This window comes from Bidens hawaiensis, unplaced genomic scaffold, assembly GCF_021521415.1.
Source record: "Bidens hawaiensis isolate Kalapana, Puna unplaced genomic scaffold, B.hawaiensis_p1.1 tig00052977_1, whole genome shotgun sequence".
NCBI classification, from domain to species: domain Eukaryota; kingdom Viridiplantae; phylum Streptophyta; class Magnoliopsida; order Asterales; family Asteraceae; genus Bidens; species Bidens hawaiensis.
This window is the reverse complement of record NW_027499524.1, coordinates 1-52,916: the sequence shown is the minus strand read 5'-3', so window position 1 is coordinate 52,916 and position 52,916 is coordinate 1. Positions and strand designations below refer to the sequence as shown.

The window sequence follows — 52,916 nt, the reverse complement described above, 5'->3', positions numbered from 1 at the left end:
CCAACAAAACCACACATTCATCCAGAAGTTCCAAACATAAGTGGGAAAAAACCACATTAGCCACATCAATTCCCTTTACGTGCTAGGTAAAGAAAAAACAAGTAAACTAGCTAGTACACACATGACCTTAACCCAATGAAACAGAAAACCACACATTAACCTAGGACTTGCAAACATAAGTAGGAAACAACCACATTAGCCACATCAACTCTCCTTAAGAGCTAGGTGAAGAGAAAACATGTAACTAATTACACATATGACCTTAACCCAATGAAATAGAAAATAAAGGTGAGCTCTTAGGACCGAAGCATTAACATTTGTCAAACATAAATTTGTTTAAGCTTAGGGATATATCAACATTAGTGGGCGGCTTGATGTCATCTGGTGATGGTGTGAGACCAGGATCACTACTGTCACTGGGCATTGTGTCTGTCCGACAATAAACGATCGCTAAATATATCACTAAACTTGGGGGCTCGCTGAGAAGAATCATTGAATTGGGAGCTTCCCTCGGAATCGATATCACGCAGGGCTTCGCTAAATGATGGCGCCTTATCAATAGTGTTCATCTCCTTAACATTCTCCACCGATGGGGGTTGTGATATATCAACCTTAATGGGCGGCAAATAAACCTTTCTATATATAGTTTGTACTTTGCAATTAGGCACATGTAAGGAATCTTATAAGTTTTTGGTTGTTAAAACATTATTCGGTGTCTTGGTTGTTAGGCACATGTTCATGAAAAATCATATTAATATATATCGACTAACAGCTTTGTAAATTTTCTATTAGTTATCAGTTAAATCTAATTACTTAGATATTAAGATATAGGCTATTCGTTTTTGAAATTATGTATTACTTATTATTTGGTTGTTTAATGGTATTCTCATGAGCCGGCCCTATGGTAATTAACCGGATCTGATCAACTCGGGGTCTAACTCGGCTTATGTAAAGAGAAATCGGCCAGACCGGTGAGACCTAACCTGAACCCGTTTAATGGTATTCTTAAGACACGGGAACTGACCTATTGTAAAAAAGACGTTTCGCTAACCCGGTTTATGCAAAGAGAAAACTATCAGAACCTGCCCGACCCGAATCCGTCTAATGGTATTCTCAAGACCCGGTACCCGACCCCATCTTAAATAACCTGTTCTGATCGGCTTGGGTCTCGTGGGTCTAACCCAAAAAAGAAAACTGTCATACCCGCGAGACCGACTCTATTTGTTAATAACCGGGTCAAGTCTCGCGGTGTGGGCATTATCGGGTGGTTTATGGTCACCCCTAGCCTTACTAATTAGGGTAAAAATCGATGACGTTAGCATCTCCAATTTTATCTCTTTACATACAATTCAAGTATTCTAGCACTTGATAAACAGACACGTCATATCATAATAATAATATTATAGTGCGTGAAACCAACGCTGAAGCTATCGCAAAATTATTAACCTCTTAATTAATTAATTAATTAAAAACTTACGAGTGCAGAACGACGCGTAGATCTCGCATTCTCCGACTTAACGAACAAAACTATCAGTCCGATCCCGACTACTGCTCCGATCACTAGTCGGCCGACGAATGACATTCCGATCAAATTTCAAAAGCAGCAGCAGCAGCAGCAACAACAACAACAACAACAATAATAATAATAACAATATGGTTTCAAAAAGCTGCTGCTTCTTCAAATCAAAAACCGAATGATTCCGTACAAGAGCATCAGTAGGTGTTTGTGTGTGAGAGAGAAACCTTAGTAATAACAGTTTGTTTGTGTTGAGAGAGAGTTATTTGTAAATTAAGCCTAAGATTTTGGGGGAATAGAAAATAACAAGACTTTTTTGTGTAAACTTGTCTTAAATTTTTCTTACTACGTTTCCTACGTTACCAGAATTAAACCTAAAAAATAAGTTGAATTAACAATGTTTATTTGGTCGTAAAACCCTAGCGTTGTTGGTAAAACGCAGACGGGATTTAAAATTACTAAGACATGATTTAAAATCACTAAGAATGAGATTATATGAGAAAATCACCCTCATCAACCATATCATGATTTCTCATGAAATTTGGTTTTAATGGATGAATTTTATAGGTCTCATTTGTCTTTTGTTAAATTTTTATTTGCATGATAACAAAAGTTGTGAAAGTATATAGTATCATCTAGTTCTATTTTATAAATGTTTCAATACAGATGTTGATAACAAATAATATGGGAGTTTAAGGTAAGAGTGACTTATGTTGGCTATGCAAACCTCATAGCTGTCATAATTTAGCTCAAGTATTGATACTAAAATCTGATTAATCTCCAGAATATTTAAGGTATCATAAAACGCAATTAAAAGAAAATTTATTGTGGTTATAATAACCTTAACATTTAAATTTGTCACTAACACTCATGTTAATTATTTGTTAATATCGGGTAAACATATAGAACTAGACTCAATCAATCATGTGTTAATGAGAATATTAGGATTAGCAGACTTAAATATCATTAATATACAACTATCAATTTAGCGAGTTGTTCTTTTGAATTATGGATAGACTTGTTGTTTATGCCTAATCTAATGACATATGTTTGCAATGAGACTTCTCCTTAGAGAATTTAAAGCTGGAAGTAATACTTATTGTTTATGAACCTTAAATTTATCCTATTTTAGGTTTTAGTGGTAGTCAGTTGAATAACATCTTATTTCTAGTGCCAGAAATTTCTTTTCTTGTACATATGTTGTTGATTAACACACTCATTTTCCTTTGGTACTTCTGAGTGTTATAGTTGATTCTTAAGGCATCAAATTATACTATTGAAAATTTAGTATGTAATGTACTAGAAAATTTTATTTATTTTCATGTGTGAGCCCTTAATATTATGGGTCATGATATTGTACATTATGATGTATTCAGTAATGCCATTTAACTTTATAGTTAAAACTATGTTATTAACACGTGTACTACACGGGTGGAAATTAGTAACATTGTCAAGTAAACATATATGTTTATTTATTTAAAAATATATAAAAATTTGTATTAATATGAACAGATAAATTTATATATATATATATATATATAAATAAGTAAAATCAGTTTCTAAGTAATCATAATTTTGAAGGAATGATTAATTTACATCTAACTATACTATTAAAGCAAGATAGATTCCACATGACACCATTATAGAGTGTCCACATTGGATTCCACATATGCAATTCCCTTAAATACATTTTGACCTAATTAACATTTATTAAAATGTATAACAATTTATTAAATGCATAAAATCCTTTATCAATTATTTTTCTTTTAGTTACCATTATAGAGTGTCCACATTGAATTCCACATATGCATTTCCCTTAAATACATTTTGCACCTAATTAACATTCATTAAAATGTATAACAATTTATTAAATGCATAAAATCCTTTATCCATTATTTTTCTTTTAGTTACCATTCTAAATTATATTAACTTATTCATATAAATTTAGAAAGACTAATATTTAACCTTTTACAACTTTTTTTTTGAAAAATAACCTTTTACAATTCAATATAAAATTCTTCATTAATTTTATTTTATAATCATTTAAATCAATAACAAAATTTCGACTATATAAATCAATACAATGGTTAAAATCATAGAAAATTATTAAATGGTGAAAATCATGGACAAATCTTTTAATTTTTTTTATGTACATGTATTTCAATTTTAATACTTTTAAGTTATAATTTGATTTAAATGAATATAAAATAAATCTCATAAATAAAACTTATTATATGAAATAACTAAATTTATGTATTACAAATAATAATTTTATTTTTATTATAATTTCCACCCGTGTAAAACACGGGAACTAACCTAGTTATTAATATAACTATTAGTAAAAACTGATCTTATTACCATATATACAATGTATTTCATAAATAGTTAATAAAAAATAAAAGTGGTTTAGAATTTTGAAAATAATACTAATACAATATAAAAGAAACAAGTCATCATATTCATTCAAACCCGATAACTGATCCCAAACTAAATGACCAAAATTTGATTTTTTTTCGTGCCATACTATTGGAAAAAAATAAACTTAGGGTTTTGATTCATAATAAAGAGATAAGTAAATGGATGGTTTAAATACCTTGACTGATACATGATTCGAACAACGATGGCGGGGGGTGGGGAGGGGAGGGGGGGGAGCTAAATACAAAATAGAAAACTATTGGGTGAAGGGAAGCATCTTTCAATTGGGGTGTGTGCTCGAAAAAGAAGATAAGTCGGCATTTAAAAGGGTCTAAAGAAAACATGTGTTTTAAGGCTAATAATGACAATTATGTGTTTCATAAGATAGTCAAAACGTTTTACGGTGAATCGGCAATTTAGTTCCTTCCAATTTAAATTTAAATGAATTCAATAATTATTCATACAATTCAACTTTCTTTAATTATTTATAAATTGTAACCACCTTATGTTTTAACTTTACTTGAATTTTCATCTAGTGATATAAATCACATACTGTATAACAATCATCCAATATTACGAATAATTTTCAGAATACAAAAATTATTGAATTTAACATAATTAAATTGTTAAATTTGAAAAACACATTTTCTAATTATTAACTTATTTAACCATTTATTAGGATTTGAAAAGAATAATGATTAAACCGTTATTAACAATCTATATATTATATTATTACGTTATAAGCACAAGTTTAAATAGCCTCTCATAAAAAAATATTAAACTTACAAAATTTGAAAAACGGTTTCACTATTTAAATACTCGTATAAAACATTAAATTTTAGGGCATTCCAAAAATCGGAGCGGGTCGGGTTTTGGGTTCAATAATTGACGAATGTCACACTTTACCAAATCATACAATAAGAACATGAATGATCAATTATCAATTTTATCAATTATCTCATATAGCTAACAAGCAGGTCATGAAATATTCATATTAAATGGGTTATGGGTTATAACATATAAGATATAGTAAAGGGGTGCATTCAATAGGCGGTTTTTTTTAATTTAATATAGAATTATTTTAATAGTAAGAAATTTTAAGGTTGCAAGTTATTTATGAAAAATAGTCAAGTTAACCAATAGAAAAGGGTCATGGGTCAAAAAAGGGTCTTGCTTTAATATAATACAGATATAGATTTCTGAACTTGATTCTGAGTCGTTGCGTAAGAAAATGGTTATGTGTTAAAAATAATTTAATTTAATTACTTATAATTTAGATTGTTCATAAATAATATTAAAAATAATGAGTTATGTTTTAAAGATCCACCTTGACTATCGTAATGCATTTTAAGATAGTTATTGACTATGAATTAAAGATAGTTAATGTATTTACTATGATATAAAAATATGTCTAATGGCCATATGATATAAGTTGGCATTCAATATGAATTTAAAATTATTTAAATGTGAATAAAATCTAGGAAAACTTGATATTTCATTTTCTTTTTGAATTATTTAATTGTGAAAAAAATCAAAGAAGTGTTTGTTATATATAGAAGCAATAGGGTTGGACCAATAAGAAAAGACAATGTGTCTAGAAATTCTATTGTTTTAATAGTATAGTTAGATTTTTAAGGAGTGCATGAATCTTAAGAGTTATTTTGATTAGTCTTACGAAAAACTAAATCTAGAATAGCTCTATTGATAACACTTAGTTAAATAAGTTCTTGATTATCATTATAATAAGAGACATTATGATTGACTCATCTAATTTGTTATGCTCTAGTTTTTAATATAATGATTGTTATTAGAAAGAGCAGTAGGATAGTCATATCATGTCTTAAGGGATAATTAAAACTGAGAAGAGCTTAATGTTATTGAAACTCTTTATGATGTAAAACTTATATTATGTTTTAATATTAGAGTAGATGATATAGATGAGATAGTTATTTATAGAAGAAAATTATAGTGAGTAATATTATGGGATATTAAAAAAATACAGATTAAAATTTATGATCATTAGATTAATGAAGGATCATTAATGTGAGGATCATTATATTTTATTGAAGATGTGATATGTCAATTATTAACATCAAACTAATAGACTATAATTAAAAGTTCTACTTAAACAAAAAATAAATCACCTTTAGGCAGAATTAAAATTTATTTAAGTATGTGTGCAAAACAATTGTAACGCATCACCTTTGGGTAGAAGTGAGACAATTATTTTGGTTATGCACGAGCTAGTTTTGCTAGATAAAATGTAACGCATCACCTTTGGGCAGAAGTGAGATATTTGTATCACGTTAGGCAAAACTAACAAAAGCTTGTAGTAGTTAGACTTGAATGATAAGGTAGACGTAACACATCACCTTTGGGCAGAAGTGATACATCAAAATTCACTCAAGTTAAGCTTTTATGTTTTGTAAAATTTTATAAGATTTAATTGTTTACAAAGCATTTAATTAGAAACAGTTTATGGCAAAATTAGAGTTCTTGGGAAATTAGTTATCGAGACTTTTGAGTTCTTGGGAATTATGACTTCTCGGGAATTTTAGTGAGCCCGACTTTTAGTGGGTTTTCTGGATTATGAGAGTTTTAAGGTTTTATAAGGTTGTCGGGATTTTGGTAAACCAAAAACCATTTTAGAATAAACCAAAATCTATTTTTAAATCTTTAACCCATAAATTATTTTATTTTTTAAATCCCATAAACTAATTCATGATAGAGATGAAATTTGAATTTTAATGGATTATCTTGTTTTATAATTTAAATGATTTAATTATAATTATCCAAGATTTTGAAATCTTTTATTGATTAAACAATATCATGTTTCAAAAAAATTTTTAATAGATAAAAATCAATCAAAATTGAAAACAACATATTTTATTCCTACGATTCATCCAAAATAATGACGATTATTCGAATTTTATGATGAACATGAATAACATCTTCGAAGAATCTTTAGCCAGTTTTCTCTGGAATTGAAATCTTAATCATATTTTTAACAGATTTCGAGTATATTAGAGTTTTAAATATGAATTTTAGCAACTATAACAAGTTTTCTTAATAAAACATGAACAGAAAACCGAAAAAAATTAGGAGTTTTAATCAAAATTCACGTCTTTCGATTTTAATTCCAGATTTAGCGAAAACATAAAGAACTGATTAATCAACATCGCTCTGATACCACATGTTGATAAGTTCTTCATGTTAGTAATGAAAAAACATGAAAAATATAATAAACCTATAATTATATGCGTATCCATTACAACAGGGAGAGTAGTAACCGCAGCAGAGTATGACGTAGGCGATATGTTTGTCATCTTGATCGAGTTCCCATTTAGGATGTATAGTTAAGGATGGTGTTAGGGTTCTTAAGAGGAACCCGGTTTAGGAGAGAGGAGACACACAAAATTATATGTGTGTGAGATTAGGTTTTGATGCTAATTTATTCTTTCTATATATACACCCAAGGGAAAACCCTTTATTAACTAGTAAGGGTAATATGGCTCATCAACAATTATCAAGCTAATATATAATAAGGTATAATTAGATATTTTGATTTAAATATAAATGATAATGATTGCTACACATAAATATATATAATTATATATTTAATCTTACATTAGATGCTAAAATGTGGACAAATAGGATCGTTACGGTATTAATGTTTTATTTTTATATCTTATGTAATAAACAAAGAATAATTATGTCATTAAATTGGTTTTTATAACATGACATTCGAATTACCCTGACAAATAAAACACTCTTCCAGCTAAACTGGCTTAACACGAAACAAAATATTTATACGAGGCTTGAACCGACAATCTCTTATAAGAAAAGTTATAGGGCTACTAGTTAATCAATTAGCCTTTGTTAATCAACTAGTGATTTAATATTATTCAAGGTGTTAATAATTTTTTAACAGGACACGATAGTGTGTGCCGACAGAGATGGATACTTCATTTGGATGTGCCACGTGACAAGGTCATCATCAGTGGGTTTTTCTTGATAGCAAATAAATGTTTTTTCTATTTTAATAATAACATGTTTATCAATTTTATATGTTTAAAGGTTTTAAGAAAATTAAATTAAACTATTTTTGGGTCTTAAACTTTGACTGTGGAAAGAATATAAATTTATTTGTATATATTATGCTTCTAAATTTCAAGTCCTGGCGTAATTGCCGTCTTAAACAAGTATGTATATTTAAACAAGAATTTAAATATTATTGAAAGGCAATATATTAGTGTATTAAATCTTGGTCACCAAATTTTCATATACTTATTGAAAACTTAGTCGTTTCAAGATACATATACTCTTTATTGTTTTAACTTTGGTAATAAAACTTTTGTCATAATATTTATAGCCGTACAACTTAGGCCATCATACTTCTGGCATAAAACTTTTAGCCTTTCTACTTTGTCCACAAAATTTCACTTTTAAACTTTTGTTTCTACTTGAACCACAGAAGTTTTAGACTTTTACAATAAATCTATTCAGACTTTCAACTTTGATCACAAACTTTTACCGTAACGAATGAACCAAGATTGACCGACTACACGCCGCGACACATTGTAACTATTTAACTTTTTATTAAAAAAATAACTTAGCCTAACTGAGCCGAGCTTGTGCTCAAATTTTCAGTTCAGTTTTAAATCAAAGCCGAGCCAGCCCTGCTCGGCTCTTGAACTCCCTATAACCATCCCACTCGTTTATCAAATTTTTGGTATCACATGGAATGGGCAGTGTTCCTCCTCACCTTAAGCATATGTACGTAGTGCTGATCTTATATTGTGACGTAGTTCTTTCTCGTCCATTAGTCTCTCAATCCTTCTTCTCTGGCGAATGCTCTCTCTCATTCCCCTCCTATAATCACTTTCTTTCTCCATCTGTGGTCGTCCGTGGCTACTAAAATTCCTTCTTCTCTATCCTTTTCACGTTCGCATATATAGCTACTCCTTCTCCCTCTCTTCCACCTATGCATTCGTAGACAACCGACGAACACCATTAATTGTTAGCGTTCTTATACAATTACATTATGTTTTGTTTCTCAATTCTCATATTCAAAGCGATAGATACAATTTTTAATGCAGTTTTCATAGTTCACCACTTACAATTTATTCGCATTAAATTACTCAACATGTGTTACATCTTATAGGGTTGAGTTATAACAGGAAGTATAGTTTTTGTAGGAAAGATAAGAAGTAATCTTGACCATTGATTTTGAACATGAAGGGTTGAGATTAGTTTAGGAGGAAATCAAGTGTGAACATAAGGAGAAGTGTATAAAAGGAATAACACATTTGTTGGTTTTCTCTCTCCACATGCAAAGCACATGCCAAATTTCCCCATCATTTTAAAGCATCTATAACTTTTTATTACTATGTTTTTATTGTAAAACAAGTTCACCATAATAACGAGTGTCTTTTTATCTTTAATATGAATACCATATTGTAATATAAAAATTAAAAAAAAATTAGTGGTTTTTTACAAATTGTGTTTTACAAAATTGTGTTATACAATAGTATTTTTCATTACGTTTATTTTTTCATTGTGTTTTTTACATTGTGTCATATAATTGTATTTTTTATTATGTTTTTATCATTGTGTTTTTTTTGTAGTGTTTTTTTCCATTATGTTTTTTATATTGTTTTCCATTGTGTTTTTTCGGACTTTTCCGGCGAGGTGGTGGCGGTGAGTGACGGGTGTGGTGGCGATGGGCGGTGAAGTGGTGGTGGATGTAGGAGATGAGTGAAGATGTAAGTGGGTTTTTGAAATTAATGTAAGTGGGTTTTGAGATTAAGGTAAGTGGATTTTGATATAAAAGTGTTAAGACAAAAATACCCTCCTTCCTAGCTTTCTTTAAGAAAATCAAACTTCTTATTTCAAACCTGACCCATATCTTATATATGTGTATATATTAATATAAATACCTTAAACAAATTTAAAATACAAGTGTCACTAACATGTGTCATACAACTTCACTTATATAATGTTAAAGCCTTGTTATATTCAAAGTCCATTACTAAATTTACTCGTTTTTGCTGAATTTGTCAAAGTCAGTTATCCATTTTCCACAATCTGAAGAACACAAAGCCTTCCTCATATGTAACTCAAATATATTTGTCTATATATAAAACACATATTTCATGACACATTCCTATACAAAAATGGATCACTTCACCAAGAATTTATTGGTTATCTTCCTCATACTAACTAACATTCTTGTTTGTTTTTCCACCGCGTATAACATCCGGTTCATTTACCTTATTCATTTTCGTCACGTTTATAAAAAATATTATTCTAACATGTTCATATGTTGGAAACATGCAGGAAAGAGGGACGTTACTTACTTCCTTCAGGTATAGTCGCGGGTCTGGTTAAAAACTTGCCTAAAGTCGAACAAGTTGCTTATAAGCTAGAGGAGAGTATAGCAGAACATTATTTAAAAAACTTTTTAAAGTCCGTTGCTAGGAAGTTGTTTGGCTCCGGTGGTCAACGAGGTTTTGGCGTCGGTTGGAAAGCAGGAAAATTGTATTATTCGGTTGCTGACAAGTGTGAAAACCGTACAACTGGTTTGCAGTGTGAGACTGCTTCTTCTCCTTACAATAATACTTGTGGAGATAATGAGTCGGTAACTTGTGTTGTATATTGTGTCATTGAAGTTTTAAACGTTACAGGTTTAATCGATAGTTGCTTTGAGAACTGTGGTGCGCCGATAGAAACCCCGTGCTCGTATATGTTTAATGATACTGGTACTTGTGAACCACAAGCCTCTTGTGGTAACCTCCCTAATGGTACTATTACCTGTCAAATAATTAACTATGTATTGTTAATTATTCATGTCAAATGAGTGTTTTTATTTAGGTGTGTTGTATAAAAATATAAAATATCCATATATAAGTACATATGTCAATGTATAGTTGTTATTATTGTATTTTGATTTAAGTGTGTTGTATAGTATACACCATATATGATGGTGCTTCGAGCGATCATACACAATCCGGTATCATAGCGCCATACTGCCATGCACAAGGTATAAACGGTATGCTTGTATTGATCATAAATGCGCAAACAAGTTAATCTTCTCGTACCTATTTTTATTTTGTGCACACTAGTCAACCTAGGGCGGATCTAAGGGGGGTCTAAGGGTCTGTTGATCGACCCTAGTCACCAAAATTTGTTAAATTGTTTATCTATAATATGATATATTTATTTTTAACAAAAACATATGTTGGACCCTTAGCTGTAACCGGTACAGATTTCCCAGCTAATTTCTGGTATCGCCGCTTCTAATATGAATGCCCCAAGCATCATTCACAAACTTGTAATTTTGTCACACCCTAATATACTCATGATTAAGGGCACGGACATTTAGGGTAAGACGTCTTTACATTATGTTTTATAGGTTTACTTTGTTCTATTATATGTACATTTGTTACCAGTAGACAACACTACCGTATGTTATGTCTTAAGCACCTAAAACCAGAAATGTTCCACTTGCATAAAAATTCACATATCATAGGAGTTTGCCATTTGCCATCCAAGATTGATCTCTACACTCACAAGCATCGTCTTAATCACTTTAATAACCAAACGTAATCGACCCATGCAAATCCCTAAATGTTACCGTATATTATAACAACAAAATGTAAATCCAGAATACATCTATATACACGTGTTACAAATCTTTAATCCCATAATAAACACAAAAACGTTTCCAATGAACGAAAATCCGAATCCAACCTTCTCCAATGAAAAGTCGTACCACATGCATTAACGCTTGTACATCGCATACCAACCATGCATTGTGAACTTATACATTTCTTGTTAACTTCAACCTCTTCTTCCTTTTCTAAGATAGTCCATTCTTATGACCCATAATTGCTCTCCAACCGACTTCATATCGGGCCGGTCCGCTCGTGTGGGGGCCGCACATTGAAACGCTAACTCGAGCATCTTTCCGAAGATTTCACCGTCCAGATGTTCTCTCATTTGCGGGTCAACCAAATCCATAGTTTCGCCTTCATTGTACTTCCCAAATGCCTGAAATTAATCATCAAAACGGGTCAAAACAAGTCGTTTTCTGTATGGGCCCGAAATAGGTGGAGTCGGGGTTTGTTGACCCGAAACATTTTTGCCCAAGTTATGACGTTTTGTTAAAAGATTCATGTTAATTTTTAAATAAAATGTTTTTTTTGAAGGTTTTACGTGTTAAATAATCACTTTTGGGTGACTATCGACTAGAGCTGCACAAATCAGGTTTCAGGCTCAAGCCAGTTAGAGTTGAAAACGGTTTAAGTTTGGTCAAACCTGGTCAACATCGGATTTTGACTCAAACCGGTTCGGGTTGAACCGGTTTATAAGGGGAAAAGGACCGGCTCGGTTTAAAGTTTAAACCAGGTCGGTTCGGTCAAACCTGGTCAACGTCAGGTTCTCTAAAACCAGTTTCAAAACCGGGTTCCAAATTCGGGTTAAAAAATGCTTTTTGACTCCGTACAAAAACCAAAGCACGATGTACAACTTGATGATGCACGTGCAAAAAGTATGAAAAAAGAACAAGAAACTTACCCATCTTATTGTCACCTTCTCGTCAGCAGACCTCTTGGACTCGATGGGCCTCCGACCCGTTAAAATTTCGATAAGTAAAACTCCAAATGAGTAAACATCACTTTTCGGGGTGAGTTGATACGTTCTCATATATTCCGGGTCAAGATACCCGACCGTGCCCCGAACTTTGGTCACAACATGTGTTTTATCAGTCTCTACATCTCCTAGTCTCGCAAACCCAAAATCGGCCACTTTCGCTCTCAGTCTCTCGGTTAGAAGAATATTGGATGACTTAACGTCCCGGTGGATAATTTGTTTTTCTGTTCAAAATGAAAAGAATTATAATCCAAAGTGTTTTAAAATTCTGATTCTTTAAGAAATGAACACATAAAATTAAGGGTGGAAACGAGCCGCTCGTGAGCTAGCCGTCTAATAAACGAGCTTAAAAAAAGCTCGAGCCTGGGCCTAAATTTTAGCTCGTTTAATAAACAAGCTCGAACCCGAGCTTCCTATATCGAACTTGAATAGGCTTGTTAGCCTAAACGAACCTATTATTGTTATAAATAGAAATATAGTGTTTTTTTCTTGTCAATGTAATATATATATATGATTACATAACAATTATTATTTTATGTATAATTATTAATTACGATAAAAATAACTAAATATTATATACTATGTCATTATTAGTGTATGTATATATATATATATTTATTTATTGTAATTATAATTATAATTATAAATATGTGTGTGTGTAAAAGAACTATATACATCTATATAAACAAAAAAACATAAATAAATAATAAACAAGCCCGAGAAATAGAGCTCTAAACGAACTGAGCTCGGGCTTGGCTCGTGTACTCATGGTTGGATCTAGAGAGTAACTAGGGGGTTCACGGGAACCCCCCGAGTTTCGAAATAATAGTGTTAAGTTATATAGAAAAACTATAGTGAACCCCCTTATAAAATAGGAGTGCACCACTTACAAAAATTAAACAAGTGGTGTAGTGGATAAGGCATTAGATTTATAAACTTGTGGTCCCAGGATCTAGTTTATCTTTTGTCAATTTTTTGGAAACCTTTCGCTGATATTTTTTTAAAGTGACGGCATTTCTTGTTTATGAAGGTTCGATTCTGTCTTTTGCTGATATATTTTTTTAAATGATGGCACTCTGTGTGGCGGGTGCGTAACTAGGGACGGCACGTTATTGTGTCGTACTGGAAAGTCGGCAGTGGCTCCCGCCAAACCAGTGAACTGAACTCGCCAAACCCATTAATCACATTAACCGACCCGTCCCTCAAGGTCTGGGTCACGGGTTTGATATTATCACTCTCACATGTCCGGTTTCCAGGAAAGTACATACTCGTGTTGCATCATCTCTCCTCCATTTACGGGCTCCCGACCATATATGAAACCCACGACACCTCTGGAGTTTTTATTCGAGTGTTAGAATAGTCAAAGTCAAAGTCTTAGTTTAGCAGCTAGTCAGCTGTTAAACTACAATACAAAATTCTCTCAAATCTTGTTTTATAATTCTTTTATCATATTTTGAAGTATAAATGCAAGGCGCCACAGAGTTGCACAAGAATAAGATGGAGAGGATGACGTGCAAGAGATTATTGAGAACACAAGGCGTAAAAATCAAATGTCGCAGTTGCATGGGAAGATATGGCGTCAAAATTCAAATGCAAAGAAAGACGAAAGTGAAAAAACAAAACTTGAACAAGAAGATGAAGCGTTTAACTCAAAGCTTATAAATTGCCTTGACAGCGTGGCTAATGTTATTCTGGAAGCAAATAAAATATTTGATAGAGCTTATCATCGCGAGTACACAGGTGAGGAAATTATAAAGAATTGGAGTCGATGGGCTTGGAACCCGATGCTATACCGAGAGCGTTAATTTATTTGGCTAACAATCAACCAAAAGCAAGGACGTTATTTACTTGTCCTCTTAAGATACGGATGGTTGTATTGAAAGGTATGATGCGTGAGGTAACTAAGCGAGTTCAGAGCACGGTGAAAGGACTACTCTTATGCATTTATTTAGGCAGTTTTTTTTTTTGGTAATTTCGGACAAATATGACATTGTTGTTTCTTTTCTTGGATAGTTTATTTTTCGGTTATGGATGTTGAAAACAATCTTTGGTTAAGGGATTAATATTATTCTGAACCTTTTTGGTGTTGAATATATCAGTTGGTGTTTAATAATGTTGAAAAATATTTAGGTGTTCCCGAGTTGAGAAGAAGAAAAAAGAAAGTTTCAATTTTCAAGGGTAAATTTGTAAAATTGTACCCCCCCCCTTTTTTTTCTTTTTATCTTTTTAACTCAGGAAAATATGAAAATTTTAATATCTTTCCGATTCCTTCGTACTCGGGAACATGGTAGTTAATTATATATTTCTCCCGTCTTTTTTCTCCTTAATTCACTTTCTTTCCTATCATTTATTAAACTCGGAAACATAGTGGAAATGATAACTAAAAGCACTCGAAAAATTATAGCAAGTAAAATATATTAAATATAAAGTACACAAGTACATTATGATTAGGGTTAAAAGTATTACCGGCATATAGATGGAGATACGTTAAACCATGAGCAATATCGATGCAAATTTCAAGCCGTTGACTAAAGTCCAAAAAGTTTCCATGAACACCTGAAACCGGAAACGACTATATTACTATTTTTACTAAAGTGATGCGTGTATATATTTTAATAATATGACAGTGTGAAACAAAAATGAAAAGACTTACCATCCAAGTGTTCTCTAAGGGTACCATTTGGAACGTATTCTGTAATGACTAAACGCTCGTTTCCTTTATCAACATAACCGAGAAGCTTCACTAGATTCCGATGATCAATTTTCGCAAGAAGCTCAACTTCACTTCTAAATTCACTTCTTAAAGCATCAAAGTGTTCCTACACAAGTTTCTCACGTTTAAAACGGGTAAAAAAACGAGTGTCGGATACTAAAATAAAATATATGTGGTGATGTCACTCGACTGTCGAATATGTGAATAACACATACATAACGAGTGTTAGATACTACATCACATAAAAAAAAAACTACCGATGCTCGCTTTGTAAGCATGTCTTAATCGCATATCCGTTCTTTTCACATCAAATCGACCCGTAAAACAAAAATATTGAATGGTACAAAGTAATTAGGACAAGTTAATAAGTTTAAATTTTACCTACCCTAAATTGTGAAAAAAGGACTATGATTTGACTTTTGAGGTCAAACAGATTGACTTTGACGTTTTACACGGCAAGCTAGCAACTGTTATAAACTTCAATGTAGTTATCAACTTTTTTCTAGAAGAAGAATAGTCAAACATCATGTATATAAACTCTGCAATTGTCAATTAGTCTGGTTGACCTAAAAAAAGTCAACAGATTTGTTTCTCTATGAAATACAGGAAGTAGTTGCGTATTCAATGCCATATTAAATGAAGCCCACAAAGTAGAAACATTAAATGACAAGGAACGAGCCAAGAATAAAGTTGGCGTGTACTTGTTTTGGCTGTCGTAAACTATACTGCTTTGACTTTTGAAGTCAAACATATTGCTTTCAACTTCTTATACGACGCTTATGACAAAATAATAATATTCACCACTGACTGCTAAAAACATTAATGTATTCATTAATTATTTCTAGAGAAAAAAATCAAAGACCAAATACGTCAACAATGCCGTTGGCGATTAGTCTGTTTGACAAAAAAAAGTCAAACCGTTGCTCTTTTTATGGAACATACAATTTATACACTAGACCCTACCTTGTACGCATAAGTAATTAAGTAGGCATGTAAAAAACCGAACAAACACAAATGGGGGCATGTTCATGTCAGTTCATGAAAGTTTAACCGAAAACGAACAACTAATCGAACAAATTTTATGCTCATGTTCATTCATTAAGAAAAAGAACATGCTCATGTTCATTCATTTTCGTTTGTTAAAAATCTACATGAAAAGTTCACAAACGTAATACACAAACGAACATAAATAAAAATAACTTAACAGACATAAACGAACACAAACAAACATAAATGAACAAATGGTATTACCTTTTTTGCTCGTTTTATGGCAACAAGTTGACCGTCCGGTAGTTGAGCTTTGTACACTGTTCCAAAACCGCCTTCACCCAACTTTAATGCTGGTGAAAAATTTTGGGTGGCTCTTGCCACTTGGTTCATGGTCAAATGAACTGACCCAATCCTATCAAGTTTTGGAGACATTGAGAATCTGTGAGGACTCGGTGGCACGCGCAATGGGCTAGCTGGAACCTTTTCAGATACCGAGTTCATTTCTACAGATGAAGTTGAATCCACTGCAAATATATATTTATATATATTTAGTAGTCCGATTAATCAACCAAAACGCAAAAAAAACAAAAAAAAAATGTAAGTGATAATTGAAAGTTTTGATATAAATTGTTGGCAATGAGAATTGTTTATGTCATTATAATAATAATAAGTGTAAATTACACTTTTCGTTCTTTAGGTATATAGCAAATTTCAGGTTTCGTCCTTAAACTAAGGAAATAACAGAAGTCGTTCTTTATGTTCACAAAATAAATCTTACTTGAATTTGGCTCCTTGGCAAGAACAGTGTGGGCCATATCTTTCTTTTTAGAACGAAAGCACGGGCAAAGAAAACCGCAACACAAAGCCAAAATCCCGACTCCGCCCATCACTAAATATTTTGATTTAAATTTGGAATCTTTGTCGTCTTTTGTTTTCTTTGACTCTTTTACCTCTCCTTCTAAACTTTCTTTAACTAAACTCTGCAAAAATCTCCTTCCACCTGGCCAAAAATACAAAAAAAATATTAAATTCCACAAGTTCAAAAAATGTATGACATAAAACATAAAGAGCAAAAGTTCCTACAATGAAACATTATCGCTGTCGAATGATCATGCTATAGGTGTGATAACGGTGTTTTTTAGGAAATTAGAAAAAACAAGGATATACAAAAAATGTTTTAAAATCCACAAGTTTACAGCATTCTTTGTATAAAACAAGATTACAAGGCTGAATTTACCATGAAGAAAAAGACCTGAAAGATTAAATTACATTTTTGCCCATTATAATCGCTAAAAGACGAAGTTGTTGACTTGGTCACATGATTCTTTTGTGTGTAACAAAGGGGTTAGACAATTGACATAAAGTCAAACAGTCAACTGTTAAAACTTTACATGGCTTGGTCCCATAAGTAGTATCCAACATTTTTTCAAGACTTCTGATGATAACTGCAAATGTTACTTCAATAGGAAGATCATGAGATAAAATTATGTATTTACCCTCATAAGTGTTTCAGAAGGTCTTTTACAATTTGATAAATGGTCAAAATGTTTCAACTTTCATAGGACGGATCCAAGAGGGACTACATACATCTCCTCTTATTATAGAATGTTCAACAATTTTTTATAATAATTTTCTACGATAAAATTATGTAACAAAGGGTATTTCAGATATTTCACAAACCATCAAAAGGTTGCAGCTTTTACCTGAAAAACGATCCACCTCATCGCAATGACTCCCGACATCCCTATTCACGAAACAATGATTTGCACGATACAACTTGATGGACTTGCAAAACAAATCTTTGCTTACTGATTTCCCGTTTAAATAAAACAATTTGCTATTAGAATCACTCGAATAGTTAATGTGATAACTCCCACAAGCCTTCAAATGCAAAATTCCTGAGGCAAATATGATTGATGATTGGATCAACAATAGAACGCTCAACAAGATCACTCCCATTCTCATTAATGAACATAACTATTCTTCAAGAATTATGAATCTCCTTTGAAGTCAACTTTTAGTCTTCCATACCTATTCACAAAATGGACAAAGATTATTTATTGATCTAACTAATTAGTTTTGAATATTAGATTTCATATAACCCCAAAACAACCGAATATACGTATTATAGTTATTTTCCCTTTATTTTACATTCAAGAATTATAGTACGATTAAAAGTTAGTTATTTTACCTTTAACACCACATAATTATAATCAGAAGTTGTTATTACAATGTTAAGCAACAAAATCACATCAGCACTTACTCATAAATTATGGAATCTTATTACATGTTATCATATAATATCTTTTTGTTAAGTGTATATTCTTGAAACAAAATTCCCAGAAACCAAAATCCTTAAAATTCTGAAACACCAAAAAACCTAAAATTTGTCAAACTTTATCCAAATTCTCCAATGTCACAAGATTTGCAGGGAATGATAAAACAAAGAAAACCCTAATTTAAAACATCCTATGATCATCTATAAGTTGTTCAATCAAGATTCAAGCTCCCCCTTTCAAGATTTGCATTAAAAAAACAAAAACCGAAAAAAAAAACGAAAAAAGAAAAAATACCTCAATTTCAATTAATTTCTTCACAATTCAGACAACCCCATGTGACAAATCAAAAAGTAAACAAAACCCATCATTGGAAACTCCTTCAATTGCCATTAAATTCAAAAATTAAGACAGGTAAGATTAAAGAACAGTGACCAATCAAGAATTTCATATTATAAAAAAAACAATCTTTAATCAATTTCTTTCAAAATTGAGACACACCCAGATGACAAAACAAGAAACTAAACCAAACCCATCATCCAAACCATCTTAAATTTCCATAAAAATCAACCTCAATCAAGAATTACATATCAAAAAAAAAAAAGAAGCCAAACTCATCATCCAAACTACCTTAAATTGCCACAAAGATCACAAAAACACACTAAACCACATCAAGAACAGTGAATCAACTCAACAAGATTCAAGTCAACATATAAAAAAAATGATAAAGTTCAAACCTTTATGAAGCCAGCTGAGCAAAAAGAAGATAAAGATTAAGATTAGGTGAGTAAGTTACTTAAAATGTTTGGTTTCTTGGAAGACTTTGATGCAGGCGTTGGGATGACCGGCGAATGTAGAGAAATGAAGGGGAGATGATGAAAATAATAAATTAAAATATATGAGTTTTGGTTTATAAAATTGGTTTGTAAGTTTGACCAATATGGAAAATTATTGAAGGTGATGTCATACCCCATGTAAGCAAAGTGAGCTGGTTTTGATGTTCATGTAGTTAGATGCCATCTTGCAAGTCAATCGGGTTGACCAGATAAGATTTGCCTATATTTATGCACCTATATTCATCGACAATCCGTCCATCAAATTTAGTGAGCGAGTTTTTTATAATATATAAAGTGGTTTATGGTGTTGTGAGTTGATGAAAGAGAATGCAGAGATCTTTTGTATAAATGAAAAGTTCATGTGGCATCTTATAAATTTTTTAATATATTTTAAAGAGTAAAGTGTCAAAATCGTCTATGTGGTTTGATCGATTATGCGATTTTCGTCCAAATAGTTTGTTTTGTGCAACTGGACCATCGAGGATTTCCACTTCTTGCCAATTACGTACAAATCATTAATTTCGTTAATTGTTTAACGTTAAATGAAGGGTAAGCTTGTCTTTTTATATAGTTATTTCAAAGAATATAAAGATAACCATAAAACTAATAAAATATAGTAACTAATAACATGGGACCCACCACCCGATTCATCTTCATTTCTTTGTCTCTTAACCCCCCCCCCCCCTCTTTTTTCCTAAACCCTATCAATATATTTTGCTATTTATGAGATTTATCTGGTAGGGTTGTTGTTAAATGTTATTGTATCTATATTATTATTTTATAAATGAGGAGTGATGGAAAATAAAGGTAATTACACAATTACATGACAAGGATAAAAACATATTTCATAATTGGGCAGAAAAAGTAATTTGCCAACACTTGGATTCGTTCTTAAAGCGTTTGGTGCAACTTGATGAAGCTTCATACATCATCATCATCATCATCATCATATATATATATATATATATATATATATATATATATATATATATATATATATATATAAAGATTAGGTTCGTTTCAAAAGTGATTCTTATTGCGAGAAGAGGTTTTAACCAATCATATTATTTCTTTTTTATTTTTGAATTATTTAAATACAAGGGTGCAATAGTAAAATAACAAAATTTATTTTTGGTAATTAAAACCATTTAATTCAATGTAAGTTACAATCAAAAGGTTTTTTTAATAATTAACTTTTATTATTTATTTTTAATTACATTAACATAACATAATTGCTAACATTTTTAAACAAATCTAGTAATATATTAATACATGATGATGTGAAATCAGCTTTCATTTTATCCTTTTCTTGTTACTTGCTTTCTTGTTTAAATTTTACTTTATTATTATTATTTTTTATTCATTGATTTTGACATGTTTACTTCACAGCCCATTAAAAATATTATGATGACATTTTGGGTTAGAAACATATCACTATACAACCAACTTATATCTATTTAATTTTAACAACCTACACAATTATATGTATTTGGAGAATGAATTTCAGACATACCTACACATATTTTAAGTGCCTACACATGTTATATGCATCTTGATAACCGGATTGACATATACCTATATAAACTTTTAACAACCTATATGCTTTATATGTATTTAGGAATGTCGATTATTAAATTGCATGTCCCTACACAACCAGCGTATCCTACACAATCATACTCATACACAATCAACATGCTTGGAGAATGATTAAAAACATATCACTACACAACCAATATACATCTATATAATTTTTTAGCAGCCTACACAATTTATATGTACTTGGATAATGAAATTTAGATATACCTACACAAACTTTAAGTTCCTACACAAGTTATATGCATCTAGATAATCGGGTTTACATGTACCTACACAAAGTTTTAACAACCTATAGAGTTTATATGTTTTTGGGAATGTCCGTTTTGTCGATTATTAAATTACATGTCTCTACACAATCAGCGTATCCATGCACAATCATATTCAAACACAACCACCATGCTTGGAGAACGATTAAAAATATATCATTACACAATCAACATATATCTATATAAATTTTTAGCAGCCTACACAATTTATATGTACTTGGAGAATGAGATTAACATATACCTACACAAACTTTGAAATGCCTACACAGATTATATGCATTTGGATAATCAGATTGACATATAGCTACACAAAAATATAACAATCTACACAGTTTATATGTATTTGGAGAAATAGATTAAATATACCTACACAACATTGCATAAAACTACAGATTAAATACAAACATTATAACTATTATATTTACATAAGTAAAAAAAATATGTACAAATAATACACCATCCTACTAGTTCAAATAAAATTTTCGTATCATCTTTGTCACATATCTCTTTTTCTTAAACTTCGTAGTTTTTGTTGTGCCTAGAATTATTAAAATCAACCATCACACTTTCAAATACTTGTGTACTTGTGTACCGTGTCATGTAGAAATATTAAATAAATATATTATACTCAATATTTGAATATAGTGATATCATATTTATTGTGTTTAAAGGTAACTAGAATTTGATAAATCTGATTTGGGCATAAAAGGTGGAAACCGATTACTTATTTAATTAGGTCAATGTACAAAAGTCACAAACACCCTTTTCTAGTAAAAAAACATTTATTAATTAGTTGTTATTTATTACAAGATTGTTATTTCTTTTATATGTCATTGATTAAAATGATGAATGGTCAAGATCTACTTCTCGCATTTCTCGCTATAATATCACTTCTCGTATGATCCTTCCCTTATATATATATATATATATATATATATATATATTATAAAGGAGAAGTGATGGGCAATAACAGTAATTTCACAATTACATGACAAGGACAAAAAAAATATTTCATAATTAGGTAGAAAAAGAAATTTGCCAACACTTGGATCCATTCTTAAAGTGTTTGGTGCAACTTAATGAAGCTTCATCCATTTATGAAATTACTCTTCCGTCCTTTGAGGTCGGATGAAGCTCAATGGTTTATCATTTAGTGAAAGGTCTAACTACTTATTAGTGAAGTTTAAGTAATTATGATAATTATAAGTTGTAAATTGTTTTCAATGATTGAAATTGGAAGAAGCCCAAAGATTTATCATTTGGTGAAAGGTTTAACTATTTACTAATGGGGTTTAAGTAATTATGATAATTATAAGTTGTAAATTGTTTTCAATGAACCTACTTTTTTGTAACCATTCATTTGAATATGTAAATGAATTCCCTTACTTGCTAAGAAACTAAGCACCCAAGTTTCCATTCCAGTATTATTAAGCGAATCGAGCACACAATCGGTTATTAGAACAACAAATCCTCAGCGGTTTGTCAATCTTCGAAAACCTCTCTCTCTCTCTCTCTCTCGTTCATCTTCAATTATCGGTTTTCCACGTACACAGGTCTATCTTCCTTAATTTCAATTGAATTGATGTCACACCCCAACTAAAAGGCGACGGAATGTGCCGGAGCGTGACATTTTATTGAACATCAATGTAATGACACTATTAAATGAAAATAACTAATTTATGCATTTCATTCAATAACTCAAGTATAACTTGTTCAAAGATCAAAATTACAAACAATTACAACAACATTTTATTCACTAGAATATCCTAAAGGTATAATCTAAGTGATGAGTCTTCAATCTTCATAACCAACCTAAAAGTAAACCTGTAGCATACATAAAAATAGATATGATCAACACGAATGTCAGTGAGCAATACACTAGTTTTATTATATGTTTATAATGAGGTAAAGTCACAATTCATATGTATAAAGAGAACATTGCAACAACCATTGTAAATGTAAAGTAAATAACTGAGGCTCATTTCTAATTGGTAACAACCAAAATGTGCGGATAAATAAATGATGTCCTATTCTATTAGCACAAAACTAAAATAGTTTGGGAAGCATATGATCATACTTAATGAGGATGAGGATGAGGCCAAACCATAAACAACAACTAAACACTTAAGCACACAATCATAATGAGGCGTAAACAAATGATTGGGCAAATATTCATATAAACATATAATGTTGAATGGTGGATTTAGTATCAAGGTCTTAAAACATGTAAGTTTGAATATGGTACGCATGCTAACCCAAAAGTATAGAAGTGTAAAAAGGGGTGTGTGATTACTCAAATAGAAAAAAAGTGAGTGGAGTATAAGTTGGTCTTTAATAAATCAAATCGGTAAGTTCGGTTTAAGTGTGGGTCCTAAAATACAAATATACTATAATTAGTAACTTTTGGATTAAATAATAAATTAAAGAATACTAAAAGATAAATAACTTAACTTAATGGTTTTAGGGATTTGGGTTAAACTTGATAAATATGCATAAACTTGTACAAAACAAAAAAAAACGGAAAAATAGGACGAAAATTATCGGGTCTTGGTGTTTTAGTGATTGGTTTCACTCGAAAATTGTTGAGTGAACATAAGGGGGTTCGGTTCGATGCAAGATGCACGAATCCGAAATAGTAACACCAAGTTTTAGGAGTTAAACGAGTGTTCGATTATTATCAATCCGACACCCGATATTTGTTAGGGTTCGGTTCCGACTTTCCCAAAATATGAAAATGAATACAAATCTAAATGAAAACTCATGTCTTAATCGAATACAATTTAGTGTAAACGTCAAAACGGGTTTAAACGAGTGTTCGGTCCCGTTGGCCCGGGACATGATATTTGACCAAGTTCGTTTCCAAACTGCCTTTAACATGAAGAATAATTATAAAACAGTAGCTAAGTATGGTTAACCAAACAATAACCATATCTAAGGTATGATGAAAACAAACAAAAGGATTTTATTCAGTTTTGGACAGAAGTTGTCCTTGATCTGAATAATACTTAAAAATTATAAAAATCTCTAGTCTACTGAATTAGGATGTTATGAACATCTTTAATTTAGAAACTTTTCCAAAATTAGGACTCGAGATAGTCCAAAACCACCGGTTTTCTCAACTGGTACAGATCTGCGTACTAAAGCTAAAACAATGATTGTGAAGCCATACAAATATGAATTAAGCAGAAATTAAATAGCCGTTGGAACCACAACTCAATGAAGTTCCTCCTAGGCTCTGGCCTTGCACCATTCTAGTTCGTTATGACTAAGTTGTGGCCGAATCTTTGATGGCTAACTTATGTCCAGAATTGAAACACCATTAAAACCTATGTTCTTGGTGTTTTGGAATGAAGTTTTAATGAAGAACAATTATGCCACTCATTTTGTGATGTTAATACATATTTACCAATTTATTACACAGTTAATGTGTGCTAGAAAGTGTATGCATGGTCTAAGAACAGGGGCGTCGTAAGTGGAACACGACCCCATTTTTTTAGTGACTAATATTATAGAGGTGTGCAAGAAACCGACTCGATTCAACTCTTAATATTATATTGTTTTTTAGGCTTAGGGGGTAGAGGAGCACAAGCAACAAACCTATTTCGGGTTGTGATGTCGATCGGTAACATCGTCGCCATGATCCTAAGTGGCAAAAGAGGTGCCTCATTTGATGGACAACAACATGATTCCAGGCTGGTCAAACTGACCGTTTTTTGTTCAATATAACCGTTATTTTTAGGCATTTTTCAATAAATTTTTTTACCCCTTTTAAATACATATCATCTCAATATATTTTTTTTCATACTAATTTCACACATTCATCTTCCCCCGATCATCTCATATACTCAACCATATAAAATGTATTCGAGAGTTCTGCCATCGACGTGGAGCTATGATGATGAGGTCGCGTGGACGAAGGCTTGGATGCACCTAATGGACAATGGCACATCAAGAGACCAATTTTAGCATGCGGTTCAAACAATGTATGTTTAATTTAGAGGTATTGGCGATCGTACCGTCCACCAAATCAACACAACGTGGAATGATCTTAAAAAAAGATTGTCAATTCCACCTATTCTATGTACAGACACTTTCCGAGATGCCCAAACAATATGCGCATTCACAAGCGCAGCGTGGCTACCGAATGTGACATTCGTCATTTTCCAAACCCGACCCATTTTAAACTTTTGTTTGTTTTCGGATTCATCCTTATTAATAAAATAATGTATTTCATGTTACAATATTAATTCATACTTGTCGTTTTGTTCTAATGTCTTTAACAATGTTTAAAATGCTTAATTTATGCTCGAAATTGACCTAAAACAAACTACAGGGGCCAATATTGCCAAAAAGCAAATTCTGGCCAAACCTAGGACTCTCGGCCCGTAGCGTGGCGCAACCTACCGCGATCAGCAAAAAAACAGATTTTAAATGTTTTTGGTTCGTTTTCAATCGTTTAAGCCTCGAACTCATGTCTTTTCCATCCAAATCAACCAAGATCTATCCCATAAACATTTTATCAACTATAAAACATACTTTTCTCCAGATCGTTTAAGCCTCGAACTCATGTCATTGGTGGAGCTTGTTCATTGTGTCTCTAAACCTTAATATCTCCCCTATTAATACCCACTCCTTTCCAGCCATTTACCTCTTCTCATCCTCTTCTATTCGCCAAAACCCTATTAAGATCCTTTTGTTTGTTTTCACACATTAGATGTGGGTTATTGATTTCTTAACCATTATTATATAATGTTTTATAATCATTTTTCATTTTAAGGGTATATTGGAAAAAGACTTGGTTAAATATCATGTTTCGGGCCAATGGGACCGAACACTCGTTTAAACTCGTTTTGACGTCTACACTAAGTTGTTGGTTAACACATGGGTTTCACTTAGAAGTTGATTTATATAAGATTATTTTCTGTTTTCACACTTTGGATAAATCAAAACCGAACTCGATCTAATATCGAGTATCAGGCCGATTAAACCGTACGCTCGCTTAACTTATAAAGTTAGTGGTTTCTCTTTCGGATTCTTGCACCATGCAACGAACCGAACCCAATACTCGATTAGAGTTATAAATGTCTAATGAAACCATCTAAACTACATAGTTAGCACCGTATTTCCTGATTCTTCGTTTTTATGATTCTATGCATACTTATGTCTTCTCATTTTACAAATTAAACCCCAAAAACTCCATATTTGAATTCAAGTTGAGTTTATTTACTTTTATTTATTATTTACCTTCCCGACACATTCCCAATCCTAAACTCATTTATTTCTTGGGCTCACTTGTTAAAAACTGAAGCTTCTGGTTCACCCGCTTAAGGCCCGGCTCGTCTATTTCATCACTCGCTTCATCTCCAAGTGAGTACTTACACTCTCCTTTTTACGCTTGTATAATTTTTGGGGTAACATGTGTACCATATTCAAACTTACACATTTCAAAACCTCAATACTAAATCCACAATTCCACGTTTATGTGTTTATACGAATATTTGCTCGATCGTTTGTTTATGCCTCAATTTGATTACGTGCACTAGTGTTTATTTTAATGTTGTTGTTGTGCCTTAATAAGTATGATCATACGCCCCCTAACTATCATGGCTTTGTGCCAAATAGAATAGGGCCTCATTTGCATCCCCCTTGCAATTTTGTTGTTACTAATTAGAAAGGAGCCTCAGTTACATCCTCCTTGTAATATTTATGTTACCTATTAGAAAGAAGCCTCAATTATTTACATTACATATGAAATGGTTGTTGCGATGTTATATTACATATATGAATTGTGACTTGCATCATTATATATATAACAAAACTAGTGTATTGCTCATCAACATTCATGTTGATCAAATTTATTTTTATGCATGCCCCAGGTTCATTTTATAGGTTGTTTATGAAGAATGGAGACTTATCGCTTAGATCGGACTTTTAGGGTTATAGTAAATGGACAAATTGTTAGATTATTATTTGTTACTTTAAATTGTTGTATTTTGTACTTGAAAAAGTTGTACATGAGATTTGAATGAATGAAAACGAGTTGATTGATTATTGTCACTTAATAATGTCATGTGTTCATGTACAATCAAACGTTGCGTCCCGGCATGTTCTGCCGCTTTTGGTCGGAGTGTGGCACCGAAGCTTTGTCAGTCAAAGGGATTTTTTAAGCATTAGAGTGTGGGATATTTTAAGAAATCATCCCTGATTTGTGGCTCCGGCTTCTGCTCTTGCTTTGCCTCTAGCTCAAGAAGATCCCGACTCTGGTGTATACGAAGTTGAGGATTAATTTTATGGTTTTATTTATTTATTTTTTATTTAAATGTTATTTGTGTTGTAACATTTCAGATATTTTGTATTCGTAATCGTATTTGTTTTATCGTTCACGAACATTATTCAGATCTTTATCATTAATAATATCATGCAATTACGAGTATCTAAGAGTGTATTTTCATTTTGTATCTTTTATGTTTTTAAAGTTGTTTATTTCTTGTTTAAACTATTAAATAATCAAAAATTAACCTTTTTAGAAAGTTCAGGGACCAAAACTGCCAAACAATGAAACCCCTCCTCCCTAGACTCGTTGCGCCTCATGGCCAAGGGTGGAGAGGCCGTCGCGCGACACCATGGCACATCTGCGCAGATTCTTTTGATTATTTTGCTTTCCTAGTTTGTTTTTGGTACTAAATCGCTTATTTTTGGACCGTATCACGTGATTTAAGCCCCGAGAAAACTAACTTAGACTAAGTACTTGTCCACATAGATTAGCCCTTCCTCAAGAACAAAATTTGGGTTTATATGTAGTTGATTTGATCATTAAAGCTTTATTCGGTTTCTTAAACGAGTAAATTAACCAAATTTGATTCATGCTTGCATATATTATATAAACACAACATATTTCATCTGCCACAAATTTCCCTAAACCTTAAATGCATCATCTCAGCCATCACCTACATCTAGCCTCTGCGTTCTTCTTCATTTTTGCCATATTATTTGAAGATACAAGCTTTGGTGTTGACTTTACCGTTACTTCAACCTTTGACTTCACTTTTCGGTTGATTCGTACACATTCCGGGTAAGTTGTTTACTGTAAATCATTCATATATTCCTTATTTTATAACCCTCAATCAATTTATGAGATTGAGGGGTATTGACTGATCAATTGACCTAAACCCATTCAAGGGCATATTGGTCAATAAGTTTGACTAATTGGTTTCTCATGCTTCTGGTCGGAACCGGCTTTCGGTCCAGAAAACTTTTATTTTTGTATCGATATTTTAAGTATACTGACCAAAACCCGACTTCCGACTTGCTGTTCGGATTCTGGTCAGTACCAGCTCGCTTAAATGTTTAAATTATCATAATCGGAGTTCTATACATCCGTTTGGAACGATTCTAGCGGAAATAATTTCGGTTTTACTCATATTTATTTATCTCAAAGCTTCAGATTCATTTGATTTACTTTGTTTGACGCGTTAAAGGACGATCCGTTTATTTCTTAATAATTTATTCTTATTCTTGTTTACTTGCCTACGCAATGAGGTGAGTTTTATCATTCTCCTTTTTTTATTAATTTTTATAATGTTTTGGGGGCATATGCGTACTAATATCATTATTTTGTATTACATATATACACAACTAGCAAATGTATAAATTGTGTGTATTCGATCAAACGTAACTTGTTAATTGTTTATGTGTTTACTTTATCGCATTCGGAGAGGTCCAACATATTCTCATTTATAGTATGATCATACGACTGTCATAGTAGTCAACGCCCGATTCGCTAGGCAATGGTCAACTGACACATTAATTGCACGGTTTGGTTGTTATTTACCGCATTTATTACGTTATGCTTATTTATTTATATACTAGGAATATTGGTTTTAAATAATCCCAACTATGGCCTATTGGTAAATATCAGTCTCAACTTTACACTTGCCTGCTGACCGTCCCAACTATTGATGTATTTATTTTTAACGGTTCGCGACTAACGGATGTTAACTCCGTTAGTCTATTGCTGAGTTGGCCATCCCAGCTGTCAAAAAACTTCTTACGTGGCAGATTACGTGACGGATGACTGTGTATTAAGGATCTTAGGTGCCAATTGGCACTTTATTTAACCAGTGCCGGCTTGTGGTTATTATCATTTGAACCCTAAAACACAAATTAGATGAATTGAAGAACCCTAAAACACCAAATCGATCAATTGAACAACAAGATGGAATTGAGCTCATTATCCACTTCTTCATCTCGTGGCAAGAAAAACCCTAAAAAGTTTAAGCTTGATGTTGATGGAAATGTCTACTGCAATCATGATATCTTTGAATTCCTAGAGTTGCCGGACATAGAACTGTTCGAAATTGGGATGAGTTTTATGGTTGCCCTTTATGGCCAGTAAGTACGATTATTTATGTATCATGCTTTTAATTACAAATCTGATTAGGTTGAATTGATTTTATGAGTAGAAAGAAGATTGTAAATTCTTCATGTGGAAAAAAGAAATTGATGAATTCTTGAAACAGCGAGGACAATGCAACTGCAATGCAAGAAAAGATCCAGAATTTGAAGAAATGAAGATAGAGAATTTGAAGTTGCAGATCATTATTTTGCAAGAAGAGATTAGGAACCTGAAACAACGGTTGTCAATGAAGTCCAATTGGAAGAATAAATTTGTTTTAGGTTTAGTAGTTGTTGTCATAGCTATATGGTTGATATTACATGTGTGAAATATATGTTAATGGCAATCTATGGAATCTTTGTTACTAATGTTAATGTATGGAACCTTTGTTATGGAATCCTAGTTGTTAATCTAATCTTTGTTATGGAATCTTGGTTGTTAATCTAATCTTATTTTATTACATTTTCCCCTAATATTGTTTGTAACAAAACAACTCAGTCATCATATACAAAAAGTCAAACTGCTGTTAAAAAAACATTAATAAAAAGTCAAACAGCAGGTAGTATACCAACTGCTAGCAAATTCATGTTACAGAGCTGCAATGAAAGTTAAAACCATGGATTTTTCTTGAACAAACCAATACACATTTGCATATAAATGACCACTTGGAACAAAGACAATATAAATGACCACTTAGACCAATATAAATGACCATTTTGACCATATAAGCATAATCTGTTGCTGCAATTTAAACAAACAAACTTATGTTGCTGCAGTAAGTTGACCAAACATGTGCATTAATGACCATTTTGACCCTATAAGCATAATGGCCATTAATGACCATTTTGACCCTATAAGCATAATCTGTTGCTGCAATTTAAACAAACAAACTTAGGCTGCTGCAATAAGTTGACCAAACATGTGCATTAATGACCATTTTGACCCTATAAGCATAATAGCCATTAATGACCATTTTGACCCTATATACATGACATGGGCCAAGCATCTGCTGCAAACATACACAATCTGGCAAACTTTTTTGAACAAACATTTGAGATAAATGTCCACAATCTGGCTAACAAATGTACACAATCTATAAACATACACATGCTATGTTACATTTGAGATAAAATCTGTAACTTTAACAAACAAATGGAGCTGCAAACATAGATAATTTAACCAATCATCTGCTGCAACTTGACCAAACACATTCTTGACATGCATGACATGTTCATAAATGACCATTTTGACCCTAAATGAATTGACCATGCTACAACCAGAATAAACACATTCTGCTGCAACTGGTCAAGGGCCAATCTAAACAAACAAACAAAAGCTTAGTTTAACAAAATGAATAACAGACTACAAACATGATATGCATACACAATTTCATCAAACACATAAAATAAGTTTACCATCATACATAGTTGTTCAAAAGCTAAGTTTAACAAAATACATTCAAAGGTTTAAAAACCATAAGTTTCATTCATCAAACCAAAAAACATGAGATCTTCCTACCATTAAGCATCATTCAATTTGGTCTTCCCCTTTGTGCTTCCCCTTATCCTTTTAGAAGCAGTTTAGTGTTGTGGTTGACTTGAATGGTCTGGTTGAGTTGATTTTTAGGAAGCTTGAGTTGACTTTTCCTTTACTTGATAGAACCTTCCTTTTGGCCTCTTAGAACCTGATAACTGTTGTGTTACCTTGGTTGACTTTTCAGAAACTTGAGTTGACTTTTCAGAAGCTTTGGTTGACCTCCCCTTTGGCCTTCCCCTTGACCTTTTAACACCACCACCTACAACAATGGCTTTACCCTTAGCCTTTTCAGGGCATTTTCTTATGTTGTGCAATGTTGACTTGCAATAACTACATTTCATCTGAACTCCATGCTTTGTCAACTTGCCTGGTCTCTTGGGATCTTCATGTGGATCTCTCTTTCGGTTTTTTTTTGGTCGTCTAGGCATAGCTTTGACTGGAGGTGGGTCAAGAGGATAATCTACAACCGGCCAATACTTTTCACTAGGCAAAGGTGGAATTATGAACTAATAAGACTTCAAGTATTTCTCCTTAAGGTAACTTTCATGTACAAACTCTTCAGAATTCCTTTAATAAAACCTGCCACTGCACATACACGCTTACATGGTATACCAGATAATTCCCACCTTCTGCAAGTACATGTTTTGTTACCTATATCCACTGAAACATCATCAAAATCACTTGCTTGAAACACAGCAGGGGATGATGGGAATACTTTACATTTATGGGCCCAATTTTTCTCTTTATCAAGCTTCTTTTGCACCCTAGGACACACAATCACATCTTTTTCTAACATTTCTGTGTACCTTATAGTCAGCCTACTAATTACTGAAACCCTAATATCCTCTAACATGTCAATGATATGCTTAGATCTTGCCTGAACTATGGTTCCATTGAAGGTCTCTGCCATGTTGTTGACTATTACATCACACTTTGTATGAGTGTCAAGAAAATACCTTGAAAAACATTTAGGGTTCTGTTTGACATAAGCTTCCATTGCATAAGGTGACAACTCTAACATATACTTGATAGCAATATTGTAATCAGCTTCAGTATAAGCCCTGCAAGCCCTCTTGTAAACTTCCTTAAACTCTTCACCCTTGTACTATTTATGCCAGTTTGCATAAATATGTCTTGCACAGTTTCTGTGTTCATCATTCTTCCACACCAAATGTATAGCATTAACCAATCCCTATCATATCATTATAAATGTTAGAATGTATATGTAACAACCCAGCTACCACCGCACCATAATATTGTCCGCTTTGGCCGGGACGTACCACCATCGCCTCATGGATTTGCTTTTGGTTGCCCAGGTGGTCACCCATCCTCATACTTCTCCCACCTGAGCACGCTTAACTGTGGAATTCTCCTCTCATCCACTACCATTAAGCGCCCAAAACGCGTTATGATGGGGAAGGTATCCACCTCCTTATAAAGAAGGCTTAGTTCTCCTTCCCAACCGATGTGGGATGTCACAATCCACCCCCCTTAGGGGTCCAGCGTCCTCGCGGGACCTGGCACCACCGGTCCGGCCCTGGCTCTGATACCATTTGTAACAACCCAGCTACCACCGCACCATAATATTGTCCGCTTTGGCCGGGACGTACCACCATCGCCTCATGGATTTGCTTTTGGTTGCCCAGGTGGTCACCCATCCTCATACTTCTCCCACCTGAGCACGCTTAACTGTGGAATTCTCCTCTCATCCACTACCATTAAGCGCCCAAAACGCGTTATGATGGGGAAGGTATCCACCTCCTTATAAAGAAGGCTTAGTTCTCCTTCCCAACCGATGTGGGATGTCACAATACTTGTAACATCCTAAAATTTTTATAATGATAAATAAAAGAAAGTTATGTTTAGTGATTTCACGTTTTAGTTATTTAATGTCGAGTAAGGAACGGGTCATGGGCTTAGATTACGTAAGATGGGTTAAATGAGAATGGGCCTTGGGCCCGTGGGCTCGAGAGTTACTACCACAAGACCCTACCTCCCATTTTTCACTAACTTCCTTCCACTCCCACACCCAAACACTCTCAATTCTAGAGAGAGAAACTAGAGAGAGAAAGTTCTCAAATCACAAATCCGAGTCCACAATCTTGTTCCTAATCGTTTTTGGTAAGTCCCTCTCGAAAATCATCCGTTTTCATAACCATTTTCGGCCTCAAATCGAGCAAAAACTCTCATTTTCGTAACTTGAGTTTTCGGGTCAAAAACCGTCTTGTTTTGGTGTCAAAATGCAACTTTTGATGTTTAAAATCACTGGGAATCGATAGCCCTTTCAATCCCGAACATTTCCATGTCAAAAACTTCGATTTTGGGTCAAAAATCTGGAAAATCCGGAAAACCCGTAGGTTTCTCCGTCGCCCAGCTTGAAGGCGTCGAATCAGTCCATTCGATCGAATGAGTCAATCGAATCAGTCCATTCGATCGAATGAGTCAATCGAATCAGTCCATTCGATCGAATGAGTCAATCGAATCAGTCCATTCGATCGAATAGGGAAGCAACCGAATGGTCTCCATCTTATTCGACCGAATAAGCTGCATATTCGACCGAACGAGTTCCTATTCGATCGAACAAGTGCCATGTCCGACCGAACGAGTTTTCCCAACTGGTTCGATCGAGTGTGTGTCTAGTTCGATCGAGTGTGCCTCAGATTCGATCGAATATGTCCCTATTCGATCGAATCAAGCCAGAACCAAGTTGTTTCCAAGATTCGCCTGAAGTGAAGTTCGTTTATGAAATAAATTAAAAACCTAATGGAAAATGTGTTAAGGCGGTTATCGAAAATGAGTAGTAGTAATAGTAGTAGTAGTAATTGATATGTGTAAATATTATACAGTTAGCCGAGCCCAGTTAAAGAAAGGAATTACAATCAACGGCGAGCGTAACAGGATCCAGGTGAGTTTCTAGCCCCACTTATGTGTTATGTTTTCGGGGCTGTGTGCATACTCAATATGTTTGTTAATACGCTTATCCTAAGAGATAAGTGTATGCCTTATGTGAATAATATGTAAGTACGAATGATTGCTTGATGGTGCGTGAACGATCTTCGGATATTGCACGTACTGTCAGGTTGTAAAGTTATGTATAAGGTAGGTATGTTATGTACGAATGATTGCTTGATGGTGCGTGAACGATCTTCGGATATTGCACGTACTGCCAAGTTGTACGCTAGCAGGAATGTAGATATGATATGTATGCTTATGTGTATGAATGTGATAATGTTAATAAAAGAAGGAAAGGACGGTTGTATGGTTACGAAAAGGGTACCGAGCCCTAATAATACTCGAGGTATGATGTATGGTTGTATGGTAACGAAGAGGGAATCGAACCCTACTAATATTCGAGAACTAGGGAACCGAACCCTACTAATATTCGTGGAAAGAGGGAAACCGAGCCCTAATACTCGTGGAAAGAGGGAAACCGAGCCCTAATAATACTCGTGGAAAGAGGGTACCGAGCCCTAATAATACTCGAGGAAGGAGGGTACCGAGCCCTAATAATACTCGTGGAAAGAGGGTACCGAGCCCTAATAATACTCGAGGAAGGAGGGTACCGAGCCCTAATAATACTCGAGGAAGGAGGGTACCGAGCCCTAATAATACTCGAGGAATGTAGGGCGTAACGCTCTTTATAACGTAAGATATGACAGTAAGTTAATACAGTATGAGAGTATGAAAGTATGAAAGTATGAAAGTATGAATGAAAGAATATTATGTTATGTGAATAGTATGATTATGTGATTATCTAGAACTCACTCAGCGTAGCTGACTTTTAGTATGCACGCAGGTGAGTAGGATGAGGCAGCTCGCTTGAGGAGACACATGGCACCGAGCAAGAGCCTGGCATCTGATGATCTGATATGTTTTATAAGTTATGTTTTGATTTTGAAAGACAAGAGGAATGTTTTAAGACATGATTATGAATTGTTATGTTATGTTTTATGAAAGTTTCATATTCCGCGTAAATGTTTTAATTAACTCTGATATTTAGAACTGTGTTTATGAGTAAATCCAACGTGGAAAGTAGGGCTACCGGTAACGGGGCCTTACAAGTTGGTATCAGAGCAAAGTTCGAGAGATTTAAGCATCCTACATGCTTAGACTCGAACAGAGTATGAGATTTAAGTAAGAAAGGAAAGAAGATGCCAGTCCAAGAATGCCATGTGTCGCTCAAGCAAGATCAGTGAAGGTAAGGTGTATGATTAAATGATATATATTAATGAGAAAGGAAAGATATGTGAACGTCAGGGATAGGAATAATTGATTGTTTGATTTGACAAACTGCTTAAGTAGAACCAGCACAAATAGACTCATAAAGGGAAGTGTATAGGACACGGAAAGTAACGTGATCAGCTAATCACAACTGGCCACTGTTATTACCTGTTAGCCTTACTATCCTTGTACTAAATAGTTCCTTGAGTGATGATGTTTGTGTTTTCTCATATAGGATACTGATGGCTGGAGCTGGAGAATTTATTGAAACTGGGGGTCGCACTGGGCGTCGTGGCAGGCCTCGTCTTGTCCGGCAACCCTCGGTAGAAGAAGCTTCCCACACCGAAGATGAAGGAAGCGCAGCTGGAGGAGACCAGAACAACAACGAGGAAGTTCAACTTAGCCCTGCAGTTCAAGCAGCCATTGTTCAGGCTGTAGTTGCTGCTGTGAAGAACCTGAACCCTGAAGGATCTGCTGGAAGCCGTGAACGAACTGTTGAAGGGGCTGGTGGTAATGATAGGAAGAATGACGATAGGGAAAGGGGCGATTCAAGCGAGGTAAGATCTGTGAAGGTTGATGATAGGAGGAGGGGCCGAGGCGGTTGCAACTATAAGTCCTTCAAAGGTTGTGACCCGCCTAAGCTGACTGGTCTAGGAGACGCGATCGCTACTCTTCAGTGGATAACCGCCATGGATAAGGTTATCCGCATTAGCGAGTGCCGTCCCGATCAAGCGGTAGGTTATGCTACTCAATCATTCGAGGATGAAGCTATGTATTGGTGGGAGAGTGTGGAGCAGAGGAAGACCCGTGAAGAGATCAAGGAGATGAAATGGGACGATCTGAAGGAGTTAGTGATGATGAAGTTCTGTGCTGACGCCGAAGTTGAAAGGGCGGAGATGAAGTTCCTAAACTTGAAAGCTGGGACGATGACACATCGTGAGTACACCACCGAGTTCAATCGAATGTCTAGGTTGGTGCCTGATATGGTCAACACCGAGGCTAAAAGGATCAAGTGTTACGTGAGGGGATTACCACAGAGAGTCCGCATGCTAGTCAGGACAAGTAAACCTGCTACTTTCGATTCTGCTGTCGAACTCGCAGAAATGGTCTATGCAGACTTAACTGCGGATGATGTGGTGGTGGGAGATGAGAAGAAAGAAAAGAAATGGGTCGCTCATGCTAAACGACCCGGTACCCAGATGTGGAACCCTAAGAACAAGCAGCCGAGAGTTTGGGAGAACAGGTCGTGCAAGACCTGTGGCAAGGCACACAATGGTGAGTGTAGATGGGGAAAGGGTTCGGATACATGTCATAAGTGTGGAAAGATGCATGCTGGAGAGTGTAGAGTTGGGTCGAATGTTTGCTATAAGTGTGGGAAGGTAGGACATTATGCCAATGAGTGCAGTGCAAAACCAGCATGTTACAAATGTGGCAAGACAGGCCACATGGCGAGGGAATGCACCGATGGTGAGGCTGGAGGTAGCGGGAAGAAGGATGCTGGTCAAGCTAGGCAAAGAACCAGAGCCTACATGCTGACTCAAGAACAAGCCAAGCAGATTCCGGATGTTGTCACAGGTACGTTTCTAGTGAACGGTGTTTCCGCTACTGTATTATTTGATTCGGGCGCAAACAAAAGTTTCGTAGCCACACCATTTAGTAAACTAGCTAAAATGATATGTTGCCGAGTGTCTGAGACCCTGATAGTAGAAACCGCTAGTGACACTTCGGTTAAAATAACGAATATGGTTAAGAACTGTAAAATAGAATTGGAAGGGCATGAGTTCCCGGTTACCTTGTACGTTATGACCTTGGGAGGGTTCGACGTAGTTTTGGGTATGGATTGGTTGTCTGAGTTTGAGGCTCAGATAGTATGTAAAAGTAAGATGATAAGGTTAAAGTCATTGGATGGTAGTGCGGTGACGGTTTATGGTGATAAGGAGAGTTGTGGGCTTAATGTCATTTCGATGATAAAAGCCGAGGGTTTGTTAAGGCGGGGGTGCGGAGCCTACCTGGCGTATGTTGTCAACGCTACGGCCGAGACGAAAGAAATGAAGAATGTTCCTATTGTGCGCGACTACCCAGAAGTATTCCCTGAGGATCTTCCGGGGTTGCCACCTGAGCGAGAGATAGAATTTCAGATAGATCTAGTACCAGGAGCCCAGCCCGTCGCGAAAGCGCCTTACCGTCTAGCACCGTCCGAGATGAAGGAATTGATGTCACAACTGCAAGAACTCCTCGACAAAGGTTTCATAAGACCGAGTGTTTCTCCGTGGGGCGCACCGGTTTTGTTTGTGAAAAAGAAGGATGGAAGTATGAGAATGTGCATAGACTATCGTGAGTTGAATAAGCTTACGGTAAAGAATAGATATCCTTTGCCAAGGATCGATGATCTGTTTGACCAACTGCAAGGTTCAAGTTGGTTCTCACGAATAGATCTCAGATCAGGCTACCATCAGCTGAAGGTGAAGGAGGCAGACAACCCTAAGACAGCGTTCCGAACGCGGTATGGACACTACGAGTTCCTCGTAATGTCATTCGGTCTAACAAATGCTCCTGCAGCATTTATGGACATGATGAATAGGGTGTGTCGGCCGATGTTGGATAAGTCGGTTATCGTCTTCATTGACGATATATTGATTTATTCAAAGAACGAGTCTGACCATGCTGAGCATCTGAGAGAGGTATTGGAGACACTGAAGAAAGAGAAGTTGTACGCCAAGTTTTCGAAGTGCGCGTTCTGGCTAAGAGAAGTGCAATTTTTAGGTCACGTGATTAATCCTGAAGGGATTACCGTGGACCCAGCTAAGATTGAAGCGATAACGAATTGGAAGACTCCGCAAAATCCGACTGATATACGAAGTTTCCTAGGGTTAGCCGGCTACTACAGGAGATTCATCGAAGGTTTCTCCAAGATAGCCGCACCGCTGACCGGTATGACCCGAAGGTCGATAGTATTCAGCTGGGGAAAATTTCAAGAAGAAGCCTTTGAAGAATTGAAGAAGAGACTCACGCAAGCTCCAATCCTTACTCTACCCGATGGTGACGAGGATTTCGTTGTTTGTGATGATGCTTCGCATCAAGGATTAGGTTGCGTGTTGATGCAACGAGGGAAGGTGATAGCTTACGCGTCCAGACAGTTGAAGGTCCATGAAAGTACTTATCCGACGCATGATTTGGAGTTAGCAGCTGTAGTGCATGCTCTTAAAATATGGAGGCACTATCTGTACGGCACTAAGTGTACTATCTATACCGATCATAAGAGTTTAAAGTACTTCTTCGAGCAGAAAGAATTGAACATGAGGCAGAGAAGATGGTTAGAATTGATAAAGGATTACGACTGTGAGATTAAGTATTACCCCGGTAAAGCTAACGTGGTTGCTGATGCGCTAAGTCGTAAGAATGAGGAAGTCCTTGCAACAGTGAAGTCATACAAGCTGATTGTGAACTCAAGTCTTTTTGAAGAAATCATCAAAGTGCAGTCGGAGGTGTTAGTAGATGAAGGGTTAGTAAAGAAAGAAAGGATTTATGGCCAGCAAGATGAGTTGGTGGAAAACACTCATGGAGTTAAAACTAGGTTCGACCGTATGTGGATCCCACGCCATGGTGATCTTAGAAGTCGAATCTTAGATGAAGCTCATAAGTCAAGGTACTCAATCCATCCTGGAGCTACAAAGATGTACCAAGACCTGAAGAGAGATTACTGGTGGCCAGGAATGAAGAATGATGTAGTGGATTATGTTAGTAAGTGCTTAACTTGCTTACAAGTCAAAGCCGAGCATCAGAAGCCTTATGGGAAGATGCAACCGCTAGAGATACCTGAGTGGAAATGGGAACACATCACCATGGATTTCATAACTAAGCTACCTCGTACGGCTAAGCAACATGATACCATCTGGGTGATTGTGGACCGTTTGACCAAGAGTGCTCACTTTCTGCCCATACGAGAGGCCATCTCGTCAGAAACGTTAGCAAGCTTGTTCATCAAGGAAGTGGTAACCAAGCATGGAGTACCGTTATCGATCGTGTCTGATAGGGATACACGGTTTACTTCGAGGTTCTGGAAGAAATTTCATGAAGCTTTGGGGACGAGGTTGAACATCGGTACGGCGTATCATCCTCAAACTGATGGACAGTCCGAACGGACGATCCAAACCCTTGAGGATATGCTACGTGCTTGTGTTTTAGATTTTGGTGGAAGTTGGGATGATCATCTGCATCTGGCAGAGTTCTCCTATAACAACAGTTACCATTCAAGTATCGGTATGCCACCGTTTGAGATGTTGTACGGTAGACGATGTAGAACCCCGGTGTGTTGGGGTGAGATTGGTCAGAAAGAAATGGGAAGCCTAGAAGTGGTTCAAGAAACGTCTTCAAAGTTCGATCAGATCAAAGCAAGAATGAAAGCCGCTCAAGACAGACAAAAGTCTTATGCAGATAAGCGGCGACGACCAATTGAGTTTGACGTTGGTGACAATGTGATGCTTAAGGTCTCGCCTTGGAAGGGGATTATCCGTTTTAGGAAAAGAGGAAAGTTGAGTCCGAGGTACATTGGACCGTTCAAGATTGTAAAACGTGTGGGTGAAGTAGCTTACAAACTGGACTTACCCGATGAGTTAGAAGGAATTCATTCAACCTTCCATGTCTCTCATCTGAGGAAGTGTCTAGCTGATGACAAGTCTCACGTGCCATTAATGGACATCGAGGTTGATGAACAATTGAACTACATCGAGCAACCGATAAAGATCGTTGATCGCAAGGAGAAGCAGCTTCGTCATAAGGTTATACCCTTGGTCAAAGTGATATGGAAACACCGCAAGGGATCAGATGCTACTTGGGAAGTTGAGGATGAGATGCGCAAGTTTTACCCTAGTTTGTTTATGTAATAGTTAGGTTTCGGGGACGAAACCTCTTTAAGGGAGGAAGACTTGTAACATCCTAAAATTTTTATAATGATAAATAAAAGAAAGTTATGTTTAGTGATTTCACGTTTTAGTTATTTAATGTCGAGTAAGGAACGGGTCATGGGCTTAGATTACGTAAGATGGGTTAAATGAGAATGGGCCTTGGGCCCGTGGGCTCGAGAGTTACTACCACAAGACCCTACCTCCCATTTTTCACTAACTTCCTTCCACTCCCACACCCAAACACTCTCAATTCTAGAGAGAGAAACTAGAGAGAGAAAGTTCTCAAATCACAAATCCAAGTCCACAATCTTGTTCCTAATCGTTTTTGGTAAGTCCCTCTCGAAAATCATCCGTTTTCATAACCATTTTCGGCCTCAAATCGAGCAAAAACTCTCATTTTCGTAACTTGAGTTTTCGGGTCAAAAACCGTCTTGTTTTGGTGTCAAAATGCAACTTTTGATGTTTAAAATCACTGGGAATCGATAGCCCTTTCAATCCCGAACATTTCCATGTCAAAAACTTCGATTTTGGGTCAAAAATCTGGAAAATCCGGAAAACCCGTAGGTTTCTCCGTCGCCCAGCTTGAAGGCGTCGAATCAGTCCATTCGATCGAATGAGTCAATCGAATCAGTCCATTCGATCGAATGAGTCAATCGAATCAGTCCATTCGATCGAATGAGTCAATCGAATCAGTCCATTCGATCGAATAGGGAAGCAACCGAATGGTCTCCATCTTATTCGACCGAATAAGCTGCATATTCGACCGAACGAGTTCCTATTCGATCGAACAAGTGCCATGTCCGACCGAACGAGTTTTCCCAACTGGTTCGATCGAGTGTGTGTCTAGTTCGATCGAGTGTGCCTCAGATTCGATCGAATATGTCCCTATTCGATCGAATCAAGCCAGAACCAAGTTGTTTCCAAGATTCGCCTGAAGTGAAGTTCGTTTATGAAATAAATTAAAAACCTAATGGAAAATGTGTTAAGGCGGTTATCGAAAATGAGTAGTAGTAATAGTAGTAGTAGTAATTGATATGTGTAAATATTATACAGTTAGCCGAGCCCAGTTAAAGAAAGGAATTACAATCAACGGCGAGCGTAACAGGATCCAGGTGAGTTTCTAGCCCCACTTATGTGTTATGTTTTCGGGGCTGTGTGCATACTCAATATGTTTGTTAATACGCTTATCCTAAGAGATAAGTGTATGCCTTATGTGAATAATATGTAAGTACGAATGATTGCTTGATGGTGCGTGAACGATCTTCGGATATTGCACGTACTGTCAGGTTGTAAAGTTATGTATAAGGTAGGTATGTTATGTACGAATGATTGCTTGATGGTGCGTGAACGATCTTCGGATATTGCACGTACTGCCAAGTTGTACGCTAGCAGGAATGTAGATATGATATGTATGCTTATGTGTATGAATGTGATAATGTTAATAAAAGAAGGAAAGGACGGTTGTATGGTTACGAAAAGGGTACCGAGCCCTAATAATACTCGAGGTATGATGTATGGTTGTATGGTAACGAAGAGGGAATCGAACCCTACTAATATTCGAGAACTAGGGAACCGAACCCTACTAATATTCGTGGAAAGAGGGAAACCGAGCCCTAATACTCGTGGAAAGAGGGAAACCGAGCCCTAATAATACTCGTGGAAAGAGGGTACCGAGCCCTAATAATACTCGAGGAAGGAGGGTACCGAGCCCTAATAATACTCGTGGAAAGAGGGTACCGAGCCCTAATAATACTCGAGGAAGGAGGGTACCGAGCCCTAATAATACTCGAGGAAGGAGGGTACCGAGCCCTAATAATACTCGAGGAATGTAGGGCGTAACGCTCTTTATAATGTAAGATATGACAGTAAGTTAATACAGTATGAGAGTATGAAAGTATGAATGAAAGAATATTATGTTATGTGAATAGTATGATTATGTGATTATCTAGAACTCACTCAGCGTAGCTGACTTTTAGTATGCACGCAGGTGAGTAGGATGAGGCAGCTCGCTTGAGGAGACACATGGCACCGAGCAAGAGCCTGGCATCTGATGATCTGATATGTTTTATAAGTTATGTTTTGATTTTGAAAGACAAGAGGAATGTTTTAAGACATGATTATGAATTGTTATGTAATGTTTTATGAAAGTTTCATATTCCGCGTAAATGTTTTAATTAACTCTGATATTTAGAACTGTGTTTATGAGTAAATCCAACGTGGAAAGTAGGGCTACCGGTAACGGGGCCTTACAGTATATGTAAATGTGACAATTAAGATACCTAAAATATAGATATACCTTTTGTTGGTCTGAGATTAGTGTCCAACCCCTTCCACCATCAGTGACTTCTAGACATTTCCTCAGCTCATCCATAAACCACTCCCAACTGTCACTATTTTCACCTTCAACAACAGCCCATGCTACAGAATACATCTGGTTATTTGCATCCCTACCTACAGCAGCCAGTAAAATACCTCCTAGAAAGGTTTTAAGGAAACACCCATCTAGGCATAAAACCTTCCTACAACCTGCTAGGAATCCCCTCTTCAAACCATCAAAACACACAAACAACCTAAAAAATAAACTCTAATGATCAAGATGAATTAATTAATTTATTACTATCTAATGATGAAAATGAAATTGTACCTGAAGAAAGACTCCAATGATGAAGATGCATTTGAATCCTCCCTAAGGAATCCTGGTGGGGCAGTTAAGAGTTCAAATGTTGAACTTGGGTTTGCATTCCTTAAAGCTACTATGTATGATCCAAGTTTGCTATAATGGTCCCTCATGGACCCATGACGCTTCTTATAAGCATTCCTTTTGGCGTTATAAGCCATCCATTTATTTATGATCACCTTATACTTTTCTTTAACAGCTGTTTGAATGTCTTTAGCATACCAGTTTGGTTTTGTCTTGAACATTGGCAAAAACTCATTAACAATGAAGGTAGAAGTCAATTGCCTATTCTTTATCATGTTCCTTTGGCAGTTGTGCTTGCCTTTTACTCCTTAACAATATAGCAACTTTTGCCCTTATGAAATGAACAATACAAACTAAATGGATACCCTTCCACACACTTGATACCTAATCTCCCACCTCTGTTCTTGTTACTGTCACTAATGAATAGATTTCTACCATTTGTCACAGCATATTTCTTAACAGCATCTTTAAAAGCATCCCTACTAGGGAACCTTATTCCAACAACCCACTTGAAATTTTCCCACTTAGTTTAGTTACCTACAACTGGAACATCTTGTCTGTACTTGTTCCCTCTGATGTTATCATCTTCACTCTCTCCAGGTGAGTGAACATCACCATCTGAATCCTCATAACTACTATATGTATCTAAATATGAGGGCCCTGCATCAACACCTCCTTTCAAGCAGTCCTCAACCAATTTACCAGCATATCCAGATTCTTTCAAACACTCCTCAAGCACCTTTTTTTGGGTTGCAACAACCTCTTCACGTACTTGTTTTCTTGCAACAATTGAATCTCTCAGTTCTTCATCATCAGATCCATCATCATCCAAATTTACATTGTAAGACTCATCATCAGAATCATCACAATCTTCATCTGACTCATCTGAGCTATTATCAATTGGTGGTGAAGTAATGATAATTGGTGGTAGTTCAAATTTGGTAGTTGGAATTAACTGTTTTCTTGCATTAGCCTTGGTGATGCCTACTTGCTTTCTTGCTGTAAGCTTGATGTACTTCCCAGGGCTCAAGGAGGATCCAATTTGTGTTACAGAAATGATTGGCTGGGATTGAAGGTTAGTATGCACTGTTGGATGAGATAAAGGGCTAATGGGCTGAATAATGGGTTGGGTAGTGGGTTGGGCTTTTGGTTGGGCTTGAGGGTTAGTGAGCTGGGATTCAAGGTTACTAGGCTGTGGTTTCGGTTTCCTTAGATTTTCGGTTTGAACGTATATAACTAACCTTTCATCAGCTCCAACCAAAGATGCCATCTCATTTACTACTCCATCACTATCTAACATTTTTACCCGACCATATCCAGGTATCAAGCAATACAAGAACAATTCTTCTTTCTTTACATATGAACCATAATCCATTGCATAACCTAGTAGCTCAAAATATGAAAGCTTATCAACATCTACCTTAATGATGTTGTTTTTCCCCCAACATACCTTAATTTTGGAGGATTGACATCAAATTTCCCACCAGTCTTGAAGTCGATGTTGATGTTATCACCCATCGGAGTTCAATCGTTGAGCAATTAGGGTTTGTTCTTCGTCTAAAGAAATTAGGGCTTGTTCTTCGTTGAGTAAAACAGATGAATCTGTTTTCTTTTTTGTTTGTGTTATACTTAAAAGATCTTAATAATCCTTAATACACAGTCAGTCGCCACGTAATCTGCCATGTAAGAAGTTTTTTGATAGCTGGGATGGCCAACTCAGCAATGGACTAACGGAGTTAACATCCGTTAGTCGCGGACCGTTAAAAACAAATACATCAATAGTTGGGACGGTCAGCAGGCAAGTGTAAAGTTGGGACTGATATTTATCAATAGACCATAGTTGGGATTATTTAAAACCAATATTCCTATATATTATTATATCATGAAAAACTTATGATATTCTCACTCAACCTTGTGTTGACAAACTCTATTCCATTTTCTACGCATATACAGATTATCGTTGAATTGAAGTTTGATGGAAGATAGCATAGAAAGACTCTAGGAAAAACACTTGAAGATCATTTATAATTTTTAGATGTTCGGGAATTTTATACTTGTATTTGAATTATTTGTTATGTTTGGATGATTTGTGTACCTTAATATGAAATAATTAACTTAATAGATATTATCATTTTATTTTATGATAGTACCTTTGAGCTGTGAACAATCAGCTCATGCCCTGGCATTTCCGCCGTAGGTTGGGGTGTGACATATGTTATCCTTTTTTATGTTTTTATTTGAATTTTGTATTTTTTTTTAATTTAATGGATTTTTTATTTTAAAGAAGAAAAAAACAGTTTTAGAATAGTTGAGTGGAGTGCCCCCATATGTTTAAGTATATTAGACTACCTCCAATGCATGAACTTAATGGTACGCATGTGATGAGGTGGAATGTGCATGTGGGAAGAATTGCATTGGAGACGGATGCATGTAGGAAGCATTCACTTCACCAAGTGCATGCAAATGCATGATTTAATGGGCCCCACAAATAGAAAATCAAATGGTGATGTGGAAGAGAGAGAGAGAGAGAATGCATGTGAGAATGATAGGTTGGAGTTAAAAAGAGGAGTGGGAGTGCATGTGGGAGGATGGGTAAAAAGCTGATGTGGCACTGATGACTAGGATGCATGTAGTAAATACAGGACCTTGCATTGTGGGTAGTCTTAGGGTAGTAATAGATGAAAATAACATGGTATTAAGTGATTAGTAGGTATTGGGTTACCTTTGTAAGGCCCCGAACCCGGTAGCCCTACTTTAACGTCGGATTTACTCATAAACACAGTCCTTCAAATCAGAGTTTATTAAAACTTTACGCGGAATATAAAACTTTCATAAAACATTACATATCAATTCATAATCACGTCTTAAAACATTCCTCTTGTCTTTCAAAATCAAAACATAACTTATAAAACATATCAGATCTTCAGATGCCAGGCTTTAGTCTTCTGCCATGTGTCCTCCACTCAAGCCAGCTGTCTCATCCTACTCACCTGCGTGCATACTAAAAGTCAGCTACGCTGAGTGAGTTCTAGTTAATCATACAATACCATACAATACCGTATTAAATACATACGTACTTAACCTCATAACTTTCTTTCATACACACATAAGTACTCATACCTTCATTCTTACTTACATACTTTCTTTCTTACTTACATACTTTCTTTACATTCATAATCATACATTTTAAAGAGCCTTTCGCCCTATAACCTCACAGATATTATAAGGGTCTGGTCCCTAACATCACAGATATTATAAGGGTCTGGTCCCTAACATCACAGATATTATGAGGGTCTGGTCCCTATCCTCACAGATATTGTAAGGGTCTGGTCCCTAACATCACAGATATTATAAGGGTCTGGTCCCTAACATCACAGATATTATGAGGGTCTGGTCCCTATCCTCACAGATATTGTAAGGGTCTGGTCCCTAACATCACAGATATTCTAAGGGTCTGGTCCCTAATATCACAGATATTATAAGGGTCTGGTCCCTAACATCACAGATATTATAAGGGTCTGGTCCCTAACATCACAGATATTATAAGGGTCTGGTCCCTTGTTTTCGAATATTAGTAGGGTTCGATTCCCTCTTCGTTACCATACAACCATACATCATACCTCGAGTATTATTAGGGCTCGGTACCCTTTTCGTAACCATACAACCATACAACCGTCATTTCCTTCTTTTATTAACTTTATTACGTTCATACACATAAACATACATATCATACTTACCATATTTATAACGTTACAACCTGACAGTACGTGCAATATCCGAAGATCGTTCACGTACCATCAAGCAATCATTCATACATATCACATATATCACATATGGCATACACTTATCACTTAGGATAAATGTATTAACAACACATCAAGTATGCACACAGCCCCGAAAACATAACAAGGAATGGGGCTAGAAACTCACCTGAACTCTGCTCCTTTTTCTGATAGCTGTAAATCCCTTCCTTAACTGAGCTCGGCTGACTGTACAAGTTACACGTATTAATACTCGTCTGATCTAATCTGGTGGCCTAGTATGAGCTTACTTTAACTTATCACTTTTAATTTATTTTCTAAACGAACTTGGCTTCAGGCGAAGTTAAACCTTAGGCGAACTTGGCTTCAGGCGAAGTTAAACCTTAGGCGAACTTGGCTTCAGGCGAAGTTAAACCTTAGGCGAACTTGGCTTCAGGCGAAGTTAAACCTTAGGCGAACTTGGCTTCAGGCGAAGTTAAACCTTAGGCGAAGTTACGCTTGAAGGCGAAGTTACGCTTGAAGGCGAAGTTCATCAGGCGAACTTAATCTTGCAGGCGAAGTTATCGCGCTGCAGACCTGTTTGCCCATAACTCCTTCGTTTCTTAGCCAAATAACTCGATTTTGGTACCCACGGAATCGTATGATCGGCGCCTACAAATCCCAACCATCAAATCGGCCTAAAATCGACGTTTTAGGGGTCCGATTTGGGCAGTTTGGGTTTCGGGTCCGGTTAACCCATCCAATCCTAACCATTTTCAGTAATATTAGCTTTGTTGGATTTGTTCTTACCTTACCAACTCAGATCTATCAACAAAATCTCGGGTCTCGGCTCCGAATCTTGATCGGTTAGAATGTGTGTGTATGTGTGTGTTAGGAGTTTTAGGGTGTAGGGTGAGAATGAAGATATTTTGGGTTTAGGGGATATTTATATCCCTTAAATCCCATTCTCATTTAACCCATCTCAAATAATCCAAATCCATAACCAACGTCCATTACCCGACACTAGCCCGACCCATACCAACTCCTACTCTTTTATTTATTCCTGATAACCTGAGTAACTTTCCGTCTATTATTAAATAATTTAATTAATATTATCTTGAAATTTCGGGATGTTACAAGTCTTCCCTCCTTAAAGAGGTTTCGTCCCCGAAACCTAACTTATTCCCTATAAAAGGAAAACTTCTTATATTTACACGCTTTATTGAATCGTCTTCGCTTTCTGAGTTACCCTTCTTACTTCCGGTTTTACAGTCATCGAATGGTGGTCATGTGTATTAGCTATTTAAGGTAGCTTGTCCATGAGGCCCTCGATGTACCAAGTCTCGTTTCGATCTTTAAGAGGCTTTGTCTTATATCATATTAATGCTAAAGCCTAAGTCGACACTCTATCACAACACGTCAATTTATCATGACTAACATGCATTCAGACAATTTGTACCATAATTAATAAACACCAGTCTAAATTTCAACATAAAACAACACGCATCGAGTCATCAATAAGTTACACATAGATTTAATACTTATGGCTAGCATCTAGCATTCTCGAATGTCTTCTCTAAGCATACGGAGGAATCTGTTAAACCTCAAGCACTCTTTTCTCCTTCATGTCCTCCCTTTGGCTTCTTGCAATCCCTTACTAGGTGCCCACGTCCTCCACAGTTGTGACACCTATGGTAATCATCACATTCCCAAGAGGAATGTCCTGCTCTTCCACACCTGTAGCAAACACCTAATCCCTTTCTGCACTCTCCGGGGTGTCTCTTCCCACATTTTTCACAAGCAGTGAACCCCTCTTGCCTTGCCTTCTTTTTGCGTGGGTCCACCTCATTGGCTTCCTCTGGTTCTGGGGTTGGGTTCTTTTTCTTCTTTTCCCCCACCGTTCTTGCTCCCCCACAATCCCTAGCTAAGTGACCCGACTTACCACACTTATAACACTTCTGGTCCTCGGTGCAATCACGAGTTATGTTTCCCTTCTTCCCACATCGGTAGCACTGATTTGGACCAGCCTTGCATTCTCCTAGGTGCATCTTCCCGCACACTTTGCATGTTTCCCTTCCCGCGACCTTTGGTATCTTCTTCCCCGCATACTCCACGACATCTACAGATCCTTTGGTTCCTTTCGCTCCTCCCTTATCATCATCACCCTTCTTCCCGTCTCCTCCTGCCTTCTCAGTGGCCTTTGCATGGTTTTCGGCAGACTTGTCAGTACGAAATTTCTTCTCTGCAGCAGCTACAGCGTAAGAAATGGCAAATTGAGTAACAGGATCCAGCTGATACCCTTCATTGCTGCTTGGTCCTTGCAAAGTTTCACTTTTATCCTTTTTCGTGGTAGTAACTAGTTCTTCAGAAGGTTCTCGGACAACGCGTATTCCAAGAGGACGTCCAGTGTGACCTCCCTTACCAACAAACCTTTTTGCTCCAGCCATTAGTATTCTAAAAGGGAAAACACAAACATCCTCACTCAAGGAACTATATAGTACAAGGATAGCAAGGCTAACAGGTAATAACAGTGGCCAGCTGTGACTAGCTGATCACGTTGCTTTCCGTGTCCTATACACTTCCCTTTATGAGTCTATTTGTGCTGGTTCTACTTAAGCAGTTAGTCAAATCAAACAATCAATTATTCCTATCCCTATCGTTCACATATCTTTTCTTTCTCATTAACATATATCATTTAATCATACACTTTACCTTTACTGATCTTGCTTGAGCGACACATGGCATTCTTGAACTGGCATCTTCTTTCCTTTCTTACTTAAATCCCATTTTCTGTTCGAGTCTAAGCATGTAGGATGCTTAAATCTCTCGAACTTATGCTCTGATACCAACTTGTAAGGCCCCGAACCCGGTAGCCCTACTTTAACGTCGGATTTACTCATAAACACAGTCCTTCAAATCAGAGTTTATTAAAACTTTACGCGGAATATAAAACTTTCATAAAACATTACATATCAATTCATAATCACGTCTTAAAACATTCCTCTTGTCTTTCAAAATCAAAACATAACTTATAAAACATATCAGATCTTCAGATGCCAGGCTTTAGTCTTCTGCCATGTGTCCTCCACTCAAGCCAGCTGTCTCATCCTACTCACCTGCGTGCATACTAAAAGTCAGCTACGCTGAGTGAGTTCTAGTTAATCATACAATACCATACAATACCGTATTACATACATACGTACTTAACCTCATAACTTTCTTTCATACACACATAAGTACTCATACCTTCATTCTTACTTACATACTTTCTTTCTTACTTACATACTTTCTTTACATTCATAATCATACGTTTTAAAGAGCCTTTCGCCCTATAACCTCACAGATATTATAAGGGTCTGGTCCCTAACATCACAGATATTATAAGGGTCTGGTCCCTAACATCACAGATATTATGAGGGTCTGGTCCCTATCCTCACAGATATTGTAAGGGTCTGGTCCCTAACATCACAGATATTATAAGGGTCTGGTCCCTAACATCACAGATATTATGAGGGTCTGGTCCCTATCCTCACAGATATTGTAAGGGTCTGGTCCCTAACATCACAGATATTATAAGGGTCTGGTCCCTAACATCACAGATATTATAAGGGTCTGGTCCCTAACATCACAGATATTATAAGGGTCTGGTCCCTAACATCACAGATATTATAAGGGTCTGGTCCCTAACATCACAGATATTATAAGGGTCTGGTCCCTTGTTTTCGAATATTAGTAGGGTTCGATTCCCTCTTCGTTACCATACAACCATACATCATACCTCGAGTATTATTAGGGCTCGGTACCCTTTTCGTAACCATACAACCATACAACCGTCATTTCCTTCTTTTATTAACTTTATTACGTTCATACACATAAACATACATATCATACTTACCATATTTATAACGTTACAACCTGACAGTACGTGCAATATCCGAAGATCGTTCACGTACCATCAAGCAATCATTCATACATATCACATATATCACATATGGCATACACTTATCACTTAGGATAAATGTATTAACAACACATCAAGTATGCACACAGCCCCGAAAACATAACAAGGAATGGGGCTAGAAACTCACCTGAACTCTGCTCCTTTTTCTGATAGCTGTAAATCCCTTCCTTAACTGAGCTCGGCTGACTGTACAAGTTACACGTATCAATACTCGTCTGATCTAATCTGGTGGCCTAGTATGAGCTTACTTTAACTTATCACTTTTAATTTATTTTCTAAACGAACTTGGCTTCAGGCGAAGTTAAACCTTAGGCGAACTTGGCTTCAGGCGAAGTTAAACCTTAGGCGAACTTGGCTTCAGGCGAAGTTAAACCTTAGGCGAACTTGGCTTCAGGCGAAGTTAAACCTTAGGCGAAGTTACGCTTGAAGGCGAAGTTACGCTTGAAGGCGAAGTTCATCAGGCGAACTTAATCTTGCAGGCGAAGTTATCGCGCTGCAGATCTGTTTGCCCATAACTCCTTCGTTTCTTAGCCAAATAACTCGATTTTGGTACCCACGGAATCGTATGTTCGGCGCCTACAAATCCCAACCATCAAATCGGCCTAAAATCGACGTTTTTGGGGTCCGATTTGGGCAGTTTGGGTTTCGGGTCCGGTTAACCCATCCAATCCTAACCATTTTCAGTAATATTAGCTTTGTTGGATTTGTTCTTACCTTACCAACTCAGATCTATCAACAAAATCTCGGGTCTCGGCTCCGAATCTTGATCGGTTAGAATGTGTGTGTATGTGTGTGTTAGGAGTTTTAGGGTGTAGGGTGAGAATGAAGATATTTTGGGTTTAGGGGATATTTATATCCCTTAAATCCCATTCTCATTTAACCCATCTCAAATAATCCAAATCCATAACCAACGTCCATTACCCGACACTAGCCCGACCTATACCAACTCCTACTCTTTTATTTATTCCTGATAACCCGAGTAACTTTCCGTCTATTATTAAATAATATAATTAATATTATCTTGAAATTTCGGGATGTTACAACCTTAGTGGATCACCCCTCCCCCTAGACTATTCACTATTTGTTAAAAAAGCTCCTGGCTTGAATCTCGCTCAAAGTTCTATTGGAAAAACTCGCTTGATATGGCTCATTTTGAAAATTATCCGAGCCGGCTTAACTCAGTTAGAGAGCGAGCTTAGCTTGGCTCGTAAAGAGCCAGACTAGCTCGATTTGGCTCCCTCGTTAGCTCAACTCATATTATTTTACTTTTAATATATTTAACTTATATATATAATATTATTAAGAGTGTTAAAAAAGAGGAGGGATATATCCCTCACAATCTCAAATCCCGAATCCCGGTCAAATCACAACTTCTAATATAGACAAATTGTTGAAAAACACAACCTTAGTTTTTATTTCTCAAAACTCTTAGCATTATTGTTGTTACGAGCCGTATAATGATTACGTTACTTGTTTACTTATTTACAAATTATGATCCAAAGTTGATTTCGGTTGCGGTTTTTGTTGATAAAACTAAGTTTGGTGGGATGTTTTCAAGTCGTATAGCCATATACGACCTGTATATTTGTTAATTTATTTTTAAATTTTTTATGACGTTTTCTTTGATATGTTTTTTAAATTTCAAAGTAAACAAATTGGTTATTTAATTAAATAATAAATATATAATAGTTGAAATTTAAATAATCCTCTTCCACAAGTTAATCTGGTGGTAATGAGTAATGACAGGAAGATGAGTAGAGTAGGTTGGTAGTGATGATGGTGCCTGGGTGAAAAGTTGGTAATGATAAGTTGCATTTAATTTTAAGATTTGAAAGATATTAAAACATTTAAATGCAATACATTTAGCATGAATTTGATGAGGTGGAAGATGACATGGAAGAGGTGCATAGAGAGAAAATGTTTGTGAGTGTATGAAACTAAATGAAGAGAGAAAAAGAAGAAAGAGATGGTGAAGGTGATGATGTGTCAAAAATCCTTCCAAATATTTTCCTTTAGCATTGGGTTTGGTCTTATATCCAACATTTCAAAGTTCAGAAAATACAACTTGTATACAGGTTTCTTTATGATTTGTTATCAATAATATTTAATATCTATATCTATTATATTTACTTTTATTATATAGGCTTCATGAATGAGTCCCTTTGAAAGAAATGAAAGCAGATTGGCATTCTTGCATT

General features: G+C 35.6%; 1 protein-coding gene across 2 annotated transcripts; it reads right to left on the bottom strand.

Annotated features, from left to right (window-relative positions):
- Window positions 1–11,761: 11,761 nt before the first annotated feature.
- Window positions 11,762–19,555, bottom strand: LOC143599839 (calmodulin-binding receptor-like cytoplasmic kinase 3). Of its 2 annotated transcripts, XM_077077700.1 has the most exons (8): window positions 19,300–19,555; window positions 17,990–18,246; window positions 17,065–17,286; window positions 16,548–16,810; window positions 15,237–15,402; window positions 15,050–15,139; window positions 12,509–12,807; window positions 11,762–11,983 (listed from the first exon to the last, which is right to left on the bottom strand). In XM_077077700.1, exons 2-8 carry the CDS (start codon window positions 18,243–18,245, stop codon window positions 11,774–11,776), a joined length of 1,506 nt encoding a protein of 501 aa, XP_076933815.1. In that variant the 5' UTR covers window position 18,246; window positions 19,300–19,555; the 3' UTR covers window positions 11,762–11,773. The 2 variants fall into 2 exon arrangements, with proteins under 2 accessions (XP_076933815.1, XP_076933814.1); XM_077077699.1 differs by lacking the exon at window positions 19,300–19,555 and having other exon boundaries at window positions 17,990–18,251.
- Between the last annotated feature and the right edge of the window lie 33,361 nt (window positions 19,556–52,916).

What these genes read in the sequence shown, in the direction of transcription:
- LOC143599839 (XM_077077699.1), bottom strand. Translation starts at nt 18,251, where the DNA reads ATGAGAATGGGAGTGATCTTGTTGAGCGTTCTATTGTTGATCCAATCA. An exon ending in TGAGGTGGATCGTTTTTCAG is followed by an intron (nt 17,287 to 17,989) that starts GTAAAAGCTGCA and finishes ATTTTTGGCCAG; the next exon opens with GTGGAAGGAGATTTTTGCAG. An exon ending in GTATCTCCATCTATATGCCG is followed by an intron (nt 12,808 to 15,049) that starts GTAATACTTTTA and finishes CATTTTGAACAG; the next exon opens with AAAAACAAATTATCCACCGG.